Source organism: Arachis ipaensis, chromosome B4, assembly GCF_059453495.1.
Source record: "Arachis ipaensis isolate K30076 ecotype BB chromosome B4, ASM5945349v1, whole genome shotgun sequence".
NCBI classification, from domain to species: domain Eukaryota; kingdom Viridiplantae; phylum Streptophyta; class Magnoliopsida; order Fabales; family Fabaceae; genus Arachis; species Arachis ipaensis.
The window spans coordinates 109,953,889-110,025,977 of NC_142439.1; the positions used below are offsets into that span (position 1 = coordinate 109,953,889).

General features: G+C 39.5%; 1 protein-coding gene and 1 non-coding gene across 2 annotated transcripts; both read right to left on the reverse strand.

Moving 5' to 3' along the window:
- Positions 1-29,912: 29,912 nt before the first annotated feature.
- LOC107636357 (uncharacterized) lies at positions 29,913-30,410 on the reverse strand. Its single transcript, XM_016339875.1, has one exon. The coding sequence runs from the start codon at positions 30,408-30,410 to the stop codon at positions 29,913-29,915; it is 498 nt and encodes a 165-aa protein (XP_016195361.1).
- An 8,994-nt stretch (positions 30,411-39,404) lies between these two features.
- On the reverse strand, positions 39,405-39,512 carry LOC148568748 (small nucleolar RNA R71). Its single transcript, XR_015881862.1, has one exon. It is a non-coding gene; the product is annotated as a small nucleolar RNA R71 (small nucleolar RNA).
- Positions 39,513-72,089: the final 32,577 nt, after the last annotated feature.

The following is a 72,089-nucleotide window of genomic DNA, read 5'->3' on the forward strand; positions in this document are numbered from 1 at the left end:
GGTGGTACCTCTAAAACTTTAAAAGACCAAAATGTCCGAAAAAAGAACAGAGATGATGAGGATGATACTGATGAGGGTCGAAGAAGTAAAATGCAAAGGAATGCACCACCTAATTCCCCATTGAGGTACAACAAGTTGAGAACAACAACCTCTCCTGCAAAACCCCCTTCTACTCCTCCTCCTCTTCCTCCTCCTCCTTCCGTTAATGTTACTACTAATTCTGTTATTGTTCCCTACGCTGGACCAACAACGCAAAACGGCAACATGCCACAAAAACACCACGAGGACTGGTTAAGTGATTTGTTTGCCACCACCAGTAGGGCGATCAAAGTAGACTACGGGATGAAGGACGGAGTGTACAATCTCAGCATCAGAAACGTCTCCGCTTCCGATGAAGCCGAGAGGGAGAAGCTCTTGACTCAGAGTGGAGCCATGCTGCTTCTTCAAAGTGAAGCGCTTAGCAGTTTGGGACAACAACTCAGCTCTCTCTTCCAGAAATCGCTTCAATCCACACTTACAAACTTTCCATTAGTTCCTAATGAAAAACCACAAGATAATATTGTTTCTCATCAAGATTTAAAATAAATTGACGATAATAATAATAGTAGTAATAAATTTGTTCTCTAAATCATGTAATTCAACAAAGTACTGTGTATGAGATATGTCACACAATATATAATAACTAAGAATTATTTCCCATTATTAACAATAATATATATGACGCAAATATTATTATTATTGTTGTTGTTGCATAGTAAACTAAGCACTTTGAGTTAGATCTTCTTTCGGGAAGGAATAGATCGAATATCCAACAAGTAGTTATATATCATCATTCGCATTCCAGTTCAAAATTAGATTGTCAATATTTTCATCAAGCCTCTCTCAATCACTCTTTTTCAGATTTGGAAGCAAACTCAGAGTGATCACAGTTCCTATACATCCAGTTTAAGGGGACATGTAAAGACAAGACCAACATACATTTACACACCAATAGAAATCTCAAATTCAGTTAGTTTCTAGTTCTTATTATTCTTACAATAGCAGCCCAAGAGGGTACCAAACCATACCCGACCACAATCACTACAAAAAAAAATCACCAATTTTGCTACCCTTAAAAAATGTGGTTATATTAAAAATGAAAAAAAATGATACATTTACCAAAAGTTATGCGTATTTGACTATGGAGATCATCTTAGTTCAGTATAAATTTTCAAATGTTTGGCTCATTTCATACCAACAAAAGAAAAAAAGTATTGGCGAAAAAAGTCTTTATGTTTATGCACAGCGACGCCAATTTTTACCATGAATTATTCTTTACAATAGAAAAATATAGTTGATGCAAAAAACCATATTCATGAATAGTATCATATAGACAAACAGTACCGTATATGTATACTAGTATAATAACCATAACCAACAAGATTCTTAGCCAACAATAAACCAATAAATATTTTTTAAATTATATTTTATTTTTTAAATTACTATTAATTAATGATTATTTAAATTTTATATTTTAAAAAATATATAATTAATAATTATTAATTATAATTATTAAAACTTAACTGATTAAAAATTAATTACTTATATTTTTCCTAACCCCAATTGTCGTATATATACGTCAACAGTGGCATACTGTCCATTAACTATTACTTATTGCTAGCTAGCTTCTAATAGAGCCTTCCGAGAGCTATGGATTGTCTTTGTTTGTTGAAGTCAATTATATATTCTTAACAATCTCCTCCGGGTATCATGCTCATATATGTTATGCTCATGAAAAATAGAATTAAATTAGAGTTTACTACGATTTTAGTTCTGAGAATTTATTTTGTTTTTGGCCTTTTTTTCATTACAAAATGGTCCTAAAAATTTTAGTATGTTTAAAAATTATCGTTCGGACGAAAATATTTTTCCCCTATCTTTTTCAAAATGCAAAAATTAAAGCAGAATGCAGAAATAGCATGCAGAACCAGAAAGCAAAAATAGTGAAACAACAACAATAAAACAACAACAACTAAAAGAATAACACTAACAACAATAATGAATAATGAAATCAAAGCAACAACAAAAACAAAACCAAAAACAAAAACAAAAAAATTAAAAAAAAAAGGGCTACGGTGATGGTGGGGGAGGAAGGGCTGCGGCAATAAACTACGAATCACAGGGGAGGAGAGATGCAGTAGTGGTGACGGATCGCATGAAAAGAGTTGCAATAGTGGTGGCAACGCCGCGACTTGCAACAAAAACAGCGAGAAAACAGCAACAAGGAAGCAGTGGCGGTGGCGGTGTAGAGATTTCTCATTCTCCATCACACACAGTAGCACGGCAGCGTTACTTCGCCCTCCGACTCTCTTTCTTACCCCCCTCCCCCATTCTCTTTCTCCTCCTATTCTCTTTCTTTTTTTTTATTTTATTTTATAATTTTTTTAGTTAGGAGTAATTTGATAATAAAAATAAAAAGTTTAGTAAAAAGAATTATTTTAAAACAAATTAAAATCTTTGAGACTATTTTATAACGAAAAATGGTCAGAAACAAAATAAATTTTCGACTTCTACAGTAGGGACTAAAATCGTACTTAATCCAATAAATTACCTATTTTATATAATTTAAAATTTTGTAATCATAAATTAGTTAAAACTTAAAACAGAAAAGTACTCGATGTTCTTTAATTAATTATTAGGACTTTGAAAAAATTAAAATGGTTTTCTCACGCAAAAATTGAATACCTATTTGTGCTGACGTTTTGACAGCAATACAAACATAATAAATCTATTGAGTGTGTACCGAGATAATTCAATTATTGTTCAATAAATAATATTATCATTTTTCGTAAGAGCTTTATTTGTTTAGGTTAGAATTGAAGTATGAGTTTTTTGTATGTATAAGTGTTTTTTTGTTTTGTTTTATTTTATACTGGAACTTTTATTTGTTTTAAGTATAATAATAATAATTTAATTCTAGATCTATCTTTTAGTTATAAAAACTTTGATGCCATATTGTATATTATTTATCCAAAAACATTTAAGATAATAAAAAATATAAAAATAATTATCTTTAACATAAATTATAAATATTTATTTCTAAAATTAGATTGAGCAATATTAATGTTTTTTTACTAATAATTCTATTAAATAAAGGTAGTACAATATAATTCTGTAAAATAAAAGGAGATCAGAAAGCGAAACAAGAATAGAAAGAAAGTATAATAAAAAAAACTATTAAGTGCATTTTGTTAAGTAAATCAACACATAATTTGTCTAAATCAATATGTTTCTAATTATTTTTATATATAAGAATCCTTCTACGAATAACTAGAGTTGAATACTTTATTAAGACGAAATAAAGAGAGCATTAAATTAGATACAATACTAATATTTTTATCTATAATAACATTACAAAAATGTAAATTTTTTAAAATTATGTTAACTTTGTCTTGATATTATAGGATATGAAAGAAAATATTTATAGAATTAAATTATTTTTATAAAAAGATCATAGAGAACAAAAATTTCTGTTGATTAAAAATTGACCAGAGTCTCCATGAATAAAAAAAATCAAATAATAAATTTTTTAGTTATTATTTTAATATAAAAGTATTTAATTTTTTACTAAAAATTAATTTTAATATTTATTATCTAAAACTTTAAAAAATTTAATGTTTATATTTTCACTTTTGATTAAGTGTTAAGTCTGTTGTACAAATAAAAATAACAAATTTTTATGTTTATTATTTTTTTAAAAAATATTTTTTCTCTCTCTTTATATATAAAAATATAACTAGATATTAGTATAAAAAATTTATATTGATTGTTATAAAATTAATTTAAATTTTTTTGAAACAATTGAATCTTGATCTATTTATTACATTAGTATTTTCTCCAAATTATATGTAATAAACATTTGAAAGAAGAAAAGTAAAAATATAAATTAGAAAGATAAGTAGTGAAAATATGAAATTAAATAAAAAATTTTAATTTTGGAGAAAAAGATTTTATTTTAATTGTAATGAAAGAATATCTCATGACATATTTTAATTTGTCAAATTAATAGAATAAAATATAAAGTGTAAGTTATATATAGAGTGGAAAGGGTAAAGAGAAATAGTGAAAGCAAGAGATCCAAGTAAATAAGAAGATGGAGAAAAAAAATTATTAATGTTAAAAAAAATGTTTCATCTCAATTTTAATGAAAGAGTATCTTATGATATATTTTGATTGTTAAATTAATAATATAATATAATTATACTTCAATTTTAATTTTAATTACAATTAGAAAATATGATGTTGCACATTTTTATTGTTAAATTTATAATTAATCATTGACAATTATATATAAGAGAGGTAGAGTATAAGTGAAAAAATGAGATAGAAAAAGAGAGAGAAGAGGAAAGAACTCATTCATTTTGAAAGAAAAAATTTAGTTTTAATTGTAATAATAAGAAAATAACATGTAGCACACTTTTATTGTAAAATATATATATATATATATATATATATATATATATATATAGGTGATATCTATGGTGACTTGGATTTTGGTGACTAAAGGTGGCTAAAAGTTGACTGACCAAAGTAAGATGACACATGATGGAAGAATTTTAAAGTCAAATATATAAAGTGAGATAAAAATTGATTATTACCGGAAGGACAAATATGTAAAAGAGATACAAAAAAATATTATTTTGGTGTGGGCTGTGATAAACATGGACCAAAAATAAGATCAAAAGATAAATTGGGCAGGTAAATTTTTATTGCAAAAAGAAAATGGAAAATAATTGTCAGTTTTTAACTTCGTCGATCCTAATGGTATATATGTTGGGTTGGTAGTAGGAGCAATGAGAGGGAATAAATGAATAATAAACAATGCTACTCTCAATTTGCTATTTTTAGTAGGTTTTTTACCAAAAAATTAAAATGAATATAATTTCACCAAAAATCGTCTCAAATAGGCTTACAGATAAATACAACAAATGGTGACTAATATTTATTATAATAATTCTATGTAAATAAAGAAGTCTAAATTATAAATGTATGACATGAATTAAAATAGGTGAATTATGCTAACCTTCATATTTAATGTATCACATATGTTATATGAGGAATGAGATATTTTTCGTTTTACAAAATATTTTACATCACAAAATTAAAAATAGACAATGATAAATTCAGAAACTTTTAATAATAGGAATAGAGTATATATAACATGATAATAATTTTTATAAAAAATATTATATATACACAAAAAATTAATTATTAAATTATATATTATATATTTGTATATAAATACATGTGTTATTTAACTTATTTTTAATATATATATTTTGTATTTAAATATATATTCTTACGAATAGTTATTTTTTATGCATAATTATTATTATTATTTAATAGTAATAATATATTTGTACAATGTTGATATTCATAATAATAGTAATAATTTATTTGTACAATGTTGATAAATAATTAGGTCTTGATGATATTTATAATTTAGAAAGTTCTTTCAATTAATGTAGTTGTTACAGAAAAACTAAAACTAATTTCAAAAGAAGAAACATCAATGGATAAATAATATTCTTTCAAGTTGATTTCTTCTAAAAAAGAATACTAATCTCATTTAAATTTGAGAATTGATCATTATAACACATCTAATATAAAATTCTCAATTTCAACATCAAGTTTCAAAAGTTGAAAAAAATATTATTATGGAGTCAAAATCAATAATTTAACAGAGACAAATAAATATTACTATTATGTACTATTCAAAAATTTTAATTTATAGTGAAAACGTTTATTCCTATACCCTTATACCTAGAACTGTCCCTTAAAACAGATATACCAAAATTTAAGAAACAGAAAGGTGATTGAATTTCAAAGGAAAAAATAAAAATAAATTTTAAAAGTTTTATTCTATTATACAAATAAATTTTCCGCATTTATATTCTTAATGAATTTCAAATAAAAGCTTTACTATCCAGATCTTTAGAAACTCATCAATTTTTTAGTTTACAAAAATAATAAAAGAAAGAAAATTAATTTTACACTTTCACCTTTAATTAAATACTTGAATTATTAAATTAATCTTAATTTATTATATTATTGGATAAATTATTTTAAATATTAAAGTTAACATAATTCACTTATTTTATATCATATATATATATAATTTAGATTTCGTTATTTATATAAAATTATTATAATAAACATTAGTCACTATCTTTTATATTTATCTTGAACTTATATATTTTGAGACGTCTTTTAGTAAAATTATATTTATTTTATTTGTTTTGTAGACCTACTTAAAGTAGTTGCTTATTATTTATTTATTTTCTCTCATTATTCAAATTGCCCAACCCAACATATCACCAGAGTCCACGAAACAATAAAAAAGTCAAATATTTTTCATTCTTTTTGCAATAAAAATATTTTTGCCCAATCTATCTTTGGATCTTAGAATTTTTTATCCACGTTTGTCAGTCTTCACCAAGACAATAATTTTTGCATGTCTCTTTTACATATTTGTCCTTGTGGTAATAACTAGTTCTGTTCAATTTTATATATTTGACTTTTAAAGCTCTCCCCACGTGTCATAGTCACAGAAATCCAAGCCACCACAGACTTCATCATATATATATATATATATAAAAGATAGATTTAAGAAAAATCTAACAATTATGTTATAATTAAATGTTTATTTGATAAATTTTTTATCTAACAAAGCTTTCTCTTATATTTAAGTTAGCGCCTGATCATGTAAAAGGCAAGGACTAAAAAACCGAAAAAAAGAGAAAAATAAAAAAAGAAGTCAATAGAAAGTTTACATTCAACGGAGACAAGTTTTTAACCATGTAGCACAAGTAAACTAAGGCACTACAAGAAACTTTATTCCAAGGTGGTTATCGGAGTTTGTTAAGAAGACTGGACCTGTTGGAGGTTGTCCAAAACTTCTAAAATGTTCCTAAATACTTTTACAACGGAGATTATGGATTTCAGTATATATTTTAGTGGAGTAAATTAATTTGAATAAAAAATTATGAGTTGAGTATTATACGGCCTGGGATAGTTGGTTGTTTTAAAAAGAGGAATTTTATTACACAGTTGTTTCACATGGTAAGAATTTAATCTTCATTGCGTACAAGACCTACAAGAGTGCGACGAAATTCTTGATTTATCTTTCAGAATGGTGTGATCCAACCTGATCTTATAGACCAGATCAGACTCGTATGACTTTGACTCATTCTGAGCTCTCCTTATTGCAAATTAAATATAAATTCATTTAAGACATGTTAACTTAACGCCAGTTAGCAGTTTTGTTAGGTTGATTTGGATTTAAGCATCTCTAAAATTAAGTAAGACATTTTAAAAATGTTATTTAATTAGTATTACTTTACTTTTTTTATTTACGCGTTGGATTACCTCATGTTGCTATATCGCTTAATATATAGCATAAAGAACATCAATAAAGTTATGGCAATCCACAAAAAAAAGCTTATTAAAGATTATTAACACGTGATTCACGGTCCTTTATAATATGCTACCGGTGATGACTTACCAAAAGAACTTATATTTTGAAATGTCAAGAATAAGGATAATAACTAAACTAATTTATGTGCATTCACTAGTAAAATTAATTAGCATTTGCTCTTAATATATAGTCAATCAAACAAATACATATTTAAAGACTTGGAAGCTCACTTCATAAACAAAGACTTTATATAATTGTCCAAGTCATTTGTGTAAAATTGACTAAGTAAACAATGCAAATGTTTAACGAAAACGAAAGAAGAAAAAAATATTAAGATAAAACTTCCTAAGCTTATATTGGATATTATAATTAGATACTTAATTGAAATAAAAAATATAAATTTAAGGACTTTGAGAATATTTTATATTTTCAAACAAATACTAGCCAGCTACTTGCATAATAGTGACATAAGGACATTGGCCACAATATTGTGAACTCAAAAAATCCAACCTAGCTAGATATATATAATAACGACTTCGTCTGAAAATAGACTTTTTTATTTAAATAAATTATTTAACTTTCTATATTACGTGATTCTCCTAAATGGTTTTCGTAAATGTGAATTCCCTAAATCATATAATATATAAATCGTTCTAGGCTCGTGTGTTTAAATCAATATATAAATCATTGTATCTTGAGACGATTTATGCATAAATTGTATAGCTGAAGATCGTCCCAGCTCTCTGTGTGTTAAAAGATACAAGTAAATCGTCCTAGGCTAAGATGGTTAATGCCTTTTATCCTAAAACTCTCTACCCTGGCACAATTTACATGCTGCTTCCTAACCCTCTACCCCCTAGCATGATTTCTGTGAGAATCCAATCCCCACAATACCCTAGCATGATTTACATGCAACTCTAACCCCACCAACCCAGCACGATTTACGTGCATATATACACCCCTCAACAGCCTAGGACGAATCATGCATTACCCCCCAACCCTAATGACCTTCCCACGAGTAATGTCTCATTCGTAAGACCCCATTAGCGGCGAGGAGCTTAGTCGAGTGGAGAATACCCACAGCCAAAAAGTGAAGAAAGGGTGTAGCGGTGGAGGGTTGGTTAGGCGGCGGAAGTGGTGGCCTCCGGTGCACGGCATTGACAGTGGCCCACGGTAGAGGATTGAGGTGAGAAGGGCGGCGGTGCAAGGTTGGGTTGGCGACAGTTGAAGGTTGAATTGGTGGCGTTGGGGGGCAGTGCAAGATGGTGAGGAACGAAAGTGACATGTACCGATTGAACGGTATCGTGCACGTGGCATGTTTTATCGACGAAGAGGTTAGTGGTTAATTTGGTTTACAACTGATATAGTCAATGACGTTGATGTGTTTAGTTATAATAATGTGGTTTCTTGGGGAAAAAAAAGCTTGTTGTGTAAGAAATTTGTAAAACCTTAACCTTAACATGCTTAGGATTGGTATGGTTCTTGTTTCATTTAGGGGTGAGGTTGATTTTTGATATATGTTTTTGGTTGTTATGCGATGTTGAGTTATGACTGTGCTTGTTATTCTGTTATTAGCCAACCCTGTGTGTACGGAGCATCCGTAGGCAACAGAAGATGATATTGCATGACCGTATTATGCCTTACCTAGATAGCGCCGGATTGCTGCATGTTGCTAGGCTGAATGATTATTGGTTTAAGTTGGATGAGCCACTGATTAGTGCCTTTGTTGAGCGATGGCATCCAGAGACTCACACTTTCCACATGCCATTTAGGGAGTTCACTGTTGCTTTACAGGATGTGGCATATCAGTTCGGCCTCCCTGTTGATGGATATCCAGTTTGTGGTTGTCTCAGTGACTTTGAGCAGTTGATGGATGGTGGAAAGCATGCGTGGCAATGGTTTGAAGAGTTGTTCGGTGAACTTCCTCCTGAGGACTGTATCGATGAGTTTACCGTGTCGTATGGCTGGTTTCAAAACAGGTTCAGAGTCATGCCGACTGATGCTACAGAGCCGACGGTACATGTATATGAGCTTGGTTACATCATGATGTTGTTGTCCACGATGCTTTTTGGCGACAAGTTTGGTGCCAGAGTTCACTTACGCTGGCTCCCGTATGTTGCAGATCTCGACGAACTCGATAAGTATATCTGGGGTTTGGCCACGTTGTCTTGGTTATATAGGTGTCTCTGCAGAGTTGCCAATCGAAATGTAAAGAACTTAGCTGGGCCAGTAGCATTGCTACAGTCCTGGATATTTTTGAGGTTCCCCACATTCAGGCCGAGAGGGTTTGATGTCATTCTCTGGCCGCTTGCATCGAGGTCAGTATAATGCTTATTATTTAGATTGATTTACTTTAATTGCAAACATAACGTTTAATATTAATGCTTGAATCACTTTTACCGTATGTATAATGGCTCCGACGATGAATCTTGCAGGTGGGGTAGATACATGCCATCATCAGATGAGAAGGGTCCTTGGGTCATTGCTACCCGACACAGATTGGACAGGTTGAGAGTAGGTGATGTAAGTATAACCTCCCATGACTTTTGTTCATGTTTCACGTTTTCCTTGTTTAGGTGTATTCATCACATACGAACTTTTGACATAACGATCGTAGATGCTGCAATTTATTTGGATGCCATACTCAGCACTAGAGGTTATTCAAGTTGTCCATCCTGATATCCTCAGACCTGAGCACACGCATTTATGGAAGTCGACAACTGCGTTGATTTACTTTTCCTCCATCGAGTGGCACCAAGTTGACCGAGTCCTATCCCAGCTTGGAGGAGTTCAGCACGTACCTAAACCAGCCATCAACATTGATTTTCTGTTATCGAAGGATGGTCGAGGACCTACCCAATGGTTTCTTGAGGTCTTTGCCACATGGCATGAGTATTGGGATTAGAGGCATCAGAGCGTGCTTACGTTTCAGCTGGTACCAGATCCACGACCCTTGGTTGAGTATCTTGATTTGTGGTACAGGGTAGCCCGTAGATTTTTGTCGCATGATCAGGATTTAGTTGACCCTCGCCAGGCTAGGATCCCTCCAGATGCTCCAGTTCGACATATCGCGGTGCCCGCTTGACAACAGGGACCAAACTTTCCGAACAACTGTCGTAGGGCTACGCGTGAGCTGGTAGGCACGCGTTATAGCCAGCCTATGGGCCAGGGGGCGACGATGCCTTGGAGTTGGATGAGACACATGGTGGTGATGAGGACGATGGGGGGAGTCAGAGTCATCAAGCTGGCTGGGGACATGGCGGAGGTGGATCCGGGTGGGGTTGGGGTGGTGGAGGTGGATGGTCTGGTCGAGGGGGTGGTGCAGGTGGATCTGGTTGGGGGAGTCATTCTAGAGGCTCTGGTCGGGGTGGTGGAGTGGGGTCTGGTTGGGGGGGTGGTGCTAGAGGGTCTGGCCGGGGAGGTGGTGCAGGTGGATCTGGCTGGGGGAGTTGGGGGGTTAGAGGGTCTGGTCGGGGGGTGGTGCAGGTGGGTTTGGATGGGGTTGTGGTTCGTTACCTAGTGGATTTGGAGGTGGGGGTTTCGGAGGGGGGGGGGTTGAGACCTGGACTCTGTTCTCCGACTTCTACAGACCGAACCAGATGGAGCAGGTATTCGGTGCAGGGAGTGATTTTTTTGCTGAGATACGGGAGTTTGCCAGCACAGATGGTGATTATAGGCCCCAGTTTGAGGGAGGGGCAGTGGATCTTAACGTTGATCTGAATGAGTCGCCACTACTTATCAGGGAGGTCCATTTGTCATGGGTGGTACTTCAGCATCTGCCGTCCAGGGACAGACACACACACATCTAGCTGACCAGCCGGACCGTCCCTATGAGCTGGAGGTTCAGCCACCAGAGACATATGTACTTGTCACTCAGAGGAGGAAGCGCGTTATCAGGCCAGCCAAGTGTGGCACCGGATCACATATGTGTTAGACAGTTTATTATTGCTATGTTATTGTTATGGTATCATCTAGTACTGTTGACTTTCGTTATTGTTATGTTGTTATGTAGTACCGTTGCTGTTTCGTTATTGTTATGTTATTATCTAGTACTATTGCGTCGTTGTTATTATCGAGTACTATTGTGATATTTATGGACTGTTTTGAAATATTGGTAGTGTTCCGAGGGTTACCTGAAATTGAAGGTTGATCTCGGACGAGATCTTCTGTGCTGGTCGGTGTTACCGTGTCTGATCTGGTGGAGTTGGAGATGCAGCTGACCCTTTGTCACCGGAGGGTGGTGGTACTTGCAAGAGACTCCGATGCTTAAGTTAGCACGTGCTTTAGGCAGGTTTTGAGTAGAATCAGAGTATAAGTTATACCTGGGTGCTTCAATGTATTTATAGTGGCGTGGGATGACCTTTCTAGAGATAAGTTAGTTATCTTATCTTATCTTTGAGTGAAGTCATCTTATCCTTTAGACCAACCGCCTTTGGAGTGGGTTGTGTCCCTCTGCTTGGGCCTACTTGGGCCTTTATAGCGATTTGGCCGAGCTCTTTAAGGAGAGGTTGGTGGCGATCCAACCTTAGGAGGTCGGATGTTCCTATCTGAAGTCAGCCCAGATCGCATAGCTCGACCCGGGGTATGAAGAGTTCCCCTGCTTGGGCTCGATCTTTCCCTTAAGGTCGTGTCTTTAGACTTCGACCCTTTGAGGAAGTTGAGCTCGAGCATTTTGTCTTTAGTCGATCTCCCGTAAAACTCCTGCTGGGACTCCTTGAATGCGAAGTGTTTTTCTTTTTAATTGCAGCGCGCGTTTGCGCTTTCTTGGTTTATGACGACCCTTTTTCTATTTTTATGACTACTTTTTTAGTCAGTTGAATATCACCACCCCTTTTACCACTTTCGAGACCGACCTGTTGTGGTCTTGCAATGTAGCCCCTTCTCAGCTCCATCCGAACTCATGGGGTTTCATAAAAATCTTTCAACTATTGTGTCAGGAATTGGGTGTCCGACCTACCCAAACTCTCTTTCTTTATCTTTTTGTGTTGACAAAGCCTAGGGTAGCTAAGAAGAAAGCCTCTTGGATTTCTTTCCGAGCTACTCAAGGGAAGAAAGTGTTTTCTATGTATGATGAGTCCTTTGGCGATTTTAAGAACTATTACTTCAAGGTCCGAGCTGTTGAGGGAGCTCGGCCCTTATTTTTAGATGAAAATAATGAACCCACCTTCCCTCTATCGTGGCAAAAGGATCCAGTAGTAGTTAAATACTCTTGGAAGAGCTTAAGCGAGTTAGAACAAGCCTTTGTGGGTATGTTAGAGGAGAACTAGGGGGAGCCTCCTCATTTGGATACGAAGAGGTTTCTGGGAGATCCTTCCCTCCTCCGTGCTGAACTGGGTAGTGGCCGACTTCTTTTCAGCTTTGCTTTTTGTTTGTTTGCCGATTTATCCCTTTCTTACTTGTAACTTGGTTTTGTTGGTTTCTTTTTCAGAAATGGTAAAGTCTAAGGACTCCATGAAGGCATTCCGTAGAGCAAAGAAGGCGACAGCTGCACAGAATCTGACAGCAAAGACTTCTGGAGAAAGATCTTCCCAACTGCCTCCGAAGAGGCCGACCTCGGATGCTTCTAGGCCGAGGAAGATCATTCCGACTCCTCAAGTCCAGACTGTTCCTTCTGACCCAGTTCAACCGTCTTCTGGTGCTGCCTCCTCTCCTACTTCTGCTGGTCCTCTCCCAAAAAGACAAAAAACTGTGGGTTCTTTTGATCTGAATAGCAAGGACTTTGACGCCATGGGGTTTGCTGATAAACTGATTGTCCCTCATGGTCGGATTCCTCTGGATGATGTGTCACTTCTCCACCACGTAGATTTTGTTGTGAGTAGTAGTATCTGGGTTGCTAACATTGGTGCGGCCCTTTCCCAAATTATTAAAGAATCTCCTGTCCATGTCACTAGGGCTTTTATGGAGGAGGCGAAGGCTGAATATGACAGGGTTAAGGGCCTGAAGGATGAGCTCGACGCCAAGGTTGCAAAGCTGGAGATTGATGTGGAGGAGGAAAAGGAGCGGGCTACTAGGGCGGAAGTTGCTGCCAATTTGTCTGATGAAGTTGTCAAAAAGTATAAGGAGAGCTATACCCGGACCTATGGGGAGCTGCTGGAAACCAAGGAGAGGCTTCAATCGGCCCATGATGATTATGTCGAGCTTCAGGGTCACATGGTGACTAGCATGACTGACATGTTTGAGATCCTGAAGGCTCAGGTTCGAGTTATTGCTCCTGAGGCCGACCTCTCCTTGTTTAGTATGGACAATGTGGTGGTGGATGGCAAGATTGTGCCAGCCCCTAAGGATGAAGATGGAGGTCCTCCTCTTGCGCCGCCAGCCAAAGCTTCTACAGCCTCGACTTCTTCAACTTCTCCAGCTGAGGTTGACCATCCAGAGTCTGAGCCCGACGTTCAGATCCTGAACCGGGAGGATGGGACTGTGGATGCAACCCCTATCTTGATCGTTCCTCCCCCTTCAGCCAAGGATGCTACTACTAGGGAGAATTTGGACCCCTTATGATTTCTATGTATTTGCATAGTCCAGCTTGTGGACTTTTGAACTTTGGTTTTTTTTTTTTTTGTAACTTCTTATGTGGTTGACTTTCTGGTACTTGGTTGCCTCTTGGCAACTTTTTATTTTGCAAAAAACAAACACTTGAAACTCTTGGGTTGCCTCTTAGGTGGCCCTTGAGTCTTTAATATTTTATTATGATGGATATGTTTTGCTGATATGTTAACCATACCTTTGCAACTTTTGCGAATTTTTATAGAGGGTTGGCTCTTTTCTGTCCGACCTCTTTTGGATCGTCTCTTATTTTGTCCATTTTTCAGTTTGGGCGAGGTGATCCTTGGGGCTAATTTGTTTGACAACTTTTTAGTGTTCATATAGAACCTTTTTAGTTTGTTCGAACGGTCTTGATAGCCTTGTCTTGGAATCGTGGCTTTTGATAGCCTTCTCCTGGAATCGTGGCTTTTTGGGAAGATTTGTGTCCCTTTTAGCACACGTTTTTGAGCCTTAGGTTGTTTTTCCACCTTTTTGGCCTTCCCCTTTCTTTGAGGTAGTGCCTGGGCTCCTTTGATCACGCGACCTCTTTGTCTAAGCTTTTCAGTCATGTTCCAACAACTTTTTAGGTAGTGTTCCAAGGGGAACCTTTTCTTTATAGTTTAGTTGGATGACTTTTTAGCCTTTCTTTTGGCTTTGTGCGTTTGCTTTTTAAGTAGTGTCTTTTTTCAAGATTTCGTACCTTTCAGCAAAGCATTCTTGGCCTTTCTTTGGCCTTTGCGAGATGTCTTTTACCCTTTTCAGTGATCCTTTCATTGGTCTGACTTCTTCTGTCGGACCTTACTAAGTTATTTTTAGTAGTCCATTTTTAGTCTGACCTCGTCAGGCCACTTTCTATGGATTACTTTTTATAACTTCTTGCATTAACTTGCTACTACCACTTTCACCTTGCCGGCCTCTTTGTAATCGGGCGATGAATTTGGTTTTCACTTGCCGATCTTCTTGTAATCGGGCGATAAATTTTTGCGTTTTATGAGCTTAGATTAATGCGTCTTGGTAAGAAACTTTTTTGGGAATCTGAAAACTTTTATTCAAATAATAATAATAAAAGATAGAGATATAAGCAATAGCGTATACATATGAGTGCTTACCCTTCTAGGTCGGGCAATTTTGTAGTTCTTGGCCTGGCGCCTCATTAAAAAATCTTTTCAGGAAAAAAAGTGCACCTTAACCTAAGATCTTTTATTATTCTTTAACTATAGTACCTTCTTAGGTTACAGGCATGCCATGACCTTGGTAGCTCTCGCCCCTCGAGGTCGGACACCTTGTAGTAACCTTTTCCTAGTACTTCTACAACTCGGTATGGTCTTTTCCAGTTAGCTGCTAGCTTCCCTTCTCTTGACCGACCTGCTCCAATGTCATTTCGGATTAAGATGATATCATTGGTGGCAAAGCTTCGCTGGACTAGCTTCTGATTATACCTTAAAGCCACTCGACGCTTTAACACTTCCTCTCTGATCCGGGCTCTTTCCCAAACTTCTAGAAGTAGGTCGAGCTTCTCTTTTTGAATTTGGGAGTTGACCTCTTTATTATAGAAGATCATTCTAGGGGATCTTTCTTCCATTTCCACTGGGATCATTTCCTCCATCCCATAAGCAAGTCGAAAGGGTGACTCTCCTGTGGTGGAGTGTGGAGTTGTCCGATATGCCCATAGGACTTGTGGGAACTCTTCAGCCCAAGCTCCCTTCGCGTCCTATATTCTCCTTTTTAACCCAGCCAGTATAACTTTATTGGCGGCTTCTACCTGTCCGTTGGCTTGTGGGTGTTCTACCTTCTGATTATACCTTAAAGCTATTCAACGCTTTATCGCTTCCTCTATGATCCGGACTCTTTCCCGAACTTCTAGAAGTAGGTCGAGCTCCTCTTTTTGAATTTGGGAGTTGGCCTCTTCATTGTAGAAGATCATTCTGGGGGATCTTTCTTCTATTTTCACTGGGATCATTGCCTCCATCCCTAAGCAAGTCGAAAGGGTGACTCTACTGTGGTGGAGTGTGGAGTTGTCTGATATGCCTAGAGGACTTGTGGGAGCTCTTCAGTCCAAGCTTCCTTCGCGTCCTGTAGTCTTCTTTTTAACTCAGCCAGTATGACTTTATTGGCGGCTTCTGCCTGTCCGTTGGCTTGTGGGCGTTCTACAGATGTGAATTGGTGCTTTATTTTCAAGTTAGCTACCAAATTCCTAAAACCTGTGTCAGTGAACTGAGTGCCATTATCTGTGGTGATGGAGTAAGGGACCCCAAACCTTGTAATAATGTTCCTATATAGAAATTTCTGACTTCTTTAGGCGGTGGCATTAGCTAAGGGCTCTGCCTCAATCTATTTTGTAAAATAGCCTATTCCTACAATGAGGAATTTGACTTGTCCTGACCCCTGGGGGAAGGGTCCACCCATTTTGCGAATGGCCAGGGCGACATAACACCGATGAGCTCCTCTGGTGGGGGCGATATGGAAGTTAGCATGCTTCTGACATGGTGGGCACGTTTTAACGAACTCTGTTGCTTTCTTTTTGCAAGGTTGGCCAGAAGAACCCAGCTCGGAGTACTTTTTTAGAAAGAGCTCGTGCCCCCAGGTGGTTGTCACATGTACCGCTGTGTACTTCTTCCAGGACTTTCCTTGTGTTGGAGGTCGGCACACATTTTAAGAGGGGTGTTGAGGTCCCTCTCCTATATAAGATGTCGCCCACTATGGTGTAGTACTGTGCTTCTCGTATTAGCCTTTTTGCCTCCTTCTTATCTGTGGGAAGTGTCTCTGGCTTGAGGTAGTTGATTTTGGGGGTCATCCATCCTTGATCCTGACCTGCTATGGTTAGGACCTTTTCTTCCTCTGAGATTGATGGGCTTTGCAATTTTTCCTGGATGAGGCTTCTATTATTGCCCCTGGTTTAGTGCTGGCTAGTTTTGAAAGTGCATCATCCCGAGCATTCTGTTCCCGAGGTATATGTTGGACCTCATATTCCCCAAGTTGTCCGAGCTGTTCTCTGGTATTGTCCAGATATCTTTTCATGGTGGGATCCTTAGCTTGGTAGCTCCCTCTATTTGCGAGGTAACTACTTGTGAATCGCTGAAGATGGTAAGCTTTTGAACTCCTATCTCCTTAGCCAGCCTCATACCAGCCAGTAGTGCCTCATATTCAGCTTGATTATTTAAGGCAGGGAACTCGGACTTTAGTGAGAGCTCGATTTGGGTTCCCTGATCACTTTCTATAATTACACCTGCGCCACTCCCAGTTTTATTTGAAGAACCGTCCATGTAGAGGTTCCATTTTGTGGGAGTTCCCGGGGTGTCAGTGTACTCGGCAATGAAGTCGGCCAGATACTGTGATTTGATGTTTGTCCGAACTTCATATTGAAGATCGAATTCGGATAAATTGACCGCCCAGTGTACGATTCTTCCAGCTAAGTCTATTTTCTGTAGGATGCTTTTTATGGGCTAGTTGGTCCGAACTTTGATAGTGTGAGCTTGGAAGTATGGGCGGAGTCATCGAGAAGTGAGTATGAGGGCGTAGGCGAACTTTTCTATCTTTTGATAGTTTAGTTCGGCCCCTTGTAGATCCTTGCTGATGAAGTAGATGGGTTATTGCCCGCTTTCATCTTCTCTGACTAGTGCTGAGGCTATTGCCCGACTTCCTGATAAACTCCAATTTCGTGGTTTATCTTGTACTTAATTTAGAAGATTTTATCACCTTTTTCCACATTTATTTAATGAAATAGCATGGTTTTGTAATTCTCCCTTGAATTGTGCTTAAATATGAAAATATGCTTTTTAGGCCCTTAAATTGGTGATTTTAATTCACTTTAATTCCATTCGATTCCTTGATGTGTTTGTTGAGTGATTTCAGGTTCATAAGGCAAGTATTGGATGGAAGACGTGATGAGAAAAGCATGCAAAGTGGGAGAACTCATGAAGAAATGAAGGAACCGTAAAGTTGTCAAGCCTGACCTCTTTGCACTCAATCAACCATAACTTCAGCTACAGAGGTCAAATGAGGCGGTTCTAGTTGTTATAAAATTTGCCATATGTTGTTTCACGTTCAGGGGTGCGCACGCGCCATGTACGCGTGCGTGCCGATGCTGCTCGTGGCCCACTAAAGAGAAATCGCCCCTAGCGATTTCTGAAGCACTTTGGGCCCAACCCAACTCATTTCTAATGCTATTTCATGCAGAATTCAAGCTTAGGAAAAGGGGGAGCAATTGTTTTGGTAGTGTAGCATCATGTAGGTTAGTTTCTAGAGAGAGAAGCTCCCTCTTCTCTCTAGAATTAGGTTAGGTTAATTTCCATCTTAGATCTAGATTTAATTTCATGTTTTCATCTTGTTTCCTTTACAATTTCTTACTTCTACTCTTTCATTCTCATGATTTATAGTGTTAATTTTACTTTTATACCTTTTTTATGTTCATGAACTCTTGTTGGATTTGGATTTTTCTTTAATGAGATTGATGTTTGATGTTCTTTTAATTGTTGATTTGAGTTGTGAATTTACTTTTCTTGCAATTGGTAGTTGTTAGATTTTACTATTTCTTGCACATTTATCATACTTTTCTTGTATGCCTTCCAAGTGTTTGATAAAATGCTTGGAAGAATGTTAGAGTAGATTTTGAGCATTCTTGGCTTAGAAAGAGTAATTAGGCAATCTTAAGTCATAGAAAGCCCAACTCATGTTGGTGATCTAGAGTTGTTAGCTAATATTGTTTCCATTGACGCTAATCTTTTGCTAATTCAATTAGTAAGTTGATTAGGACTTTTGGATTGAGATTAGCTGGTCTTATTAGACTTTCTCTCATGGAAGATAATATGATACCTTCTTCCAATGTTGGAGATGACGTAATAAGATAAATTCTTATTTATATTTGTGATATGATTGATTAATCTTGTTTGACTTTCTCCCTATGTGTTGGAGTTGACTAAATAAGATGAATTAATCATTGTATGACTAGGATAGAAAGCCTATGATCTCAAACCTTGCCATGAATGTCTCTCTTTTTTACTTGCTTTCTTTAGTTACTTGCTTGATTTATTCTTCTTGTCATTTAAATTCTTGCCCCTTTACTTTCTTGTCTCTTGTTAATCAAAAACCTCCTTACCCCTTCATAGCCAATAATTAAACACTTCATTGCAATTCCTTGTGAGACGATCCAGAGTCCAAAATACTCTGGTTAATTCTTATTTGGGGTTTGTTACTTGTGACAACCTAAATTTTTGCATGAAAGGATTATTGATTGGTTTAGAAACTATACTTTACAACGAGGATTCATTTATAAAATTCTAAACCGTCAAGAATTCATTCATCAAAATGGCGCCGTTGCCGGGGAGTTGCAATGGTGTTATATTATTGGCTATTGTATATATGTTAATATGCTTCTTTGCTAGTTTTTGCTTGTTTTAGGAGTTAGTTTTTATTAGTCTTTATTTTCATTTTCTCTTACTATTATGAATTCTCATCACTTTGGCTATGAGTTTGGCTCAAATTATGTTGTAGGGAATGGGAACTATAATGACAATATGCATCAAGGATGGAACAATCAAAGGTGGGAGGAGTCTCAAAGGATTGATCACCCTTCTTGGCAACAACAACCTCCGGATTCTTATGGGTATAACTCTCATCCTAATGCATATCAATCTAATAGATGTGGTGACCTTTATTGTGATTATCAACAACTACCACCACATGCCTATGAACCACCCCCTCAACATGACTTTGAGCCACCTTACTCACAAGCCCCCTACCACCAAACACCTCATTATGACCCTAATCCCTATCCACCATACCAACCACCTTATGAACCATATGAACCACACATGGAACCACCACCATTCCAACACAATTGCTCTCAAGAACCACCTCAATATACACCATCTCCATACCCTTACCAAGATGAACCACCTTCCAATTATGAAACTTTCCTCCCAAATAATGGACCTTCTCTTCCACCATCACCTCCCGATGAAGCCCCCACGCAGGAATTAAGAGATCTTGAATCTCATATCTTAAGGCGACAAGAGGAGGATGAAAAGAAGTTTAAAGAGTTAGGAGCCAAGATGGCTATCCTAGTGGAAGCCGTTAGCAATATGGCCTCCTCCCGACTAAGCTTAAGCAACCAAGACACTCCCATTGACGAATGTGGAGAGGCAATTAAGGAGCATAGTGAGGGAGTGAGTTTAGAGCTTCAAGGTGAAGAAGAGGAGTTGAAGCAAGAATTGTCACAAGGAGAGGAGGTTGAGATAAATGAGCCGGAAGAAGTGGTTGAAAACATAGGAGATGGTGGAAGTCCATGGGAATCTAGAATTAGAGAGTCCTCTTCCAAGATGCTTGATGTTGATGTTGAGGAGGGTGTACAACCTCCAAAGCATATCATGATTGAAGACTTTGAAGAGGTTGATCAAGAGATGGATTCAATCATTGAGGAGTTCCTATCTACAATTGAATCCTCTCCCATTGGGCTTGAAATTGAGATCAAAGACGAAGATGCACAACCTCTCATGCCCTTGGTGAGCAATGATGAAGAGATTGAATTGGAAGAGAGCCACCAAGAGGAAGAGGTTGAAGTTGAGAAAAGTTGTAAAGAGGTGGAGATAGTCAAAGAAGAGCACAAGGGAGTGGAACTTGCAAGATCATTGGGACTACCCTTTCCTAAGTCACCATCCTACACAACATTCAAGTGGGTAAAATTCTTATCTCTAATCTTTACTTTCTCACTTGAATATGGTTTGATTGAAAATGATGATCAACTTAGAGCTCTTTGTGGAGTTAAGAGTAAGAGAGAGTTGTGTAGTGGTTGGAAACATCATTCCAAGTTCATGATGGTTGCATGCTCAAAGTTGAATGGCAATGGTTGGTGTAAAACCAAATGGCATGGGTCTAGAAGGTTGTTTGGAAGCTTCTTTGAGAATTCTAAGGTTATGCCACCCGGATGGAATAATAATGACCAAATTAAGGACGGGTGTCAAAACAAAGTGTGGGATCTCGGATCGCACAAGGAGAATCAAATTTGGGAGCTCATGGTTTATGAAGGAATCCATCAAAGCTTGAAGATATTAAAATTAAAGAATGGAGCTTATTGGAGATTCAAGCATTGGTGGATGTTCAAGGATAGCTTCAAGCACAAGCCACCTTGAGAGGAGCTCCCCATAAGTCCAACTTAAGGACAATAAACAAAAGTGCTAAGTGGGAGACAACCCACCATGGTAAACTCTTTCCTTTTTCTCTTTTGTATATATTGGTAAAACTAGTTTAATTTCATATTTTGAATTGCTTAGTTGAGTTTATTTGGGAGTCTAGTAGGTTAAATAAGGTTTTATGATGTTGGGTAGTTGTTTGGAGGTTTGGAATACTTGGTTTGGTGCAAAAACATAGAAAAAAAAATTTTGAAAAACAGAGCACCATCGACGCGCATGCGCACTCTACGCCTACGCGTGCCCAAGTATTTTCAGCCATCCACGTGCACGCGTGGATTGAGTTTTTCCACCCCCTCCATACATTCACCCGAGAGTTGTGCCTGAAGTGTGCCAACTTTGTGCCCCAGGGCACGCGAACGCGTACCTTGCGCGTCTGCGTCGACTCTCTGCCTTGCCATGCACGCGTACGTGCACTGCACGCATATGCGTCGCTTCCATTTTCATCAATCCACGCTTACGCGTACATGACGCGCACGTGTGGATTGCCCTGTTTCACTCACCTTCTTTTCTTCTCCTCTTTCCATTTCTTTCCTTATTCTCTCTTCTCTTCTTTTCTTTCCACCCTTCAAGCATCATCCAATACTACCAAATATCATATAACACCATTTCTTTTAGTTAGTTAGTTAGTTTAATTTTTGTTTTCCATTATAGGTGTTGGATTACTAATCTTGTTTACAATTTACTACTACTTATTACTAATGGGATGTTAGTTTAACATCATTGTCGTTATTGTCATTGTTGGATTCCTTTGTTGAGGTTGCAATTTATTACTTGGTTTGGAATTTTTCATGTTTAACACTTTTGAATACCAAGTACTTGTTACATTGCCTTCATGCATCTTACCTCTTTGAATTTTATGTTTTGGCCACCATGCATTCATCATCCATTGTAAGGCAATTGTATATTATCATTGCATTTTTTTAGGTGATACTTGTTTATGGTCTACCCTTATTCACATCACTTATTTCATGCATTGAGATTGTAGAATTGTGAAACTGGATCGAAAGCTTACCTAATGACATATTTTTGAGCTTTGTAAAGCTTTGTGGGCCATGCTTGCTATGTGATTGATTTCCACTTCTATCTTCTTTTTCCTAAGTTTCATAGCATCCGTGTGTTTCACCTCTATGCCACTTAGGTGTTGCAACAACTTCAATATGTGTCATTGATTGTTGTGTGAGTTTCATATACCATTTTGTTCACTAAGTCTACCTACACATCAATCAATGTCCATGCATTATCCAATTTCACAATTGCTTGATTAATTGCTTGAATGCTTTCATGCCTCTTCACTACTTGTGTGGTTGACTTAACCTACAAGTCTTTTAAAGTATCTCAAGCACACTAGAATGAGTGAAGTGCATGTTTTCTTTTGTATAATTGTGACATGATTTTTAAATACTAGAGTGTGAGTTCTAAACCGCATGCAAGTTAGGACCCACACACTTATTTTTCATTAATGTCACACTAATTCACTCACTCATTTCTAGTGATTTACCTCATTCCAACAATCCATGCTTCCTTGCTTGTACATTTACTTGTCTTATTATCTCCTGTTTTCTATGTTCAGGATGAGTCATCATAAGCAAAAAACGGAAGCGGGAGAAGAACACGCAGCATCGGTTGACCTACCAACTGAAGGTAGCAACTAGAAAAGTCGCCGAACCCCCTTGTTCATCTTTGGATGCACCGAGGACGGTGCAAACTTTTAAGTGTGGAGAGGTCGTCCGACCGCTCGGCATTTTTGGGTGACAAGTTTCTAATTTCAACACTTTTGCATTTCATTTTTAGGTCTTTTAGGATTTTTGGTTGCATTGCATATGTATATATTAAGCTTAGTCAAAATCATGATATTGTCCAAGGATTTTATCTATAGGGCACCCCTTTGAAAAAAAAAATTTAGAACTTGCTTGAATTATATACTTTGTAGAACATGATTTTTGAGCTAAGAACACAAGCATATGAGATTTGAGCCTAATTGTGTGGTTACATTATATATAACCACTTATTTTCATTCTTGTGTGCATTATTCCCTTCCTATGATTGTAATCTTTGATTTGTTTAATTCTATATGTCCATTATTTTGTGTATACATGCATTTATATGATTGAGGCCATTGTTCAAATAGCTCACTTACCCAAATAGCCTACCTTTTATCTTCCATTGTTAGCCAATCTTGAGCCTATGCTTAACCCATTTGTTCTTAATTGTAGCACATTATAAGCCTAAGTGAAAAATAATAAATGTCCTTAATTTGGATCTTTGATTAGCTTAGGCTAGTGAGAGTGTTCATTATTTGATTTTAGAAAAGTTGGGAACATTGGGTAGAGATAAAAGTGTGTTTTTGTATTTATGTTGAGAATCTTGGGAATTAGGAACATACTAATGTATTAATCATGTGTAAACCATGTGCATTGATGTTCTTGTATAAATTTTAGTTTGAAAAAAAAATGAGAAAAACAAAAAGAATATATATATATATAAAAGAAAATATATAGAAAAGAAAGAAAAAGAAAAGTAATAAAAAAGGGGACAAAAAGTCCCAAAGTGAAGTTCAATAAGAGTCAATGCATATGTGTGGTGATAAAAAAAGAGAATACATGAGTGTACGTGAAAAGTCAAGAATGGGTAGTTAGGTTTGTTTAGAATTGTATAGGTTGTCATAGGTTAGGTGGGAAGTTTAAGTTAATCAAAGATTCAAATTTCAAGATCACTTGACCATATGCATCCTACCTTGACCCTAGCCCCATTACAACCTATGGAAAAGTCCTCATGATATTTGTATGCATGCATAAAGTAATTGTTGATTGTTAGATGAAAAACAAATCTTGGAAAGCATGATTAGGGGAGAATCGAGTGAATCAACCCCCATACACTTGAGTGCCTAGAGTGGATACACATCCGGTGAGGGTTCGATCGCTCAATTACATGTTTCCACCCATGATCATCTTTCCTTGCAAGTTTGTAAAAATCTTTTTAATAATTCAATTCAATTGTGGGTTTAATTTGACTGCTATGGCTTTAGCCCTTGTACTTAAATATGTTTTCTTGGAAGTTGACTTATTTTGACCAAGTGGATGCATTCATGTAGATAGATTGCATTTAGATAGATTGCATTTAGCTAAGTTGCATTGAATAAATGTTGATACCCTTTTCTTCTTCTTTGATTTTAGCATGAGGACATGCTTAGTTTAAGTGTGGGGAGATTTGATAAACTCCAATTTCGTGGTTTATCTTGTGCTTAATTTGGGGGATTTTATCACCTTTTTTCACATTTATTCAATGAAATAGCATGGTTTTGTAATTCTCCTTTGAATTGTGCTTAAATGTGAAAACATGCTTTTTAGGCCCTTAAATTGGTGATTTAAATTCACTTTAATTCCATTCGATGTCTTGATGTGTTTGTTGAGTGATTTCAGGTTCATAAGGCAAGTATTGGATGGAAGAAGTGAGGAGAAAAGCATGCAAAGTGGGAGAACTCATGAAGAAATGAAGGAACCGTAAAGTTGTCAAGCTTGACCTCTTCGCACTCAATTGACCATAACTTGAGCTACAGAGGTTCAAATGAGGCGGTTTTAGTTGCGTTAGAAAGCTAACATCTGGGGCTTCGAAATGATATAAAATTTGTCATATGTTGCTTCACGTTCAGGGGCGCACACGTGCCATGTACGCGTGAACGCCGATGCTGCTCGGGGCCCACTAAAGAGAAATCGCCCCCAGCGATTTCTGAAGCACTTTGGGCCCAACCCAACTCATTTCTAATGCTATTTCATGCAGAATTCAAGCTTGGGTAAAGGGGAGCAATTGTTTTGGTAGTGTAGCATCATGTAGGTTAGTTTCTAGAGAGAGAAGCTCCATCTTCTCTCTAGAATTAGGTTAGGTTAATTTCCATCTTAGATCTAGATTTAATTTCATGTTTTCATCTTGTTTCCTTTACAATTTCTTACTTCTACTCTTTCATTCTCATGATTTATAGTGTTAATTTTACTTTTATACCTCTTTTATGTTCATGAACTCTTGTTGGATTTAGATTTTTCTTTAATGAGATTTGATGTTTGATGTTCTTTTAATTGTTGATTTGAGTTGTGAATTTACTTTTCTTGCAATTGGTAGTTGTTAGATTTTACTATTTCTTGCACATTTACCATGCTTTTCTTGTATTCCTTCCAAGTGTTTGATAAAATGCTTGGAAGAATGTTAGAGTAGATTTTGAGCATTTTTGGCTTGGAAAGAGTAATTAGGCAATCTTGAGTCATAAAAAACCCAACTCATGTTGGTGATCTAGAGTTGTTAGCTAATATTGTTTTCATTGACGCTAATCTTTTGCTAATTCAATTAGTAAGTTGATTAGGACTTTTGGATTGAGATTAGCTGGTCTTATTAGACTTTCTCTCATGGAAGATAATATGATACCTTCTTCCAATGTTGGAGATGACGTAATAAGATAAATTCTTGTTTATATTTGTGATATGATTGATTAATCTTGTTTGACTTTCTCCCTATGTGTTGGAGTTGACTAAATAAGATGAATTAATCATTGTATGACTAGGATAGAAAGCCTATGATCTCAAACTTTGCCATGAATGTCTCTCTTTATTACTTGCTTTGTTTAGTTACTTGCTTGATTTATTCTTCTTGTCATTTAAATTCTTGCCCCTTTACTTTCTTGTCTCTTGTCAATCAAGAACCCCCTTACCCCTTCATAGCCAATAATTAAACACTTCATTGCAATTCTTTGTGAGACGACCCGGAGTCCAAAATACTCCGGTTAATTCTTCTTTGGGGTTTGTTACTTGTGACAACCTAAATTTTTGCATGAAAGGATTATTGATTGGTTTAGAAACTATACTTTACAACGAGGATTCATTTATGAAATTCTAAACCGTCAAGAATTCATTCATCACTTCCCACTGCGAGGTATAACATGAGTGCTTCTCCTTCTCGTGGTCGGGTAAGAATAGGTGGTTTCCCCAAGAATTCTTTGAAATCTTGGAATGCTTGCTCGCACTCTATTGTCCATTCAAACCTCTTTTCCTTCCTTAATGTTGCGTAAAAGGGGAGAGATCTTATGGCTGATCTGGCTAAAAACCTGGACAGGGCTGCCAGTCTTCCATTGAGCTGTTGTACCTCTTTGATGCAACTCGGACTTTTCATGTCGAGTATAGCCCGACATTTATCCGGGTTTGTCTCGATTCCTCTTTGTGTGAGAATGAAGACCAAGAATTTGCCAGCTTCTACCGCGAAGGTGCACTTTGCAGGATTAAGTCGCATACCATGCTTTCTTATGGTGTCGAACACTTTGGTGAGGTCGGACGACAATGATTCCTCATTTTGTGTTTTTACCAGCATGTCGTCTACATAAACCTCCATGAGTTTCCCAATGTGGTCAGTAAAAAATTTGTTCATCAATCTTTTGTAAGTCACTCCTGTGTTTTTGAGCCCGAATGGCATGACAATATAGCAGTAATTTGCCTTTGGAGTTAGGAGTGAGGTCTTTTCTTGGTCGGGTGGATACATTGGAATTTGGTTGTATCCTGGATAAGCATCCATGAAGGAGAGGTACTTGTATCCGGAAGAGGAATCCACTAGAGTGTCTATATTTGGGAGTGGGTAGGGGTCTTTCGGGCAGGCCTTATTGAGGTCGGTATAGTCAGTGCACATCCGCCACTTTCCATTTGACTTTTTTACCAAGACTTCGTTGGCTAGCCATAGTGGGTATTTGACCTCCCTTATGAATCTTGCCTCCAGTAAGGCTTGTACCTGCTCTTCTACAGCTTGGGACCTTTCCGGGCCGAGCTTCCTACGCTTCTGTTGCACTGGCCGAGATCCAGGATATATCGCCAGTTTGTGGCACATTAGCTTGGGATCTATGCCCGGCATGTCTGGGGCCTTCTATGCAAAGAGGTCGGCATTGTCCTTTAGGAACTGTGTTAGTGGATCCTTTAAATATCCCTTTAAGGATGCTCCGATAGTGGTTGTTTGATCCTGGGCATCGCCGATCTGGACTTCTTCAGTCTCGCCTTCAGGTTGTGGACGAAGTTCCTCGCGAGCTCGAACTCCCCCGAGTTCGATAGTGTTGATTTCCTCTCCTTTGGGGTTGCCTTTAAGGTTCAGACTTTCATTGTAACAGCGTCGCGCAATCTTTTTGTCTCCTTTTATCGTGGCGATCCCTTCTGGAGTAGGGAACTTCATGCACAGATGTGGAGTCGAGACTACTGCGGCGAGCTGGTTCAGTATTGTCCGACCTATTAGGACGTTGTAAGCCGAGCTCACATTGACTACTATGTAGTCTATGTTGAGTGTCCTTGACTGAGTTCCCTTTCGAAAGGTTGTATGTAGTGAGATGTATCCAAGTGGTTAGATTGGGGTGTCTCCAAGTCCGAACAAGCTATTCGGATATGCTCTGAGCTCTTTATCCTGCAAACTGAGTTTGTCGAAGGCGGATTTGAACAGGATGTCTGCGGTGCTTCCTTGGTCTACCAATGTTCGGTGAAGATTAGCATTGGCAAGTATGATGGTAATGACCATGGGATCATCATGTCCCGGGATGATGCCTGTACGTCTTCTTGAGTGAAGGTGATATCGGGGAGGTCGGCCGACCTATCTCCTCTTCCCATATGGTACATCTCTTTAAGGTGTCTCTTACGTGATGATTTAGAGATCCCTCCTCCGCGAATCCTCCATTGATCATGTGAATATGCCTCTCGGGAGTGTGATGGGATGTTCAGCTCGTCCGATCTCTTCCTCCCTTCTTCTTTTCTTTGGTTCTTCTGTTTGTTGGCCAGGAATCTGTCCAATCTTCCTTCCCGTGCTAAATTTTCTATAACATTCTTTAGGTCGTAACATCCATTGGTAGAGTGCCTGTAGACTCGTTGGTATTCGTAATACTCTGTCCGACTTCCTCCTCTTTTATGCTTAATCGGACGAGGGGGCGGGATCTTTTCAGTGTTGCAGATTTTTCTGTATACATCCACAAGAGACACTCTGAGTGGAGTGTAGTTGTGGTATTTTCTAGGTTTTTTAGTAGGCTGGTCTTCTTTTTTCCTGGACTCTTTATCCTTGTCTCGAGGGGGGTAGGAGAGTCCGGATCTTGAGGTTTCTCCTAGTCGAGAGTTTTCTTCCATGTTGATATACTTCTCTGCCTGTTCTTGTACCTCGTTCAGAGACGTTGGATGCTTTTTTGATATAGAGTGGCTAAAGGGTCCTTCTTGCAGACCATTGATGAGACCCATGATGGCTGCTTCTGTTGGCAGACTTTGTATATCTAGACATGCCTTGTTGAATCTTTCCATGTAGTTGCGAAGGCTCTCCCGATCTCCTTGCTTAATCCCTAACAAGCTTGGGGCATGTTTGGCTTTGTCTTTTTGGATGGAGAATCTGGCTAGGAACTTCTTGGCGAGGTCATCGAAGCTTGCTATTGACTTTGGTGGCAAGTTGTCGAACCACTTTATTGCCGTTTTGGTTAAAGTGGTCAGGAAAGCTTTACAGCGGATTGCATCTGAGGCATCCGTGAGATACATCCTACTTCTGAAATTGCTGAGATGATGGCTTGGATCCGATGTACCGTCATATGGGGTCATGTTAGGAGCTTTGAATTCCTTTGGGACTTTAGCTTTCATGATCTCTTTGGTGAATGGGTCTTGATCTTTGTGGGAGCTATCTTCATGACTGGATCAGATGGTTTTGGTTTTTAGGTCGGCCTTGAGCTTTAGGAGCTTGTCCTATAACTCTTGACGTCATCTTGTTTCCCTCCGTAGATCTCTTTTGGCTTCGCGCTGGTGTTCGGCCTCTTGTTCGAGCTGCTTGAGACGATCCTGCTATTCTCAGAGGGCATCCAAAATTTCTGTGTTTGGAGAATGCTGGTCTCTGTTTTGTTGAGGTGTATCTTTCAGTGTGATGTCTGCGTTCTTATGCGGCGTCTTATTTTTCAAATCAGAATTGTGATCGTTGTCAAGGTTGTCTGCCATGATGATGGAATGACTTCCAGGTTCCCCGGCAACGGCGCCAATATTCCGAGGGTTACCTGAAACTGAAGGTCGATCTCAGACGAGATCTTCTGTGCTGGTTGGTGTTACCGTGTCCGATCTGGTGGAGTTGGAGATGCAGCTGACCCTTTGTCACCGGAGGGTGGTGGTACCTGCAAGAGACTCCGATGCTTAAGTTAGCACGTGCTTTAGGCATGTTTTAAGTAGAATCAGAGTATGAGTTATACCTGGGTTCTCTAGTGTATTTATAGTGGCGTGGGATGACCTTTCTAGATATAAGTTAGTTATCTTATCTTATCTTTGAGCGAAGTCATCTTATCCTTTAGACCAACCACCTTTGGAGTGGGTTGTGTCCCTCTGCTTGGGCCTACTTGGGCCTTTATAGCGATTTGTCCGAGTTCTTTAAGGAGAGGTTGGTGGCGATCCAACCTTAGGAGGTCGGATGTTCCTATCTGAAGTCAGCCCGGATCGCATAGCTTGACCCGGGGTATGAACAGGTAGCTATTTTGTTATCATGTTATTGCTATGAGTAGTGTATGACGTTGCTATATATACGTGTTACCGAAAATATGAGGCCGTTGAACTAGGTGCATGAAAGTAAACAATAGTGAAATTTAAACCGAGTTAAATAAAGTCATTAAAAACAAATGAAGTGAACAACAAATAACTACATTAAATTGATCATGTAAAGTACAACATCAAGAAACAAACCAACTAACATAAGGAAAATAACATAACATAAACACAATGGTACTGGAGGGTCTACGCATTGCTCCCTTCATGAGGACCAGATTCACCCGCGTGATGGGGACACTGTCTCCTAGTATGACCTAAAACCCTACTCATACCACATCTCTTCGGCCTGTCCGGTTCGGGCTCATCCATACTGTTTCTTATCCGTGTAGTCCTAGGACGACCCACTATCGCTCGCATCATGCCGGGGTCTGGGATAACCTGAGGACCCTCATACAAGGGAAGAAAATCATCTGCTATCGAAGGAGAGAAACCCATGTTATAAACATTGAAGATAGATGTCAAGCGATACACGTCATCCACATAAGTCCTCCAATCCAGTTTGCAATACGAACAAGCTGCAAGCACATGACGACATAGGTAATGGAGGGCCTGAAAATAGTCACAGTCACATGTCTGAGCTGAAAGCAATAACCTGCAGGCACTCAGAGCAATTCTTCCTCCCATTGGAGCAATCTCGTCCACGACAAACTCTGTGTTTCCTCTATCGTATAGCTCACCTTGCATGTTTTTGGATGCCTATTGGTTCTTCTCAATTGTCTTCATAAGTGTCTGGCAAAATTCCTGCCTTGCCCCGAGTTGTGACTCCGCTTCCTTTCCTTTCCTGATAAAGAGCTCGGCCAGTCGCCCATATGTTGACTTCACAAGTGACCCCACCAGTAGGTTCCATGTACCCTTAAGTGTAATTTACTTAGATGTGATTAAAAAATAATTGAATATTATATATAGTAAAAAATTAATATTATTGAAGGATAAAATTAAAATTTATTTCTATGTACCATTTTTGTCCCCAACATTTTCGTTCTATTTAAGTCCCTAACTATTCCGAGAGTTACCTGAAACTGGGACATCGATCTCGGACGAGACCTTCTGAACTGACTGAAGCGACCGTATCCGACTTGTTAAAATGCTGCTGATCTTTGCTCACCGAAGGGGGGTGGTACCTGCAAGAGACTCCGATGCTTAAGTCAGTACGGGCTTTAGGTAGATTTTTTGTAGAATTGGTGTATGAGTTATACTTGGGTGCTCCAGTGTATTTATAGTAGTTGCTAGGCAGCCTCCCTTGAGATAAGTTTGTTATCTTATCTTATCTTTTGTGGGTGAGGCCATATCTTTTGCCCACCGCCTTTCAGTAGGCGGTGTTTCTTTGTTTTGGGCCCCCTTGGGCCTCTGTGGTGATCTTCTGAGTTCTCTCTGAAGAGGTCGGTAATGGGGGGAACCTTCCATGAGGTCGGTCCCTCTATCCTCAGCCAACCCGACCTTTATAGTTCGGACCAGTGTATGAACAGTGCCCCTGCTTGAGCTTCGACCTTTCCATAAGGTTGTGCTTTCTGAGCTTCGACCTCTTTGGGAAAGTCGTGTTCAAGCATCTTCTCGCTGCCCGTACCCGAGGTGTCGTTTTGTTCCATTTAGTTGCTCCTTGCATCTTTAAATGCTGTTTCAAGACGCGAAGCATTTTTTGCTTTCGCTCTTTAATTGCCACGTCATTTTCGAGAGCGTTAGTTCCTTGGGATCAAGCAAGCGCTCTTAAAGCCTATTGATTGGGCTTTTATTCCTTTATGCCATTTCTTTTCCCTCTTTGCAATTTGAAATCGAAAAGGGGTTTTACTTTGTTTTCAGTTTCTTGCTTTCATCTATTTCGTTTTCATTCTTCTGGAGAGAAGGCCTCTTTCTCTGGTTTTTGCTTCTTTGATTTGCCCCAAGCTTTCTTCTTTCTTTGAAGTTTTAAAGCGTTTGTTGGTGTGGACCGTTCGTTCTTTTGCCGTGCATCTGTCGTTGCTTTTTTCTCCTTGCAGGTTGGCGCTCTGCTTCACACCCTTTCGCATTTTACGTGTTTTAATTGTAGTTTCTTCTTTGTGCTTTACTGCTGCATGCTTTTCTTTTTGCACAAATTTTTTATCTTGCTGAGCTTTTTGAAAAGGTTGAAGCTTTCTGGTTTTGAACTTTTTGGGTTTTTGTTTGCTGGAAGGGTTAGGGTTTTGATTTTCATTGTTTTTCCTTGTGTTTCTTCCTTTCTGTATCTACATTGCCTCCAAAGGGTGCCCGTGGGGTTTAATGGTGATCTTCGAGCCTTGGGGCGCCCTTTTCGTTGTTGTGTTTTGTTGGTTGCTGGTTGTTTTTTGCATTTTGATTCTGTCTGAGTTACTTGGTAGTGACCCTTCTTCCGTTTTCTTGCTGTAGGTATAGTTTTCTATGCCTTCACGTAGGAATATCGTTGAGATGTCTACAAAGGTCCCCCCTAGTATGGCTGACTAGTTAGATTCTATTATGTTAATATGTGTCACCGTGGCCGACCCGGAGTATTGTGAGAAACTTAGGAGATTTCATAGGATCTGTAGTAGTAGGGATGATGAAAAGAACTATGAGCTGGTGTCGCCCGATCCCGAGGAGAGAGTTAGTTTCCCTCCCTTAAGTTGGGTAGAGCGTCCTTTCTTTTATGCTTATGACTGCTTCTTTAGCCAATTAGGTATTACCTTTCCTTTTATCGCGTTTGAGACTGATATTCTGTGGAACTGTAACGTGGCCCCTTCTCAGCTTCACCTAAACTCTTGGGCTTTTATGAAGATTTTCCAGCTGTTATGTCAAGAGTTAGGTGTACGACCTACCCTTTCTCTTTTCCTTTATCTGTTTGTGATGACCAAGTCGGGGGCGGCCAAGAAGAAGGCTTCTTGGATCTCTTTCCGGGATGCTCAGGGAAAGAAAGTCTTTTCTATGTTTGATGACTATTTCTGAGATTTTAGAAACTTTTATTTCAAAGTTCGGGCTGTTGAGGGTGTTCATCCCTTTTTTCTGGACGAGAACAATGAGCCGACCTTTCCCCTTTGGTGGCAGAAAGATACTGTAGTCCTTAAGTATTCGTTGGAGATTCTAGATGAGGTAGAGAGGGCCTTTGTAGGTGTTTTGGAGGAGCATTGGGAAGAGCCTCCTCATCTGGACACGAAGAAGTTTTTAGGAGATCCTGCTCTCCTTCGTTCCAAATTAGGTAGCACCCGACTTCTTTATAAGGCAGTCTTTTTTGTTTATTTGTGTGAATTTTTTGTATTCATTCGTTGCGTAACTGTTTTCATGGTTTCCTTTTCTCTTTTTCAGAGATGGTTTCCAGTTCTGATTCCATGAGGTTTCTTAGGAAGACTAAGAAGACGGTGACAGCCCAAAACATTCAGAAGAAGGCCTCGGGGGAGGGTTTTTCTCAGGTCCCGCCGAAGAAGCCGGAATCTGACCCTCATGGTCAGAGGAAGGTCATCCCGACCCCGAGACTTCGAGTAGCGTCTATAGACCCACTCTTGACGACTTCTGGTACTGCCTCCTCTCCGACTTCTTCTGGACCTCCTCCCAAGAAGCCGAGGACCTCTGGGACTTATGATTTGAATGATAAAGATTTTGATGGCGTGACTTTCACTTTAGAGCTTATCGCTCCTTATGGCAAGGTTCCGACTGATGATGTGTCTTTTCTCCATCACCTCGACTTCAGAGCCAACAACAGCATCCGGATAGCAAATTTTAGTGCTGCTTTGTCTCAGGATCTTCGGAAGTCCCCTATCCATGCTACCAGTGCTTTTCTTGAGAAGGCCAAGGCCGAGTATGATAGGGTGGAGGGGTTGAGACTTGAGCTGGAGGCAAAGAATGTTGGGCTGGAGCTTGATCTAGAGAAGGAGAAGGCTCGAGCTACTGCCGCGGAAGCTGTTGCTAACCTTGTTGATGATATGGCCAAGAAGGCCAAGGAGAGCTATACTCGGACCTATGGCGACCTGTTGGAGACTAAGGAGAGGCTTCAGTATGCTTATGATGACTATGCCGAGCTCCAGGTCCATGTAGTGAATGGTATGACTGCTTTATATGAGAATCTGAAGGCCCAAGTCCGAGTCATTGCTTCTGGCGCCGACCTCAGCCTGTTTAGCATGGATAATATTGTGGAGGATGGCAAGATTGTGCCTGCCCCTGATGATGATGAGGCTCCTCCTTCTGTGTCAACGGTTAAGGCTTCTATAGCCCCTCCTGCCGAGTCGTCTGCAGCTCCTTCTGCCGAGGTGCCCCATCCTGAGCCTGAACCCGAAGTGGAGATCCTGAATGGCCCAGATGGTGTTGCTGGGGCTGTTCCGATCTCAGTCATCCCTCCTCCCCTAAGGATGCAGCGATCGGGGCGAAGCCGGACCCTTTATAATTCTCTCCTTTATATCTCTTTTTATTATGTATTGACGTGGTCCGACCTGTAGACCTTTGAGCTTCGATTTTGTAATAATGTTTGGGCAGTTTCCTAACACTCTATAGTTTCTTCTTGGCAACTTTTTACTTTAATCAAAACACTTTTTTACTCTTGGGTTTCCGTGGGGTAGCCCTTGAGTCTTTAATGTTTCAAAAAATCTTTTTGTGTCTTGATCGTGGGTATTCGGTTTTGGCAAAGTACCTCTGTCTTTAGGTTGTTTTTTTTCTTCTACCTTTGTACGGTCCTGTGTTTGGTGATGGCATCCCTTCGTGGGTTCTCATGCCTTTCGGATTTAGATGTTTGGAGTTCTCTGGTCTGACATCTTCTGAGGTAGTCTTCGCTCCATGAACTTCTACCTTTGCCTTTTGGACCACGCCTTGTTTTAGTTGTGTTGACAACCTTCTGCTTTGGCGACGTCATCCTCACGGCTTGTTGTCCGAGCTTTTTAGTCAATTTTCAATAACTTTTTAGGTAGTGTTCTCATGTAGAACCTTTTCTTTTTAGTTTATTTGGACGAATTTTTAGCCCTGTCTCGAGGTCGCGCTTTTGCTTTTTAAGTAGCGTCCCTTTTCAGGACTTGTACCCTTTAGCTAAGCACTTCGGGCCTAGGTTTTTCAACCTTTTTGGCCTTTGTATGGTGTTGTTCCCTTTGTAGTGATCCTTTTATTGGTCCGACTTCTCTGTCGGGTCTTCTTAAGTTATTTTTAGTAATCCCATTTTAGTCTGACCTCGTCAGGCCGCTTTATATAGGTTACTTCTTATAACTTCTTGCATTAAGTCGGGCTTTATCACTACACCTTGCTGACCTTTCCTGGTCGGTCGATGAATTTTGCGTTTATTTTGAGCGTAGATTAATGCGTCTTGGCAGGAAACTTTTAGGGAATCTTAAAGTTTTATTCAAGTAATAGAATGTAAGGACAAAATATAAATAAGAGTATGTACATATGAGGGCTTACCCTACTAGTTGGGCAGCTGTAGTACCTTTTAGGGGGGAAGAGTGCTCCCTGGCCTGAGACCTTTTTCTAGCTGTAGTACCTTCTTAGGTTATAGGCATGCCATGACCTCGGGAGCTCTTGCCCTTGGAGGTCGGCCAGCTTATAGTAACTTTTTCCTAGTACTTCTGTGACTCGGTATGGCTGATGAGCGGATAATTTATACGCTTTTTGGCATTGTTTTTAGTATGTTTTTAGTAGGATCTAGTTACTTTTAGGGATGTTTTCATTAGTTTTTATGTTAAATTCACATTTCTGGACTTTACTATGAGTTTGTGTGTTTTTCTGTGATTTCAGATATTTTCTGGCTGAAATTGAGGGACTTGAGCAAAAATCAAATTCAGAGGTTGAAGAAGGACTGCTGATGCTGTTGGATTCTGACCTCCCTGCACTCAAAGTGGATTTTCTGGAGCTAAGGAACTCAAAATGGCGCACTTCCAATTGCATTGGAAAGTAGACATTCAGGGCTTTCCAGCAATGTATAATAGTCCATACTTTGGCCAAGAATAGACGATGTAAATTGGCGTTCAACGCCAGCTTTCTACCCAAATCTGGCGTCCAACGCCAGAAAAGGAGCCAAAGCGAGAGTTGAACGCCCAAACTGGCACAAAAGCTGGCGTTCAACTCCAAGAAAGACCTCTACACGTGCAACACTCAAGCTTAGCCCAAACACACACCAAGTGGGCCCAGGAAGTGGATTTATGCATCAATTACTTACTCATGTAAACCCTAGTAGCTAGTTTATTATAAATAGGACCCTTTACTATTGTATTAGTCATCCTGGATTGTATTCTGATCCTGTGATCACGTTTTAGGGGGCTGGCCATCTCGGCCATGCCTGGACCTTTCACTTATGTATTTTCAACGGTAGAGTTTCTACACTCCATAGATTAAGGTGTGGAGCTCTGCTGTTCCTCAAAGATTAATGCAAAGTACTTCTGTTTTCTATTCAATTCATCTTATTTCGCTTCTAAGATACCCATTCGCACCCAAGAACGTGATGAAGGTGATGATTATGTGTGACGCTCATCATCCTTTTCCCTTATGAACACGTGCCTGACAAACACTTCTGTTCTACATGAAATAAGCTAGAATGAATATCTCTTAGATCTCTTAATCAGAATCTTCGTGGCGTAAGCTAGAATGATGGCGGCATTCAAGAGAATTCGGAAAGTCTAAACCTTGTCTGTGGTATTCCGAGTAGGATTCAATGATTGAATGACTGTGACGAGCTTCAAACTCGCGAGGTGCTGGGCGTTAGTGACAGACGCAAAAGGAGGGTGAATCCTATTCCAGCATGATCGAGAATCGACAGATGAATGGCCGTGCTGTGACAGAGCATGTGAGCATATCTTTCACTAAGAGGAGGGGATGTAGCCACTAACAACGGTGATGCCCTTGCATAAAGCCAGCCATGGAAAGGAGTAAGATTGATTGGATGAAGATAGCAGGAAAGCAGAGGTTCAGAGGAACGAAAGCACCCCCATTCGCTTATCTAAAATTCCTACCAATGAATTACATAAGTATCTCTATCCCTATTTTATTATATCATATTCGAAAACTCCATTATCACTTTATATCTACCTGACTGAGATTTACAAGGTGACCATAGCTTGCTTCATACCAACAATCTCCGTGGGATTCGACCCTTACTCACGTAAGGTATTACTTGGACGACCTAGTGCACTTGCTGGTTAGTTGTATCGAAGTTGTGAACCATGGTATTGGCACCATGTTCTTGGCGCCATTGCCAGGGAAAGAAAGAGCCATGAATTTTACATAATTAAAGTGTAATCACGATTACGCATACCAAGTTGCTCACGTTGCCAGGGATTGTTCGAGCCTGGACATCACAATTTCGTGCACCAAGTTTTTGGCGCCGTTGCCGGGGATTGTTCGAGTTTGGACAACTGACGGTTCGTCTTGTTGCTCAGATTAGGTAATTTTCTCTTTTTTTTTGTTTTCTTTTCAAAAATTTTTCAAAAATATTTCAAAAATTTTTCTTCTGTTTTCGAAAAAAAAAATGTTTTCAAAAAAATATATTTTTATTCAAAATTTTTAAGAATGAATTCTAGTGTTTCATGAAGCATGTAAAGCCTGGCTGGCTGTAAAGCCATGTCTAAATTTATTTGGACTGAGGCTTGCAATTTGTTATCAAGAGCAATATACTCTGGTGTTAAATGCTGAAGCTTGGCTGGCCATTGGCCATGTCTAGTGTTTTGGACTGGAGCTTTCTTTGAAAGCTTGGCTGGCTAGTGAGTCATGTCTAATTCCTAGACTGAAGTTTTAGACTAAGAATGCAAGATTCCTGGAATTCATATTAAAAATTTTGGAATCCTTATTTTCCTTTTTTCAATTAATTTTTCGAAAAATCCAAAAAAAAAATTAGAAAATCATAAAAAAATCAAAAATATTTTTCTGTTTCTTGTTTGAGTCTTGAGTCACATTATAAGTTTGGTGTCACTTGCATATGCATCTTGCAATTTTCGAAAATATCATGCATTCATAGTGTTCTTCATGATCTTCAAGTTATTCTTGGTAAGTCTTCTTGTTTGATCTTGATGATTTTTTGTTTTGTGTCTTTTCTTGTTTTTCATATGCATTCTTGAATTCTTAGTGTCTAAGCATTAAAGAATTCTAAGTTTGGTGTCTTGCATATTTTCTTTGCATTAAAAATTTTTCAAAAATGTGTTCTTGATGTTCATCATGATCTTCATAGTGTTCTTGGTGTTCATCCTGACATTCATAGCATCCTTGCATGCATTCATTGTTTTGATCTAAAAATTTCATGCATTGCATAATTTTCATGTTTTTCAAAAATCAAAAAAATATATCTTTCCCTTTTTCTCTCATCAAATTCAAAAATTTGGATTGACTTTTTCAAAAATTTTTAAAATCAAGTTGTTTCTTATGAGTCAAATCAAATTTTCAATTTGAAAATCTTATCTTTTTCAAAATCTTTTTCAAAAATCAAATCTTTTTCAAAAGTCTTAGTTATTTTCGAAAATTCCAAAAAATATTTTTCAAAAATCTTTCTCTTATTTTTATACCAAATTTTCGAAAATAACCTAATCAATTAATGTTTTGATTCAAAAATTTGAAGTTTGTTACTTGCTTGTTAAGAAAGATTCAAACTTTGAGTTCTAGAATCATATCTTGTGATTTCTTGTGAATCAAGTCATTAATTGTGATTTTAAAAATCAAATCTTTTTTTTTTCAAAAACTAATTTCTATCATATCTTTTCAAAAATATCTTCTTTTCTTACCTTTTTCAAAAAGTTGGTTTCAAAATATCTTTTCCAACTTCCTAACTTCTTATCTTTTCAAAATTTGTTTCAACTAACTAACTAACTTTTTGTTTGTTTCTTAACTTTTTCAAAACTACCTAACTAACTCTCTCTCTCTAATTTTCGAAAATATCTTCCCTCTTTTTCAAAAATTTCTTTTTAATTAACTAATTATTTTTATTTTTATTTTTGATTTTAAAAATTTTCGAAAATTACTAACATTTTTCAAAAACCATTTTCGAAAATCACTAACTCTTTTTAAAAAATATTTTCAAAAATTCTCTCTCTCCCATCTTATTCTATTTATTCATTCATATCCTAACATCTCATCTCACATCTCTGCCATCCTCACAGTTGTGTTTCTTCCATTATATTACATTCTTTGTCTCCCCCTCTTTTCTCCCACTCACAAAGGGATCCCTATACTGTGGTATAAAGGATCTCTTTTATTATTATTATTTTTCTGTGCCCTCTTCTTTGTCATATGAGCAGGAGCAAGGATAAGAACATTCTTGTGGAAGCAGATCCAGAACCTAAAAGGACTCTAAAAAGAAAATTAAGAGAAGCTAAATTACAACAATCCAGAAATAACCTTTCAGAAATTTTTGAACAGGAAGAGGAGATGGCAGCCGAAAATAATAATAATGTAAGGAAGATGCTTGGTGACTTTACTGCACCTAATTCCAATTTACATGGAAGAAGCATCTCCATTCCTGCCATTGGAGCAAACAACTTTGAGCTGAAACCTCAATTAGTTTCTCTGATGCAGCAGAACTGCAAGTTTCATGGACTTCCATCTGAAGATCCTTTTCAGTTCTTAACTGAATTCTTGCAGATATGTGATACTGTTAAGACTAATGGAGTAGATCCTGAAGTCTACAGGCTCATGCTTTTCCCTTTTGCTGTAAGAGACAAAGCTAGATTATGGTTGGATTCTCAACCCAAAGACAGCCTGAACTCTTGGGATAAGCTGGTCACGGCTTTCTTAGCCATGTACTTTCCTCCTCAAAAGCTGAGCAAGCTTAGAGCTGATGTTCAAACCTTCAGACAGAAAGAAGGTGAATCCCTCTATGAAGCTTGGGAAAGATACAAACAGTTGACCAAAAAGTGTCCTTCTGACATGCTTTCAGAATGGACCATCCTGGATATATTCTATGATGGTTTATCTGAGCTATCAAAGATGTCACTGGACACTTTTGCAGGTGGATCCATTCACCTAAAGAAAACGCCTGCAGAAGCTCAAGAACTCATTGACATGGTTGCTAATAACCAGTTCATGTACACTTCTGAAAGGAATCCTGTGAGTAATGGGACGCCTATGAAGAAGGGAGTTCTTGAGGTTGATACTCTGAATGCCATATTGGCTCAGAATAAAATATTGACTCAGCAAGTCAATATGATCTCTCAGAGTCTGCATGGAATGCAAGCTGCATCCAACAGTACTCAAGAGGCATCTTCTGAAGAAGAAGCTTATGATCCTGAGAACCCTGTAATAGCAGAGGTAAATTACTTAGGTGAACCTTATGGAAACACCTATAACTCAACATGGAGAAATCATCCAAATTTCTCATGGAAGGATCAAAAGCCCCAACAAGGCTTTAATAATGGTGGAAGAAACAGGTTTAGCAATAGCAAGCCTTTTCCATCATCAACTCAGCAACAGACAGAGAACTCTAAACAAAATGATTCTAATTTAGCAAATCTAGTCTCTGATCTATCTAAGGCCACTGTAAGTTTCATGAATGAAACAAGGTCTTCCATTAGAAATCTGGAAGCACAAGTGGGCCAGCTGAGTAAAAGGATCACTGAAATTCCTCCTAGTACTCTCCCAAGCAATACAGAAGAGAACCCAAAAGGAGAGTGCAAGGCCATTGACATAAGCACCATGGCCGAACCTGTAAGGGAAGGAGAGGACGTGAATCCCAAGGAGGAAGACCTCCTGGGACGTCCAGTGATCAATAAGGAGCTTCTCTCTGAGGAATCAAAGGACTCTGAGGCTCATCTAGAGACCATAGAGATTCCATTGAACCTCCTTATGCCCTTCATGAGCTCTGATGAGTATTCCTCTTCTGAAGAGAATGAGGATGTTACTGAAGAGCAAACTGCCAAGTTTCTTGGTGCAATCATGAAGCTGAATGCCAAATTATTTGGCATTGATACTTGGGAAGTTGAACCTCCCTTGTTCATCAATGAACTAAGTGATCTGGATCAACTGACATTGCCTCAGAAGAGACAGGATCCTGGAAAGTTCATAATACCCTGCACCATAGGCACCATGATCTTTAAGGCTCTGTGTGACCTTGGTTCAGGAATAAACCTCATGCCCCTCTCTGTAATAGAGAAACTGGGAATCTATGGGGTGCAAGCTGCTAAAATCTCATTAGAGATGGCAGACAGTTCAAGAAAACAGGCTTATGGACAAGTAGAGGACGTGTTAGTAAAGGTTGAAGGCCTTTACATCCCTACTGATTTCATAGTCCTGGATACTGGAAAGGAAGAGGATGAATCCATCATCCTAGGAAGACCTTTCCTGGCCACAGTAAGAGCTGTGATTGATGTTGACAGAGGTAAAATAGTCCTTCAATGGAATGAGGACTCCCTTGTGTTTAAAACTTAAGAATCTCCCTCTGCAACCATGGAAAGGAAGCAGAAAAAGCTTCTCTCAAAGCAGAGTCAACCAGAGCCCCCACAGTCAAACTCTAAGTTTGGTGTTGGGAGGCCACAACCAAACTCTAAGTTTGGTGTTGAACTCCCATATCCAAACTCTAAGTTTGGTGTTGGAGAGTCTCAACAAAGCTCTGCACATCTGTGAGGATCCATGAGAGCCCACTGTCAAGCTATTGACACTAAAGAAGCGCTTGTTGGGAGGCAACCCAATTTTTATTTATCTAACTATAATTTCCTTAGTTATATGTCTTTGTAGGTTCATGATCATGTGGAGTCACAAAACAAATATAAAAATTAAAAACGGAATCAAAAACAGCAGAAGAAAAATCACACCCTAGAGGAGCATCTGTCTGGCGTTCAGCACCAGAACAGAGCATGGTTCTGGCGCTGAACGCCCAAAATGGGCAGCTTCTGGGCGCTGAACGCCAGAAATGGCACACAAATGGGCGTTGAACGCCCAAAATGGCCACCAACCTGGCGCTGAACGCCCAGAGTTGTGTACAAAGGCATTTTTACATGCCTAATGGGTGCAGGGATGTAAATCCTTGAACACCTCAAGATCTGTGGACCCCACAGGATCTGTGGGCCCCACAGGATCCCCACCTACCTCCACTCACTTCTTCTCACCACTCTCTTTCACACAACCCCATAAACACTCTTCCCCAAAAACCCTTCACCAATCACCTCAAACTCTCTCCCCCATTACCTCTTCACCACTCACATCCATCCACTCTTCCCCATAAACCTACCTCATAAACTCCACCTACCTTCAAAATTCAAAACCAATTTCCCACCCAAACCCACCCATATGGCCGAACCTTAACCCCCCTCCCTTCCCTATATAAAGACCCTCATTCTTCATCAAATTCACACAACACACCCCTCTACACTCTTCTTGGCCGAAACCACATCTCCCTTTCCCTCTCCATATTTCTTCTTCTTCTTCTATTCTTTTGTTTATTGCTCGAGGGCGAGCAATATTCTAAGTTTGGTGTGGTAAAAGCATAGCTTTTTTGTTTTTCCATTACCATTGATGGCACCTAAGACCGGAGAATCCTCTAGAAAGGGGAAAGGGAAGACAAAAGCTTCCACATCTGAGTCATGGGAGATGGAAAGGTTCATCTCCAAAGCCCATCAAGACCACTGCTATGATGTTGTGGCCAAGAAGAAGGTGATCCCTGAGGTCCCTTTTAAACTCAAAAGAAATGAGTATCCGGATATCCGACATGAAATTCAAAGAAGAGGTTGGGAAGTTCTAACAAATCCCATCCAACAAGTCGGCATCCTAACGGTTCAAGAGTTCTATGCCAATGCATGGATCACCAAGAACCATGATCAAAGTAAGAACCCGGATCCAAAGAACTATGTTACAATGGTTCGGGGGAAATACTTGGATTTTAGTCCGGAAAATGTGAGGTTGGCGTTCAACTTGCCAAACATGGAAGAGAACGCACGCCCCTACGCAAGGAGAGTCAACTTTGATCAAAGGTTGGACCAAGTCCTTATGGACATATGTGTAGAAGGAGCTCAATGGAAGATTGACTCCAAAGGCAAGCCGGTTCAACTAAAAAGATTGGACCTCAAGCCTGTAGCTAGAGGATGGTTGGAGTTCATTCAATGCTCAATCATTCCCACTAGCAACCGGTCTGAAGTTACTATAGACCGGGCCATCATGATCCATAGCATCATGATTGGAGAAGAGGTGGAAGTTCATGAGATTATACCTCAAGAACTCTACAAGGTGGCTGACAAGTCCTCCACCATGGCAAGGCTAGCCTTTCCTCACCTCATTTGCCACCTATGCAATTCAGCTGGGATTGACATAGAGGGAGATATCCTCATTAAAGAGGACAAGCCCATCACTAAGAAAAAGATGGAGCAAGTAAGAGAGCCCATTCATGGAGCTCAAGAGGCGCAAGAAGCTCATCACCATGAGATCCCGGAGATGCCTCAAATGCACTTTCCTCCACAAAACTATTGGGAGCACATCAACACCTCCCTAGAAGAATTGAGTTCCAATATGGGACAACTAAGGGTGGAACATCAAGAGCACTCCATCATGCTTCATGAAATAAGAGAAGATCAAAAAGCAATGAGGGAGGAGCAACAAAGACAAGGAAGAGACATAGAAGAGCTCAAGGACATCATTGGTTCCTCAAGAAGGAAACGCCACCATCACTAAGTTGGATTCATTCCTTGTTCTTATTTCTTCTATTTTTCGTTTCTATGTTATGTGCTTATCTATGTTTGTGTCTTCATTACATGATCATTAGTAGTAGTAACTATGTCTTAAAGTTATAAATGTCCTATGAATCCATCACCTCTCTTAAATGAAAAATGTTTTAATCCAAAAGAACAAGAAGTACATGAGTTTCGAATTTATCCTTGAACTTAGTTTAATTATATTGATGTGGTGACAATGCTTCTTGTTTTCTGAATGTATGCTTGAACAGTGCATATGTCTTTTGAAGTTGTTGTTTAAGGATGTTAAATATGTTAGCTCTTAAAAGAATGATGACTAGGAGACATGTTATTTGATAATCTGAAAAATCATAAAAATGATTCTTGAAGCAAGAAAAAGCAGCAAAGAACAAAGCTTGCAGAAAAAAAAAATATAGGCGAAAAAAAAATAGAAAGAAAAAAAAAGCAAGCAGAAAAAGCCAAAAGCTCTTAAAACCAAGAGGCAAGAGCAAAAAGCCAATAACCCTTAAAACCAAAAGGCAAGGGAAAATAAAAAGGATCCCAAGTCTTTGAGCATCAGTGGATAGGAGGGCCTAAAGGAATAAAATCCTGGTCTAAGCGGCTAAACCAAGCTGTCCCTAACCATGTGCTTGTGGCGTGTAGGTGTCAAGTGAAAACTTGAGACTGAGCGGTTAAAGTCAAGGTCCAAAGCAAAAAAAAAAAAAAAGAGTGTGCTTAAGAACCCTGGACATCTCTAATTGGGGACTTTAGCAAAGCTGAGTCACAATCTGAAAAGGTTCACCCAATTATGTGTCTGTGGCATTTATGTATCTAGTGGTAATACTGGAAAACAAAGTGCTTAGGGCCACGGCCAAGACTCATAAAAAAGCTGTGTTCAAGAATCATCATACTGAACTAGGAGAGTCAATAACACTATTCAAAATCTGAAGTTCCTATAGATGCCAATCATTCTGAACCTCCATGGATAAAGTGAGATGCCAAAACTATTCAAGAGGCAAAAAGCTATAAGTCCCGCTCATATGATTGAAGCTATGTGTCATTGATAGTTTGGAATTTATAGTATATTCTCTTCTTTTTATCCTATTTGATTTTCAGTTGCTTGGGGACAAGCAACAATTTAAGTTTGGTGTTGTGATGAGCGGATAATTTATACGCTTTTTGGCATTGTTTTTAGTATGTTTTTAGTAGGATCTAGTTACTTTTAGGGATGTTTTCATTAGTTTTTATGTTAAATTCACATTTCTGGACTTTACTATGAGTTTGTGTGTTTTTCTATGATTTCAGGTATTTTCTGGCTGAAATTGAGGGACTTGAGCAAAAATCAGATTCAGAGGTTGAAGAAGGACTGCTGATGCTGTTGGATTCTGACCTCCCTGCACTCAAAGTGGATTTTATGGAGCTACAGAACTCGAAATGGCGCGCTTCCAATTGCGTTGGAAAGTAGACATCCAGGGCTTTCCAGAAATGGATAATAGTCCATACTTTGGCCAAGAATAGATGACGTAAACTGGCGTTCAACGCCAGCTTTCTACCCAAATCTGGCGTCCAGCGCCAGAAAAGGAGCCAAAACCAGAGTTGAACGCCCAAACTGGCACAAAAGCTGGCGTTCAACTCCAAGAAAGACCTATACACGTGCAACACTCAAGCTTAGCCCAAACACACACCAAGTGGGCCCAGAAAGTGGATTTATGCATCAATTACTTACTTATGTAAACCCTAGTAGCTAGTTTATTATAAATAGGACCCTTTACTATTGTATTAGTCATCCTGGATTGTATTCTGATCCTGTGATCACGTTTTAGGGGGCTGGCCATCTCGGCCATGCCTGGACCTTTCACTTATGTATTTTCAACGGTAGAGTTTCTACACTCCATAGATTAAGGTGTGGAGCTCTGCTGTTCCTCAAAGATTAATGCAAAGTACTTCTGTTTTCTATTCAATTCATCTTATTTCGCTTCTAAGATACCCATTCGCACCCAAGAACGTGATGAAGGTGATGATTATGTGTGACGCTCATCATCCTTCTCCCTTATGAACACGTGCCTGACAAACACTTCTGTTCTACATGAAATAAGCTAGAATGAATATCTCTTAGATCTCTTAATCAGAATCTTCATGGCGTAAGCTAGAATGATGGTGGCATTCAAGAGAATCCGGAAAGTCTAAACCTTGTCTGTGGTATTCCGAGTAGGATTCAATGATTGAATGACTGTGACGAGCTTCAAACTCGCAAGTGCTGGGCGTTAGTGACAGACGCAAAAGGAGGGTGAATCCTATTCCAGCATGATCAAGAACCGACAGATGAATGGCCGTGCTGTGACAGAGCATGTGAGCATATCTTTCACTGAGAGGAGGGGATGTAGCCACTGACAGCGGTGATGCCCTTGCCTAAAGCCAGCCATGGAAAGGAGTAAGATTGATTGGATGAATATAGCAGGAAAGCAGAGGTTCAGAGGAACGAAAGCACCCCCATTCGCTTATCTGAAATTCCTATCAATGAATTACATAAGTATCTCTATCCCTATTTTATTATATCATATTCGAAAACTCCATTATCACTTTATATCTGCCTGACTGAGATTTACAAGGTGACCATAGCTTGCTTCATACCAACAATCTCCGTGGGATTCGACCCTTACTCACGTAAGGTATTACTTGGACGACCCAGTGCACTTGCTGGTTAGTTGTATCGAAGTTGTGAACCATGGTATTGGCACCATGTTCTTGGCGCCATTGCCAGGGAAAGAAAGAGCCATGAATTTTACATAATTAAAGTGTAATCACGATTACGCATACCAAGTTGCTCACGTTGCCAGGGATTGTTCGAGCCTGGACATCACAATTTCGTGCACCAATGGCCCTTTCCAGTTAGCTGCTAGCTTCCTTTCTCCTGACCGACCTGCTCCGATGTCATTTCAGATTAAGATGAGGTCGTTGGTGGTGAAGCTTCGCTGGATTACTTTCCGGTGATACCTTGAAACCATTCAACGCTTTAGTACTTCCTTTCTAATCTAGACTCTTTCTCGGACCTCTGGAAATAGGTTGAGCTCTTCCCTTTGTGCTTGGGAGTTGGTATCCTCGTTGTAGAAGATCACCTTAGGGGACCTTTTTTTACCTCTACGGGAATCATTACCTCCATTCTGTAAGCAAGTCGGAAGGGTGATTCCCCGGTGGTGGAATGTGGGGTTGTCCGGTATGTCCATAGGACTTGTGGGAGCTCTTCAGCCCAGGCTCCCTTTACGTCTTGTAGTCTACGTTTTAGTCCGGCCAATATGACTTTGTTGGCTACTTCCGCCTGTCTGTTGGCTTGTGGGTGTTCTACAGAGGTGAACTGGTGCTTGATTTTTAGATCAACTACCAAGTTCCTGAAGCCCGTGTCGGTGAACTGAGTACCATTGTCCGTGGTGATGGAACACAGGACCCCAAACCTTTTGACAATATTTCTGTATAAGAACTTCCGACTTCTTTGGGTGGTGGCGGTGGCCAATGGCTCTGCCTCGATCCACTTTGTAAAGTAGTTGAGCCCTACAATGAGGAACTTGACTTGCCCTGATCCCTGGGGGAACGGTCTGAGGAGGTCGAGCCCCCACTTTGCGAATGGCCAGGGTGAAGTGACGCAGATGAGCTCCTCGGGTGGGGTGACATGAAAGTTGGCGTGCTTCTGGTATGGGAGCATATTTTGACGAACTCTGTTGCTTCCTTTTGCAAGGTCGGCCAGTAAAAGCCGGCTCGGAGTACCTTTTTGGATAGAGCTCGTGCCCCGAGGTGGTTGCTGCACATGCCGCCGTGGACTTCTTCTAGGACTTCCTTTGTGGCAGAAGTCGGGACGCACTTTAGGAGAGGTGTTCAGATCCTATCCTGTATAGGACGTCGTCCACTATGGTGTAGTACTGTGCTTCTCGTATGAGCCTTTTCGCTTCCTTTTTATCTGTGGGGAGTGTTTCAGACTTGAGGTAGTTAATTATGGGAGTCATCCACCTTTGGTCCTGGCCTGATATGTTTAGGAGCTTCTCCTCTTTCGAGGTTTACGGGTTTTGTAGTGTTTCTTGGATGAGGCTTCTATTATTGCCCCCTGGTTTGGTGCTGGCTAGCTTTGAAAGTGCATCAGCTCGGGCGTTTTGTTCCCAAGGTATATGCTGGATCTCATATCCCATGAATTTTTTGAGCTGTTCTCTGGTCTTGTCTAGATATTTTTTCATAGTGGGATCCTTTGCCAGGTAACTTCCTTCTATTTGCGAGGTGACTACTTGTGAATCGCTAAAGATGGTAAGCTTTTGGGCTCCGACTTCCCTAGCCAGCTTTAAACCAGCCAGTAGGGCCTCGTACTCGGCTTGGTTATTTGAGGCGGGAAACTTGAATCTTAAGGAGCGTTCGAGCTGTGTCCCTTGATCACTTTCCAGGATAACGCCGGCTCCACTTTCGGCTTTGTTTTATGAGCCGTCGGCATAGAGGTTCCAATTAATGGGGGTCTCAGGGGTGTCGGTGTACACTACGACGAAGTCGGCCAGGTATTGAGACTTGATGGCCATCCGAGCTTCGTACTTGAGGTCAAACTCGGACAACTCGACCGTTGACGTGGTAGAAGTTAGCCGATTAAGAAATTAGTATAGAAATAACGTTGCGAGTACAGTTCCTAACCGACGAAAATTTGCTTATCAATTTAGAAAGGGTTGTCACAATTTTAGAATAAAAATACTGGGGGTAGAAATCTCAGGTCGTCTCCCAACGAGTTGACAAAAGAGTGCTATTTTATTAGTCAGGGGTTTTACAAGAAATTTTTGAGAGTTGAGGAACAGAAAATTTAATGATGGTAAATTAAAGCAATGTGAATTAAAAGCGATTTATATATTCAAAGTAAAAGCCTTGACCGGGGGTAGATTAATTGAAAGTTCTATCCTTGTTGGATTTTTCCCAACTGGAATAGCAAGAGGTTGTTGTTTTCACTTAGTTAACCCTTACTAAATAAAGGAAAGTCAAATGATTGAGCTAACTCTTATTCACAAGTTCTAATCCTCTCTATTGGGAAGGGTTAGCATTAGTGCCTAGAGAGTTAGCCAACAACTTCCAATTTAACTAATCACTTGAGTATTCCAACTCAAGGGTCTCCTTTTAATCAACCCCCAAGTCAAGTTGGGAGTCTACTCCGTTGACATGAGTACAACATTCACAAACTTATAAGAAGAAGACATGATAAATTAGATAAAATAGGAACTGAAAATTAATTAAAGGTAAAAGTAATTCTTTTGCATTAATAAATTCCAAAATGCAACATCCTTATCTGAACAGGATTAATGGGCAATTAAAAGAGTAAAAGAATAAGGAAACAAACTAGAATAGCAACTTCAACGGAGGTAGTAACTTTTCTCAATATCCAAAGCAAAAGCATCAAAAGCATCAAAACTAGAAATCTATGAATGTGAGGAAAACCTAGAGGAAGTAGTAATTTCTCTCTAAGATTCCAATCTAAAACTAAAACTATGCGAATGAGAATGTGTGAATTGTGTGTTGAGTCTCTGCTTGTCCCCTGGCTCTAGTCTGTGTTTTTAGGCCAAAAACTGGGTCCAAACTCGGCCCAAAATTGCCCCTAGCATTTTCTGCAATTTCTGCAGGTAGCGCATGTCATGCGTACGCATTAGTCACGCGTACGCATCAGTCACGCGTACACGTCAGTCACGCGTACGCGTCACTGGTCATCCTCGTGTGTCACGCGTACGCGTCAGGCACGCGCATGCATCGCCGTGCAAACTCCAATTCACGCGCACGCATCAGGTACGTGCACGCGTCGCTCCTCGCTGGCTATCTCCTTTAATTCTTGTGCTCCTTCCATTTATGCAAGCTTCCTCTCTATCCTCTAAGCCATTTTTACCCTATAAAGCCTGAAAACACTTAATGCACAGATCACGGCATCGAATGGTATAAAGGGGAATTAAAACACACAATTTAAGGGCTTAGGAAGTAAGTTTTCAATTGTAGAACAAAACTAGGAAGGAGTTGTAAAACTATGCAAATTATATGAATAAGTGTGCAGAGACTTGATAAAAACCACTCAATTGAGTACAAGATAAACCATAAAATAGTGGTTTATCAATCTTCCCACACTTAAACATTAGTATGTCCTCATGCTAAGCTCAAGGAGACAAAAAGAATGAATAGGGAAAAGTAAGACTCATGAAATGCAACCTATATATGAATGCAACTATATGCTAAGATGTTTCTATCTACTTGGTTGAAAATAAACAAGTTCTCCAAGACAAATATAAATCAGATTCCACTAATCCAAATCATACAGTAAAGACAAGTAAACTTGTAAGAAGATAGCTCATGAAAGCAGGAAACATAGAGTCAAGCATTGAACCCTCACTAGAAGTGTATATGCACTCTAATCACTCAACTGTATAGGGTAATCCACTCTAGTCTTCTCTATTCATGCGTTCTAAAATTTGTTCTTCATCTAACCAATCAACAAATATTTAGTGCACACATGCAAACATCATGAGGTCTTTTTTCAAGGTTGTAATGGGGTTTAGGTAAGGGTGAGGATACATGTATGGCCAAGTTAGCTAAGAATTAAATCCTTGATTAACCTAAGTTCTCACCTAACGCACACACATTCCCTATGCTTCCAAAATCATGCCTAACTACCCGTAGTCTCACTTTTTTGTTTTTCACATACTCATGTATTTAAATGTTCTTCTATTTTATCTCACATGCATTGATATTTTTATTGAACTTAACATTGGGGTGCTTTCATTCCCCTAAATTTGGATTTTTTTTGAAAGCATTATAACATCAATGCAATAGTTTTTTATTTATTCACATGAGTAGCATTCAAATTCTTAATATTTATCAATCAAGCAACACACATTCTTATTAACCATAGTTCCCATAGTTTTCCACACTTAATTTGACACACAATCCTTATCTTAAGCTAGCCAAATATTCAATTGGGGTAGTTCATTATTTTTCTGCTTAAGGCTGGTGATGTGGTAACATAAAGAACAAAAGAGAAAAGAGACGGCTCAAAGTGGTGAACAAAGGTAATTAGAATGGTGGGCCATTTAGGATAGTGAGCTAATAACAAATGATGGCCTCAATCATACATATGCATGAATACATTAAACAATGGACATATAGAATGGAACAAACCATAGATTGCAATCGTAGAGGAGAGAAAACACACAAGAATAAAAATAATGGTTAAATCATGTAACCATACAATCAGGCTCAAAATCTCACTGGGTTGTGGTTCTAGCTTTAAACCATATTCCAAATTACAATCTTCAGACAAGTTTAACATAGAATTTTTAATTTGAATTAGTGAAATTTTTCAAAAAAAGGATCTTGAAAAGAAACTTATTATTTTTCAACCAAGTATAACAAACATGCAAACACTTATTACTATGCAATCTATCCTATCTAACAAAAGAAAACTAACCTATTGGTGTTAAGAAAAAGCAGTTACCTTCGAAAGTCAGGTACTGACCGACCTCCCCACACTTAAAGCTTGGCACCGTCCTCGGTGCCATCAGTTAGGAACAAACGGGGGCTGGTAACAGCATCTCCACAGTTGGGGTCATCATGGCTCCCGGTGCTGGTAGGTGAAATAGAGTCCGGAGTGTCTGGTTCTTCTTCAGGTGGGTTGTTGCCAACAATCAGCTCCTTGAGGTATGTAAATCGGCACTTGTTATGGCGCTTCATTCGCTTTGCCTGCCGGTCTAGCCGGTCCAACCTCTGGAGTATCTGAAGGAGCAGCTAATTTGTTGAAGGTGCTTGTGATGTGGAAGGGGAAGAAATATCTCTGGCCGGGTCTGCAGTCCGGCTGGTAGTAGCTGCTGGGGGTCTGATGTACTTTCCGTTGGGGACATACTGATCATCTCGCGGAATCATGGCCTTGGTGTCCCCAGCTCTGTAGGAGACGCCAGCTGCTGAGACTAGATCTGAAACCAAGGTAGGAAAGGGTAGGTTGTCCACAATCTGTACGTGTCCCATGGCTTGCCGGAGGTGTCTCGGTAAGTTGAGAGGCTGGTCTGTAAGGATACACCAGATGAGAATAGCCATGTCCGTGGTGAAGGAGGACTCATGAATGCTCGGAAAGACATAGTAGGACATGATTTGTGCTCACACTCGAGCCTCCAAGGTAAGTGCTGAAGCCGATATGCCCTTAGGTTGGGATCGATGGTATCCATAGATCCATCTGCTGCCAGGTTGTGCTATAACACTGAGGACGTTGTCCCACTCAAACTGGTATGTTTGGCGCTTGAAATAGGCTTCTTGGTATGCGTCCAATCCTTCTGGAGCAGGAGGGAGATCTAAAGCTCATTGAATGGCCCCTTCAGATATAGAGACTTGCTTCTAACGGACATAAACAGATTACAGGACTGGCATGTGAAAATTGGAGTAGAATTCAACTACCCATGAGAGGTTGACCTGCCATGGCTGCCTCCGTAAGAATTCCCATTGTCTGCGCTCAATGCGGGACTCTACAAAATCAACAATGTGGGTAGGGAGGATGAGTAGGTGCTCATTGTTGTAGTTCCGCTCAGCCAGGATGGGGAACATCTGGTCACAGTAGTGGTTAGTGAACCACGCAGTGTCCCTTGCTGGAAAGGCTTTCTCGGTTTCATCGACCTTGATGATCCTCTTGACCCGCTTTGTGGATGGATTGACTGATGTTGAGGATGGTTCCGCAGCTGGTGCTCTTTTCGTTCCTCTCCTCACCAGTGGCTTGTTAGAGGCTTTCTCTGTATCCTTCCTGGTGGCCATCCTGAAAAGAGAGAAAAGAAAGGGACATAAAATCAAATAGCTAGAACCGGGAGGAGGAAAATACAAGTGATAATCAATGCCAAAGTAAAGAAGAATGTCATAAACACATGGTCGCGATTCCATGTAATTAGGACATCAATGGAAATATAGCATGATAAATTAAGACAATTAGATGCAAGATGTTTATTAGCATGCCGGCAAAGGCATGAGTAGCATAGATCAAGCATTAATAGCTTAATTTGGTTATCAAATGTAACAAATTAACAATCACGTTTGTATAGACAATTAAATTTAATCAATAAAAGATTGCAAGGGTTTTGTGAAAAACAGGCAGTAGAGTAGAAGAATAGAATAATTAAGAATTCACAATGCCATACGGGCTTTTCACAAACACTTGGTATGCATGTAAAATATGTTAGGAAAAGTATGAAATCCAAACATGCATGCAACCCAAAAATTAATATTAATTGTCAAATAACTCCCTAATATATCCACAAGCAAATATAGAAGAAAACAATCACCCATTTAAATTTCTAACACCAATTAAAAGAATGCAAAAAGAATAGATAAATAGTAAGAAAGAAAGAAAGAAGATAGGAAGAAAGAACCTTGAGAAGAAGATGAAAAGAGAGAGGTAATGGAGGATGTGAGTGGGAAAGAAGTAAGAGGAGAAGAGGAAGAAAGAAGATAGAAAAGATAGAAGAAGAAGAAGGAGAAGAAAGAAATTAGGATTGGGGGAGAAAGGATAAGAAATCTGGGCGGCGTGCTGTTGTAATTGTGCGTCGCATGCGACGCGTATGCGTACGGCACGCGTACGCGTGGGTCACATTAAGTTCACGTGACGCGTAAGCGTCTGTGACGTGTACGCGTGATCTCAGTTTGTGCGAATCGCGCGAAGGTAGCCCCGTACACGCACAACTCTCGGGTTGATACGCATGAGGGCTAAAAAGGCAGACGACACGTGCGCGTCAGGTACGCGCACGCGTGGATGGGGACAAAGTGAAGAGGAAGTGCACGCGTCAGGGACGCGTACGCGTGAGGAAGATTGTGCTCCTAGCACAATTCCAGACTCAAGCCAGCACAATTTTCGGGTAAAACACTCATTTACGTCATAGACGCTTACGCGTGGGTGGCGAACAACACAAGTGACACGCACGCGTCAAGTACGCGTTCGCGTGGGCTTGCTGGTGCGCAAAGCACACTTCTAGTGCCACTCCTGCCCAACTCTCTGTTTACTTCCTTGGTGTTGCGAGTCCACGCATGATGCGTACGCGTCAGCGACCCTTGTGCGTTGAACACCTTTTTTTTATGCAGAATGCAGATGAATATGCAGAAATTATGAATGACTACTACGAAAATTAAAATAAAATAGACTAAGAATGAGAAGAAACGATCATACCATGGTGGGTTGTCTCCCACCTAGCACTTTGCTTTTACGTCCTTAAGGTGGACGGTCCATAAGCTTAATCTGCTTCTGTTAGTGGGTCCTCCAAGAGAAAGACCTCTAGCTCTTTAGTTACCTTCATCTTCTCACCATGATACAGCTTTAAGCGATGTCCATTGACCTTGATGAATTTGGAACTTGAAGGATGACTCAGGTGGAAGACTCCGTATGGCTCTGCCTTTTCTACCCTGTAGGGGCCCTCCCACCTTGATCTCAGCTTGCTTGGCATGAGCCTCAGCCTTGAGTTGTAAAGGAGGACTAGCTCCCCAGGTCTGAACTCTCTTCTCTTGATATGCTTGTCATGTACAGCCTTCACCTTCTCTTTGTATAGTCTGGAGTTGTCATATGCTTCGAGTCGAAGGGTCTCCAGTTCTGCCAGTTACAGCTTCCTTTCAGTTCCAGCCTTCTCAAATCCCATGTTGCATTCTCTTACAGCCCAGAAAGCCTCGTGTTCCACCTCCACTGGGAGGTGACAAGCCTTTCCGTACACTAAGCGGAAGGGGCTCATTCCTATGGGTGTCTTGTATGCCGTCCGATAAGCCCAAATCGCATCAACAAGCCGTGTGCTCCAGTCCTTCCTATGAGGCTTGACTATCTTCTCCAAAATACGCTTTATCTCTCTGTTAGACACCTCTGCTTGCCCATTGGTCTGAGGATGGTAAGCTGTTGCTACCTTGTGGACAATGCAATGTTTCTTAAGTAGTCCTGTTAATCTCTTGTTACAAAAGTGGGTGCCTTGATCACTCACGATTGCTCGTGGTGATCCAAAGCGACAGATAATATGATTTCTAACAAAGGAGACAACAACATTAGCATCATCAGTATGGGTATAGATTGTTTCCACCCATTTAGAAACATAATCTACAGCTAACAGTATATATAAGAATCTGCTAGAGTTTGGGAACGGACCCATGAAGTCAATGTCCCAAACATAAAAAATTTCATAGAACAGCATAAGCTATTGGGGCATCTCATCCCTATTGGATATATTACCAAATCTTTGGCATGGGGAACAAGATTTACTAAAGGCAGTAGCATCTTTAAAAAGAGTGGGCCACCAGAATCCACAGTCTAAAATTTTTCTAGCTATCCTTTGAGGGCCAAAATGTCCACCACTCTCAGAGGAGTGGCAGGCCTCTAAAATTGACTGAAATTCTGATTGAGGCACACACCTTCTAATTATCTGGTCAGTACCATACCTCCATAAATATGGGTCATCCCATATATAATATTTGGACTCGCTTTTCAGCTTGTCCCTTTGATTCTTAGTAAAATTAGGAGGGAATGTATGACTAACTAGATAATTAGCTACAGGGACATACCAAGGCACTACTTCAGATATTGCGTGCAAGCTATCAAATGGAAAACAGGAAAAGCATCATTGATAGGAGTGGAGTCAATCTTAATGTGCTCTAGGCGACTCAAGTGGTCCGCCACTAAATTCTGGGAACCACTCGTATCCTTAATTTCTAAATCAAATTCTTGCAGCAACAACATCCAACGTATTAACCTTGGTTTGGACTCCTTTTTAGCTAATATATATTTTAGAGCTACATGGTTTGAGTACACTACCACTTTAGTACCAAGTAAGTCGGCTCAGAATTTATCCAGAACAAAAACTATAGCCAGAAGCACTTTTTCAGTGGTAGTGTAGTTAGACTGAGCTGCGTCTAAGGTCTTAGAAGCATAAGCAATTACAAAAGGATCCTTACCTTCGTGCTGAGCCAGCGCCGCTCCTACTGTATGGTTGGAGGCATCACACATAATCTCAAAAGGCTGGCTCCAGTCTGGTCCTCTCACAATCGGAGCTTGAGTCAAGGCGATCTTCAGCTTATCAAACGCTTCCATGTAAGCCTCACGTAGCTTGAATTCAACATCCTTCTGCAGCAGTCTGGATAAAGGCAGCGCTACCTTACTGAAGTCCTTGATAAATCTCCGGTAGAAACCTGCATGACCAAGGAACGAACGGACTTTTCTCACGGAGGAGGGGTAAGGTAAACTAGAAATAACATTTATCTTTGCTAGATCTACAGAAATACCAGTATTAGAAATAATGTGTCCTAGAACAATACTTTGTTTAACCATAAAATGACATTTTTCAAAATTTAATACAAGGTTTGAACTAACATACCTGTCTAATACTCTAGCTAAACTATCCAAGCAAAGGTTGAAAGAATCACCATACACACTAAAATCATCCATGAAAACTTTCATACAGTTCTCAAGAAAATCTGAGAAAATACTCATCATGCACCTTTGAAACGTAGCCGGTGCATTACATAAACCAAAAGGCATCCTCTTGTATGCATGCGTTCCAAAGGGACATGTAAAAGTAGCTTTCTCCTGATCTTCAGGAGCTATGTGAATTTGAAAATAGCCGGTGTAACCATCTAAGAAGCAGTAGTGCGATTTACCTGTCAGGCGATCAAGCATCTGATCAATGAAAGGCAATGGGTAGTGATCTTTGCGAGTAGTTGAGGTACCTGTAATCAATGCATACCCTCCAGGAGTTCTGCACTCTGGTTGCTATGAGCTCTCTTTGCTCATTCTTTGCTGTGGTGATTCCAGACTTCTTGGGCACCACTTGTACTAGGCTGACCCATTCACTATCTGAGATAGGGTAGATGATGTCTGCCTTCAGTAGTCTGGTCACTTCCTTCTTGACAACTTCTAAGATGGTGGGGTTCATCCTCCCTTGAGGTTGACGGACATGCCTTGCTCCCTCTTCTAAAAATATCCGATGCTCACAGACTTTAGCGCTGATGCCTACTATATCCGCCAAGCTCCACCTAATTGCTTTCTTGTGTCTTCTTAGCACACTAAGCAACTGCTCCTCCTGCTAGGAACTGAGTTCCCTTGCAATGATAACTGGGAGCTTCTGATCATCCTCAAGATAAGCATACTTGAGGTGGGTGACGTGGTGGAAATTAGTCGATTAAGAAATTATAATGAAAATGGTGTTGCAAGTACAGTTCTTAACCGACAAAAATCCACTTATCAATTTAGAAAAGGTTGTCACAATTTTAGAATAAAAATACTGGGAGTATGAATCCCAGGTCATCTCCCAACGAGTTGCAGAGAGAATGCTATTTTATTGATCAGGAAGTTTCTGAGAAATTTGGAGTTGGAGAATAGAATTAAAGTTAGGAAAATTAACGAGAGATTGATTAACTATTATAAAAGAGAGCCTTGACTGGGAGAAGATTAATCGGAAGTTCTATCCTTGTTGGATGTTCCCAAGTGTAATAGTAATAGATAGTTGTTCTACTTAGTTATCCCTTACTGAATAAAGGAAAGTCAAGTAACTGACTAATCAACTCTATCCTCAAGTCCTAATCCACTCCTAAGGGGGGGGTTAGAGTTAGAGACTAGAGAGCCAGCCAACAACTCCCAATTAGAATTAACATTTGAGTATTTTCAACTCAAGGGTCTCCTCTTAATCAACTCCCAAGTCAAGTTGAAAGTCTACTCGGATAACATGAATGCTATTTTCATAAACGCATAATAAGAATAAAAGAGAGACATAATAATTGGAACTGAATTGAAAGCAATAATATAAATAGTAAAATTAAGTGGAAAAGGTATTCTTGCATTAATCAAGTCATAAAAGCTTTCCAATTGTAACTCTGAATAAGGATTAAAAATACAAAAGAGTAAGTAACAAGTAAGGAAACAAACTAGAATGATGAAGTCTTCAGCGGGAGTAGTGACTCTGTAAAAATCCAATCCAAAAGCATAAGACTATGTAACTATGAAGAACCCAGAAGGAGGAAGTATTCTCTCTCCAAGATTCAAAACTAAACTAAACTAATAAATGAGTGAATTGTGTCAATATGTCAATCTGTGTTGAGTCTCTACTGTCCCCTGGCTCTAATATGTATTTCTGGGCCAAAAACTGGATCTAAAACTGGCCCGAAATTGCCCCTAGCATTTTCTGCAACTGCTGTACGTCACGTATGTCACGCGTGCGCGTCGTTTGCAAAAACTCCTTGTCACGCGTACGCGTCAGTCACGCGTACGCGTCGCTGTCCTTTGCGCTAATCACGCGTGCGCGTCAAGTGTGCATGCGCATCGCTATGGAATGCTCCAAATCACGCGCACGCGTCGGCCATGCGTGCGCGTCATGTCTCGCTGGTCAGCTCCTTTGTTTCTTTGTGTTCCTTCTATTTTTGCAAGCTTCCTTTCTATTCCCCAAGCCATTCTTGCCATATAAAGCCTGAAAACACTAAACACATAGATCACGGCATCGAATGGTATAGAGGGGATTATAATCTAACAATTTTAAAGGCTTAGGAAGCAGGTTTTCAATCATAGTATTAGATTAGGAAGGCAAATGTATAACATGCTAATTACATGGATAAATATAGGAAGAGTTTGATAAAAATCACTCAATTGAGCACAAGATAAACTGTATAATAGCAGTTTATCAACCTCCCCACACTTACACATTAGTATGTCCTCATGCTAAGCTTAAGAAAATTAAAAAGAATGAATAGGGACAATAGGACTCATGCAATGCAATGCAACCTATACATATGAATGCAACTATATGATGAAATGTCTATGCCTACTTGGTTAAGAAAATAAACAAGTTCTCCAAGACAAACAAAGATCAAATTTCACTAGTTCAAATCATACAATAAGAGATAAGTAAACTTGTAAGGAGACAACTCATGAAAGCCGGGAACATAGAGTCAAGCTTGAACCCTCACTAGGAGTGTGTATGCACTCTAGTCACTCAGGTGTATAGGGTAATCCACTCTAGTCTCCTCCATTCATGCTTTCTAAAACCTTGCTCTTCATCTAACCAATCAACAAATATCTAATACAAACATGCAAGCATCATGAGGTCTTTCTCAAGGTTGTAATGGGGCTTAGGTAAGGGTGAGGGTACATGTATGGCCAAGTGAGCTTTCAAATTGAATCCTTGATTATCCTAAGTTCTCACCTAACACACACACACATTCCCTATGCGTCTAAAATCATGCCTAGATACCCATAATCTCACTTTGTATGTTGCACCTAGTCATGCATTTAAATGTTCTTTTATTCCACATCAAATGCATTGATCTTTTTATTAAACTTAGCATTGGGGTGCTTTCATTCCCCTAAAATTAAATTGAGACATACATTTTTTTTAAAGCATTATAGCATCAATGCAATTGGTTTTCATAATTTCACATGAGTAGCATTCAGGCTTTTAACATTTATCAATTAACATACATTCTTATTAACCCAAGTTCCCATAGTTTTCCCACACTTAATTGACTAACAATCTCTATCTTAAGCTAACCAAAGATTCAATTGGGGTAATTACTTGTTTTTCCGCTTAAGGCTAGTGATGTGGTAATATAAAGAACAAAAGGGATATATAGGCTCAAAGTGGCAAACAAGGGTAATTAGAATGGTAGGCCATTTAGGATAGTGAGCTAATAACAAATGATGGCCTCAATCATACATATGCATGCATACATTAAACAATGGACATATAGAATGGAACAAAACATAGATTGCAATCATAGAGAAAAGAAAACACACAAGAATAAAAATAATGGTTAAATAATGCAACCATACAATTAGGCTCAAAATCTTACCGGATTGTGTGTTCTAACTCTAAGCTATGTTCCAAATTACAGTCTTCAAACAAGTTTAACAAAGGATTTTGGTTTGAATTAATGAAATTGTCAAAAATAGGGACTTTGAAAAGAACTTATTATTTTTCAACCAAGCAGAACATGTATGCAAATGTTTATTACTATGCAATTTATTCTATCTAAACAAAAAGAAAATTTATCTACTGGTGCTAAGAGAAAGAAAAGTTACCTTCGGAAGTCAGGTACTGACCGACCTCCCCACACTTAAAGCTTGGCACCATCCTCAATGCCGTCAGTTAGGAACAAAGGGGGGCTAGTAACAACATCTCCACAGTCGGGTGCGTCAGGGCTCCCGGTGCTGGTAGTTGAAGTGGAGTCCAGAGAATCTGGTTCTTCTGTGGGTGGGTGGTTGCCAACAATCAGCTCCTTCAGGTATGTGAATTGGCGCTTGTTACGGCACTCCATGCGATCCAACCTCTGTAGTATTTGAAGGAGTAGCTGATTTGTTGAAGGTGCTTGTGATATGGAAGGAGAAGAGATATCTCTGGCCGGGTCTTTAGTTCGGCTAATAGGGATTGCTATGGGTCTGATGTACTTCCCACTCGAAACATATTGATCATCCCGAGAAAGCAAGGCCTTGGTGTCTCCAGCTCTATAGGAGACTCCGGCTGCCGAGACCAAATCTGAAACCAAGGTGGAAAAAGGTAGGTTGCCTGCAATCTGTACGTGTCCCATAGCTTACCGGATGTGTCTTGGTAAATTGAGAGGCTGGTCTGTAAGGATGCACCAGATAACTACGGCCATGTCCGCAGTGAAGGAAGACTCGTGAGTGCTCAGAAAGACATAGTGGGACATAATCTGTGCCCACACTCGAGCCTCCAAGGTAAGTGCTGAAGCCAATATGCTCTTAGGGCGGGATCGATGGTAACCATAGATCCATGAGCTGCCAGGTAGCGCTATAATTCTGAAAACGTCGTCCCAGTCAAATTGGTATCGCTGGCGCTTGAAAGAGGCTTCTTGAAATGCGTTCAATCCTTCTGGAGCAGGGGGAAGATCTAAAGCCTGCTGAATGGCCCTTTCGGATATGGGGATCTGCTTCTGATGGACATAGACAGACTGCAGAGTTGGCATGTGAAAGTTGGAGTAGAATTCGACTACCTATAAAAGATTGACCTGTCGTGGCTGCTTCCGTAAGAAATCCCAATGTCTCTTTTCAATGCGGGGCTCTACCAGATCAACAATGTTGGAAGGGAGGATAAGAAGGTGCTCAGTGTTGTAGTTTCTTGCCGCCAGAATGGGGAACATCTGTTCACAGTAGCGGTTAGTGAACTGCGCAGTATCTTTTGCTGGAAAGGCTTTTTCAGATTCATTGACCTTGATGATCCTCTTGACTCGCTTTGTTGATGGCTTGACTGATGTTGACGAAGGTTCCTCAGCTAGCGCTCTTTTTATTCCTTTCCTCGCCAGTGGTTTGGTAGCCACTTTCTCTTTACCTTTCTTGGTGGCCATCCTGAAAGGGAAAAAGAAAGTAACTTGTAAGTCCAAGGGTTAGAGCAAGGAAGAGGGCAGTACGAGTGATAATCAATGCCCAGGTAAGGAAAATAGTGAACGGAAGATATGGTCGCGATTCCATGTGATCAGTTCATCAATGGAAATATAGCAAGGCATTATAGGTATTGGATGCAAGATGTTTATTAGCATGCCAGCAAAGGCATGAGTAGCATAGATCAAGCATCAATAGTGAAAAATGTATTATCACTTCGTAATAAACTAAACACGTTTGTATTGACAATTAAATTTAATTAATAAAATAATATAAGGATTTTTGTGAAAAACAAGCGTTAGAGTAGAAGAATATAATATTTAAAAGTGCACAATGCCATACGGACTTTTCACAAACACTTAGTATGCATGTTTAATATGATAGGAAAAGAATTAAATTGGAACATCCAAGCATCCCAAAAATAATTAATATTAATTGTCAAACAACTCCATAGGAATAATCACAAGCAATTAGAAGAAAGTAGTCACCCAAGTAGATTTTTAGCACCAAGTAAAATAGTACAAAGATAAATAAATAAAAAGAAGAAGAAAAAAAGAAAATAGAGAGAGAGAACCTTGAGAAGAATGTAAAAAAGAGAGGTGATGGAGGATGGGAGGTGAAGATAATATGAGGGAGAAGAAGAAAAGAGTGAAGAAGGAAGAAGAAAAAGAAAGAATAAGATGAAGATGGAGATAATAGAGGGAAGAAAAGAAAGAAGAAGAGAGAAATTAGGATTTGGAAAAGATAAGAAAAGATATGAAAAACAGGGCTGCGCAGGTTCTGGTGATGTTGCGCGAACGACGCGTACGCGTAGAATGCGCAGAGAGGGAGGTGGCGCGTGAGTGTCGGTTACGCCTACGTGTTACCTTATTTGTGCTACTAGCGCGAGGGCAACGTGGCACTCGCACAACCCACTGTTCGTTTTGGGGTATGTGCCAAAATGTCATATGACACGTGCGCGTCAGGCACGCGAATGCCTGGAAGTGCTTATGTTGAAGGTGACGCGCACGCGTAGTGCGATTTGTGCCTCGGGCACAGTGCCAGCACCAAGCCAGCCCAACTTTCGGCCAATACACCTTTTACATCGATTTTGTAAGGTCACGCGTGCGCGTCATTGACGCGTACGCGTGGAATGCCAATTTCTCAAATGACGCGTACGCATGGTGATGCTTGTGCGATTGGCACACTTTTTGCACTGTTCCCACGTAATTTTCTGTTCAGTTTTGTTTTTTTTGTAGAATGCTGATGATAATGTAGAATGCAGATGTATGCAGTGAAGATGAGAAGAGTCACTAAATAGAAACTAAGAAGAGAGGAACGATCATACCATGGTGGGTTGTCTCCCACCTAGCACTTTGCTTTAATGTCCTTAAGTTGGACGGTCTACAGGCTTAGTCGTCTGCTGAAGATGGATCTTCCAGGAGGAAGATCTCCAGTTCCTTGTTGTCCTTCACTTTTTCACCATGGTAAAGCTTTAGGCGGTGACCATTGACTTTGAGGATCTTGTGGCTTGAGGGGTAGCGCAGGTGAAGGACGCCATAAGGTTCAGCTTTTTCCACCCTGTAGGGGCCTTCCCATTTGGATCTCAGCTTGCCTGGCATGAGTCTCATCCTGGAGTTGTAGAGAAGAACTAACTCACCAGGTCTGAACTCCCTGTGCTTTATATTCTTGTCATGTACAGCTCTCACCTTCTCCTTGTATAGCCTGGAATTCTCATAAGCTTCTAGACGAAGGCATTCTAGCTCCTGTAATTGCAACTTCCTCTCAGCTCCGGCTTTCTCAAATCCCATGTTGCATTCCCATACCCCCCAGAAAGCTTTGTGTTCTATTTTCACTGGGAGGTGACACGCCTTTCTGTAGACTAAGCGGAAGGGACTCATTCCGATTGGTGTCTTGTATGCTGTTCGGTAAGCCCAGAGCGCATCAACAAGTTTGGTGCTCCAGTCCTTCCGGTGAGGTTTGACTATCTTCTGCAATATGCGCTTTATTTCTCTGTTAGACACCTCGGCTTGCCCATTGGTCTGGGGATGGTAAGATGTTGCTATCTTGTGAATGATGCCATATTTCTTCAGTAGGCCTGTTAGTCTCCTGTTGCAAAAATAAGTGCCTTGATCACTCACGATTGCTCGTGGTGATCCAAAGCGACAGATAATATGATTTCTAACAAAAGAGACAACAGTGTTAGCATCATCAGTACGTACAGGAATTGCTTCCACCCATTTAGAAACATAATTCACAGCTAATAATATGTATAAGAAACCATTAGAGTTTGGAAATGGACCCATGAAGTCAATGCCCCAAACATAAAAAATTTCACAGAACAGCATAGGTTGCTGGGGCATTTCATCCCTCTTGGATATATTATCAAACTTTTGGCATGGAGAGCAAGATTTACAGAAGATGGAAGCATCCTTAAAAAGAGTGGGGCACCAGAAACTATAATTTAGTATTTTTCTAGCTGTTCTTTGAGGGCCAAAATGTCCACCACTCTCAGAGAAATGTCAGCCCTCCAAAATTGACTGGAATATGATTGAGGCACACACCTTCTAATTATCTGGTCAGCACCATGCCTCCATAAATATGGGTCATCCCATATATGGTATTTGGACTCGTTTTTCAGCTTGTCTCTCTGGTGCTTGGTAAAATTAGGAGGGAAGGTACGACTAACTAGATAATTAGCTATGGGTGCATACCAAGAGACTACTTCAGATAATGCCTACAAGCTATCAAATGGAAAAGCATCGTTGATAGGAGTAGAGTCATCCATGATGTGCTCAAGGCGACTCAAGTTGTCTGCCACTAAATTCTGGGAACCACTTCTATCTTTAATTTCTAAATCAAATTCTTGCAGTAACAGTATCCAACGTATCAACCTTGGTTTGGACTCCTTTTTAGCTAATAAATATTTTAGAGCTGCGTGGTCTGAGTACACTACCACCTTAGTACCAAGTAAGTAGGCTCGAAATTTATCCAGAGCAAAAATAATAGCTAGAAGCTCTTTTTCAGTGATAGTGTAATTAGACTAAGCAGCGTCTAATGTCTTGGACGCATAAGCAATTACAAAGGGGTCCTTACCTTTGCACTGAGCCAACGCTGCTCCTACTGCATAGTTGGAGGCATCACACATAATCTCAAAAGGCTAGCTCCAGTCTGGTCCTCTCACAATCGGAGCTTGAGTTAAGGCGTTTTTCAACTTATCAAACGCTTCCATACAGTCCTTACTCAGCTCGAATTCAATATCCTTCTGTAGCAGTCTAGATAAAGGCAAAGCTACCTTACTGAAGTCCTTGATAAATCTCTGATAGAAACCTGCATGGCCAAGAAACGAACGGACTTCCCTCACGGAGGAGGGGTAAGGTAGATTAGAAATGACATTTACCTTTGCTAGATCTATAGAAATACCAGTATTAGAAACGTGTCCTAGAACAATACCTTGCTTAACCATAAAATGACATTTTTCAAAATTTAATACAAGGTTTGAACTAACACACCTGGCTAATACTCTAGTTAAACTATCCAAGCAAAGGATGAAAGAATCACCACACACACTAAAATTATCCATGAAAACTTCCATACAGTCTTCAAGAAGATCTGAGAAAATGCTCATCATGCATCTTTGGAACGTAGCCGGTGCATTACACAAGCCAAAAGGCATTCTCTTATATGCATACATTCCGAAAGGACATGTAAAAGTAGTTTTCTCCTGATCTTCAGGAGCTATATGAATCTAAAAATATCCAGTATACCCATCTAAAAAGCAGTAGTGTGATTTACCTGACAGGCGATCAAGCATCTGATTGATGAAAGGAAATGGGTAGTAATCCTTGCGAGTAGCCTGGTTGAGGCGCCTGTAATCAATGTACACCCTCCAGGTATTCTACACTCTAGTTTTTATGAGCTCTCCTTGCTCATTCTTCACTGTTGTGACTCCAGACTTCTTGGGAACCACTTGTACTGGACTGACTCATTCGCTATCTGAGATGGGGTAGATGATGTCTGCCTCAAGTAATTTGGTCACTTTCTTCTTGACAACTTCCAAGATAGTGGGGTTAAGCCACCTTTGAGGTTGACGGACAGGCCTTGTTCCCTCTTCTAAGAATATCCTGTGTTCACAAACTTGGGGACTGATGCCTACTATATCTGCCAAGCTCCACCCAATTGCTTTCTTGTGTTTTCTCAGCAAATTAAGCAGCTGCTCCTCCTGTTGGGAAGTGAGTTCCCTTACAATGATGATTGGGAGATTCTGATTATCCTCAAGGTAAGTGTACTTGAGGTGGAGTGGAAGGGGCTTCAATTCGGTTTTCTGCTCCTGACTAGGTACTTGATCATCTGGAGCTATGTGTGGTGGTATTACATCTTCAGGAAGCTCAGAGGGCTTCCCCACACTTGCTTCTTGCTCCATGTGTATTTCTTCTATTTCTTTCTGATGGACTGCAGCCACGGTCTCATCAATAATATCGCACTGGAAAATGGAGTGATCTTCCAGCGGGTGTCTCATAGCTTCATCCAGATTGAAACTCACTGTTCTGCCATTTATCTCAAAAGAGTAGGTTCCTGAGTAGGCGTCTAACTTGAATTTTGAAGTCTTCAAAAATGATCTTCCAAGTAGGACAGACGAAGGTTTTCCTGAGTCATTAGGGGGCATCTCCAAAATGTAAAAGTCAATAGGGAATGTCAGCTCCTTAATGCTCATGAGCACGTCCTCAGCAATTCCAACCACAGAGATTATGCTTTTATCTGCCAAAACAAAACATGCTACCGACCTTTTCAAGGGGGTAGCCTCAAAGCATCAGATACAGATAATGGCATAATACTCACACATGCACCCAAATCACACATGCAGTAAAAAATTTGAACACCATCAATAGTACAAGTAAACATGCATGGACCTAGATCACTACATTTTTCTGGTATATCACCCATTAAAGCAGATATAGAACTACCTAAAGGAATGGTTTCTAATTCATTAATTTTATCCTTATGTATGCATAAATCTTTTAAAAATATTACATATTTAGGTACTTTCTGAATGGCATCAAAAAGGGGAATAGTGACTTCAACCTTTTTGAAGATATCTACCATTTTGGGATCGAGCTCCATCTGCTTCCTGGACTTCCTTACAAGGTGTGGAAATGGGATAGGGATAGTGTCACGTGTAGCTTCAGCTGCTTTTGATGTGCTATTCTCTGGTTGAGTTGCTTCTTCCGCAATCATGTCTTGTACCTCCTCTTCTTCTTCAGCATCTTTTACCTCAACAGCACCTCTAACTTGAATGTTCTCTTTTGATCTCGGATCATCATGACTCCTCTCTTGCAGTGTGGTTCCAGACCTCAAAGTGATGGCATTGATGCCTCCTTTGGGGTTGGGTAAAGGTTGAGACGGAAGTGCATTAGAGCTTGCAGGTTAACTATTGGGTAAAGGTTAACTATTCTCTGAGGAACCAATTGTTGAATCTGTTATGCTGGGGGAGGCTGAGGTTGTTGTTGATTCTGCTTTATCTGCTTTAGTAGGTTGGTCACTTCATTCAGAGTCTGTGTGAGAGCAGTAGTCTCACTGCTAGAGGAAACCTCTACCACAACCTTGGGATGGTTGTGCCTGTGCCTGTGATTCCGAGCGGATTGATGAGCGGATAATTTATACGATTTTTGGCATTGTTTTTAGGTAGTTTTAAGTATGTTTTAGTTCCTTTTTACTATATTTTCATTAGTTTTTATGCAAAAATCACATTTCTGGACTTTACTATGAGTTTGTGTATTTTTATGTAATTTTAGCTATTTTCTGGCTGAAATTGAGGGACCTGAGCAAAAATCTGATTCAGAGACTGAAAAAGGACTGCAGATGTTGTTGGATTCTGACCTCCCTGCACTCAAAGTGAACTTTCTGGAGCTACAGAAGCCCAATTGGCGCAATCTTAATTGTGTTGGAAATTAGACATCTTGGGCTTTCCAGCAATGTATAATAGTCCATACTTTGCCCGAGATTTGATGGCACAAATTGGTGTTCAAACACACACTAGAGACCCTTTTTTGGCGTAAAACGCCAGAACTGGAATTAAACGCCCAAACTGGTATCCAAGCTGGCGTTTAACTCTAGAAAAGGCCTATGCACGTGAAAGCTTCAAAGCTCAGCCCAAACACACACCAAGTGGGCCCCGGAAGTGGATTTCCGCACTATCTACTTATTTTCCGTAAACCTAGGTTACTAGTTTAGTATAAATAACACTTTTTCCTATTGTATTCGCATCTATCTTTTGATCATTTTTTGATCTTTGGATCACATTTGTGAGGCTGGCCATTCGGCCATGCCTAGACCTTTTTGTTCTTATGTATTTTCCAACGGTGGAGTTTCTACACCTCATAGATTAAGGTGAGGAGCTCTGTTGTTGCTCATGAATTAATGCAAGTACTATTGTTTCTCTTTCAATTCACGCTTACTTCTTCTCCAAGATATACTCTCGTACTTAATTCAGTTAAGTCAGAATGAAGGGGTGACCTGTGACAATCACCCACTATCTTCGTTACTCACTTAGCCAAGATCTGTGTGCCTGACAACCACAAGCGGTCTACATGATGTTCAACGTAGTCATTGGACGACAGCTGGAGTATACTCTCTTGGGTCTCTGATCCACGGACCTAGTCCGTGAGGTTAGAACCTTCGTGGTATAAGCTAGAACCAATTGGTAGCATTCCCGAGATCCGAAAAGTCTAAACCTTGTCTGTGATATTCCGAGTAGGATATGGGATGGGATGACTGTGATGAGCTTCAAACTCGCGACTGTTGGTCGCAGTGACAGTGTGCAAAAGGATAGAGAGATCCTATTATGAAACAAGTGAGAACCGACAGATGATTAGCCCTGCGGTAGCTGTGCCTGGTAATTTTCATCGAAGACGAGAAATCCGACAGTTGATTAGCCATACAGAAACTGTAGCCGTACCATTTTCACTGAGAGGATCATACAGCTTGCCATGGAAGGGAGCACGCATGATTGGATGAAGACAATAGGAAAGTAGAGGTTCAGAAGCAACAAAATATCTCCAAATGCTTATCTGAAACTCCCACCAAGAAATTACATAAGTATCTTTATTTTAATTTTAAGTTTTATTTATCTTTCAATTACCAAAACTCATAATCAATTGAATCCGCCTGACTGAGATTTACAAGATGACCATAGCTTGCTTCAAGCCGACAATCTCTATGGGATCGACCCTTACTCGTGTAAGGTTTTATTACTTGGACGACCCAATGCACTTGCTGGTTAGTTGTACTGGAGTTGTGAAAAGTGTGAATCACAATTCCGTGCACCAAGTTTTTGGCGCCGTTGCCGGGGATTGTTCGAGTTTGGACAATTGACGGTTCATCTTGTTGCTTAGATTGGGTAATTTTATTTTATGTTTAAGCTTTCTTTTATTTTTATTTTATTTTCGAGAAAAAAATTATTAAAAAAAATTTCTAGTTTTCAAAAAAATTTTGTTCTTCAGAATTTTTAAGAATGAATTTTAGAGCTTCATGATGATATGTGAAGCCTAGCTGGCTGTTAAGCCATGTCTAATATTTTGGACTGAGGTTTCCACTTTCCTTTGTAGAAAGGTCATCATTGTATTTGTTATGCTAAAGCTTGGCTGGCTATTAAGCCATGTCTAATCTTTTGGACCGAAGCTTTCACTTAAAGCTTGGTTAGCTATTAAGCCATGTCTAATTTTTTGGACCGAAGCTTTAGACTAACATTACAAGAGTTTTGGAATTCTTATTAAAAATTTTGAATTTCTTATTTCTCTTTTTCAAAAAATTAATTTTCAAAAAATGTACAAAAAAATATACAAAAAAAATTTATAAAATCATAAAAACCAAAAAATTTTGTGTTTCTTGTTTGAGTCTAGAGTCAAATTTTAAGTTTGGTGTCTTACATGTCTTTCTTTTCTTAAAAATTCTCAAAAATATGTTCTTGATGTTCATCATGATCTTCAAAGTGTTCTTGGTGTTCATCTTGACATTCAAAGTGTTCTTGTATGCATTATTGGTTCTGATCCTAATTTTTTTATGTTTTGATTCATTTTGTTATTTTTCTCTCTCCTCATTAAAAATTCAAAAAAATAAAAAATATATATCTTTTCAAGTGAATAATACAGAAAAATGAATGTTCAGAACATAAAGCAGAGGAATCATAGAGAAAAAGAGCTCACTGGCATTAAAACGCTAGTAAAGAGGCACTTTGGGCATTAAACGCCAGAATGGCTATCATTCTGGGCGTTTAGAAAAACACCAGTAAAGAAGGGTTCCTGGCGTTTAACACCATCCAGGGTATCTGGCTGGGCGTTAAACGCCCAAAGAGGCAGTCAAGTGGGCGTTAAACGCCAGAATGGATAGCATTCTGGGCGTTTAACGCCAGGATGACGCAAGGGAGGTAATTGCTTTTCCAATTCAATTTTTTTTCGAATTTTCATGTTTTAATTCATAATCTTCTGCATAAAAATCCTTGCTAACAATTAATGTTTTGATTCAAAAATTTTAAGTTTGTTACTTTCTTGTTAAGAAAGGTTCAATCTTTAAATTCTAGAATCATATCTTTTAGTTTCTTGTTAGTCAAGTCATCAATTTTTAAAAATAAAATCTTTTTAATTTCTTTTTCAATCATATCTTTTCAATCATATCTTTTTCAATTAAATCTTTTTCAATCATATCTTTTTAAAATTTTAATTTCAAAATCTTTTTCTAACTTCTTATCTTTTCAAAATTTACTATTTCTTATCATTTTCAAAACCACCTAACTACTTCTCCACTTCTAATGTTCGAAAATCACCCATCACTTTTTCAAAATTCTTTTTAATTAACTAATTGTTTTAAATTTTAATTTTATTTTATTTCTTTTTCAAATTTTCGAAACTAACTTAATTAATTAATTAAAAATAAAAATATTTTTCTTCTCCCTCCTCTTAAAAATTCGAATCCTCTCTCTTCTCATCCTTTTATTCTGCTTTTCCTCTGACACATCAAGGAATCTCTATACTGTGACATAGAAGATTCCACTACTCCCTTTGTTCTCTTCTTTTTCATATGAGCAGAAACATGGATAAAAACATTCTTGTTGAAGCTGATCTTGAACTTGAAAGGACTTTGAAGAGGAAGCTAAGAGAAGCTAAAGCACAACACTCTGGAGAGGACCTTACAAAAAATTTCAAAAAAGAACCAGACATGGCAGCCGAACCCAACAACAATACCAGAGAAGCAAGGAAGATGCTTGGTGACTATATTGCACCAACTTCCAACTTCTATGGAAGAAGCATCTCAATTCCTACCATTGGAGCAAACAACTTTGAGCTTAAGCCTCAATTAGTTTCTCTAATGCAGCAGAATTACAAGTTTCATGGACTTCCATCGGAAGATCCTCATCAGTTCTTAGCTGAATTCTTGCAGATCTGTGATACTGTTAAGACCAATGGGGTTGATCCCGAGGTCTACAGACTTATGCTTTTCCCCTTTGCTGTAAGAGACAGAGCTAGGATATGGTTGGACTCACAACCTAGAGAAAGCCTGAACTCTTGGGACAAGTTAGTCAATGCTTTCTTGACCAAATTCTTTCCACCTCAAAAGATGAGCAAGCTTAGAGTGGAAGTCCAACCCTTCAGACAGAAGGAAGGTGAATCTCTCTATGAAGCTTGGAAAAGATACAAGCAATTAACCAAAAGGTGTCCTTCTGACATGCTTCCAGAATGGAGCATCATATGTATATTCTATGATGGTCTATCTGAATTGTCCAAGATGTCATTGGACCATTCTGCTGGTAGATCTCTTCATCTGGAAACACCTACAGAAGCCCAGGAACTCATTGAGATGGTTGCAAATAACCAGTTCATGTACACTTCTGAAAGAAATCCTGTGAATAATGGGATTACTCAGAAGAAAGGAGCTCTTGAAATTGATACTCTGAATGCCATATTGGCTCAGAACAAAATATTGACTCAGCAAGTCAATATAATTTATCAAAATCTGACTGGATTGCAGGCTGCATCCGGTAGTACTAAAGAAGCCTCCTCTGAAGGAGAAGCTTATGACCCTGAGAATCCTGCAATGGAAGAGGTGAATTACATGGGAAAAGCCTATAGAAACACCTATAATCCTTCATGGAGAAATCATCCAAGTTTCTCATGGAAGGATCAACAGAAGCCTCAACAAGACTTCAATAACAATAATGGTGGGAGAAATAGGTTTGGCAATAGCAAGCCTTTTCCATCATCTTCTCAGCAACAGACAGAGAATTTTGAGTAGAGCCTCTCTGGCTTAGCAACCATAATCTCTAATCTATCTATGACCACTCTCAGTTTCATGACTGAAGCACGGTCCTCCATCAAAAATTTGGAGGCACAAGTGGGTCAACTGAGTAAAAGAGTTAATGAAACTCTTCCTAGTACTCTCCCAAGCAATACAGAAGAGAATCCAAAGAGAGAGTGCAAGGCCAACAATATAACCAAAATGGCCGAACCTATAGAGGAGGAAAAGGCAGTGATTTTCAGTGAGGAAGACCTCAATGGATGTCCACTGACCACTAAGGAGTTCCCTAATGAGGAACCAAAGGAATCTGAGGCTCATACAGAGACCATAGAGATTCCACTGAACTTACTATTGCCATTCATGAGCTTTGATGAATATTCTTTATCTGAAGAGGATGAAGATATTACTGAAGAGCAAGTTGCTAGGTATCTAGGAGTAATCATAAAGCTGAATGCCAAGTTATTTGGTAATGAGACTTGGGAGGATGAACCTCCATTGCTCATCAATGAACTGAATTCCTTGGTTTAGCTGAAGTTACCTCAGAAGAAACCGGACCCCAGAAGATTCTTAATACCTTGCACCATAGGCACCATGACCTTTAAGAAGGCTCTGTGTGACCTAGGGTCAGGTATAAACCTCATGCCACTCTCTATAATAGAGAAACTAGGGATCTTTGAGGTACAAGCTGCTAGAATCTCACTAGAGATGGTAGATAAATCAATGAAACAGGTTTATGGACTTGTAGAGGATGTCTTAGTGAAGGTTGAAGGCCTCTACATCCCTGCTGACTTCATAATCCTAGACACTGGGAAGGATGAGGATGAATCCATCATCCTTGGAAGACCCTTCCTAGCCACAGCAAAGACTGTGATTGATGTGAACAGAGGAGAGTTAGTCCTCCAATTGAATGAGGACTACCTTGTGTTTAAGGCTCAAGGATCTTCTTCTGTAAACATAGAGAAGAAGCATGAAAAGTTTCATCCAATTCTCTCCATACAGAGTCAAGCAGAGCCCCCACACTCAAACTCTAAGTTTGGTGTTGGGAGGCCACAATCATGCTCTGAGCATCTGTGAAGCTCTGAAAGAGCTTACTATCAAGCTATTGACATTAAAGAAGCGCTTATTGGGAGGCAACCCAATTTTATTATTTTAATTTCCATTGTTAGTTTATGTTTTCTTTAGGTTGATGATCATGTGAAGTCATAAAAATAGCTGCAAAAATTA

Coding starts and splice junctions, on each gene's coding strand:
- LOC107636357 (XM_016339875.1), bottom strand. CDS start 30,410: ATGCAAGGTGAGCTATACGATAGAGGAAACACAGAGTTTGTCGTGGAC.